Raw genomic sequence first — 72,089 nt, 5'->3', positions numbered from 1 at the left:
TTGGAAATAATAAGATTCAGCATTTTAAATTCATTATTGTCAAAAAATTAAGTATACAATTTTCTAATTAGACATGTGTTGGGCAATTGTAGCTGCGTAAGCTATTGTAATATTTTTAAAGTTAAAATCCGACATAAGAAGATGAAACAAAATGTTACACATATTCCATCATAATAGCTTTCGAATGGATAAGACTTAAAAATAACCTTATAGTGACAAGACTGAAAAAAGGTTATGTAAACTTAAAATTTTATCTTGTCTCTTCCTCTAGAAAGCCATTGTTGTGAAGATTATTGATATCGTAAATTTAGATCATGAGAATGAAGATGAGTTTCTTATGATTGTGAAAGAACAACCAATAGAAGGTGGTGTAGGACTGACTAATGAATTCTTTTGGTAAATGAATTTCTCCAGATGCAATCGTTGTGAGTGGATTTGGTATGATGAGAAAAAAGACAAAAACTATCAGATAGTAGAAAACTCTTATGTCAAAGAATGGGAAATCCATGGATAATGCAAAATTGCTTGTAACTCTAGTACTTTTTCCAAAGGCAGGCGCGCATAGCTTGATTTTCATATCCTACTACCCAATAGTACCTGAAAGATAACATACCATTAATGTTTTAATGTTGACAATTGACTGATACAAAGCTTTTCTGTTCTTAGTATGAGAATATCGTAAAGATCCTAATTGCTAAAAGAACCTTTTACTCGATATCTGAAGGCGATAAAAGTAAGTTATGGTTATAGTAAAAAAAATCTACACTTAGAAGGAGACATGATATCGTGATTGCTTTGCATGAGTCACTCTAACATCTGATTTTTGTATGTGTCAGTCCGGTACTGATTATGGTCCTTAGAAAAAGGAGGCCCACTTTGATTCTATGAATCGAGCCTGTATGTGCGCGACCATATATAGTAGATAAAACAAACTGTTTTTCTTGCTTTTTTCCATCATTTTTTTGTGCTTATTTTTCCTTTCTTATGGTTAATCTCTAATCGCTTTATGCTTCATCTTCCTCTCTATGCTTGCTCTTCATCTTCATGTTTACACACATTACTTTGTTATTAAGTTTGTTTATCTTTAGTTGTTATTTGCGAGTTCCCAAGAGTATTGCTATAGCTCTATTACGTGACCAAGACTTTTGTTACCGTACCAGATGCCGTACCGGTAAGGCACTAGAACGAAATATTTCGGTACCGGTACCATTTCAAGATAGTCGATATATGAATAAATTATATATATAAATTATATTCCAAAATAATAGTCTATATATGAATAAATTATATATAAATACATATATATAAATTGTAAATAGCATAGTCTGAATTGGGGGTCAAACAATAAGCTTGTAGTTTGAAAAAATTAAAAACAAAAATTAAAGGCCAAAATACAGGCGGTACAGGCCAAAATATAGGCTAGTACGAAATATATACAATACTTGTACCAGACCAGTGACCGATCTGGCATATACCGGTCGTACCGGCCGGTACGGTACGGTATTTAAAACAGTGATATTTACCACTATATTTGTTTATATTATGTCCTTAGGACCTTGGCATCTTTAGATGCAAGTTTTCTTCTATGGCACGTTGATCATGGGCCATCATGCACGTTGATCTGCTTCTTCTCTTCCATTTGAGTTTCATTAGCATCCATATATATAGATAACATAAACCTAGAGCACACGTAGATGACAGTTTCCTCCCGCCACCATGACCCACATCCACTTTCCTTTCAACAAACTCTTCCTTCTTATTACTTCATATCCCACTCCCTCGCGGCAGTTCTTCCCCCCATTTCACACATCACTCCACCACAACTGTAATGCCTTGGTCTCGTAGGGGTCAGAGTATTACTTCCTTTTGCTTAAAATCATATAGCATGTTACCAATATAGACTCCAAAATCTCAATGCCATATCAAAATTATTGTTTCAAACCAATTACCTCAATATTTTCAACCTCCCAAAATACCAAGTTATAAGAAAACGACAAAATTACGTAATAAAAATTTCTCAAAACTCGTATAAACCTCTATGCTTAAATCATCTCACCCATGCTCCATAATCTTGATTCTCAGCTGAAATATTCAAATCATCTAAAAAATATTGTAGAGATAAGGGGTGAGTTATCAACAACTCATTAAGCAAAGAACATATACTAGAATGTAAACATGTGCATTTTCACAGAGTTAAGAATGCAGAACGAAACATTTTAGTTTAAAAAATGAAGATCCAAAAACATGTTATCCGAGCGACAGTTCAAAATGATCAAATTCAAAAAATGTCATTTGACATAACATGACTGAACATCATCATCTTATCATATTATATCATATCATATTAGATCAGAACAGAGACCACGTTTAACCCTCGTGGAAGGGTTGTGCATTCTGCAGAAAGTCAAGCAGAACATATATCACAATGATACCAAAGTGACTGCAGTTAGAACTGAAGTCACTATTATATCCCGTAACAGGGTCAGAGGTCACTATTATCTCCCATGACAGCACCATATATTAGAGCAACATAGAATCAGAATCACCAGAACCAGAATTAGAGTTAGAACATAATCAGAAAGTCATGCCAAAGGTTTTTCAGATACCACATCATATCAAAATTGAGTATTGAAATAAATTCGAATCATTTCACATATTCAAAAATAGATTATGAACATCTTCACATCACATGCGCAAATTTTCATAAATTTTATATTCGCTCTTTTTTCATAGTTCAGAAAACAGAATGCACAAAAGAAACTCATCTCTACACCAGTCATGACAGAAAATACTTTCTCTTATACATATTTTATGCATATGTAGAACACATATTTGATGTTTTTTTAAAATTTATTTTCAACACAAACATGCATATTTTTAAAATCAACCTTATTTCATTTCTTTTATGCAAAGTTAAGCATAGGAACCCCGCTTACCTAAACTTTCTTAGTTTCTCTAGATTTTCTTACCACAGTGCTACTAGAAAATCGATCATCACCAATAAAATAGTCACACGTAACTTCTGTAAATTTTCAATTGAACACATATTTCGTAATCAACACCCGAGTTATACAAAATCTATATTTTCCTAATATATAAAAAAAAATCCTTGAAACCCTAAAATATCGTCACTCTCCAAAATACTTTAAACAAATACCTAAAATGCCTACAACTTCCAACAACTAATATCTTTTAGTTTTATTACAAAAAATCCATGTAATTAAGAAATACTAGATCAATTACTAAGAGGGGCATACATGTAATTTATTTCTAAGGGGCTTAACCTAAAGTGGAGGAGAGTGACTTACGAATGGGAGTGTATGCATGCGACGTGCGTCGTGGGTTCAGCCATGAACCTCCAGCATGGGTGAGTGACTGTGGATGTTTCGGTGGCAAAGCCTGAAAATGAGAGAGAGATCGAGAGAGAACTCAGTTAGAGAAAGAGTCGTGAGGGGGAGACAAGGAGAAGGCGACAATGGCTTACCGTGAGGGGGATGATGGACCTAGGGTGGCAACAGTCGGTGGTTTCTGTGGTTTCCAGCGCGTTTGGCTCTCAGTTGTGGTGGTTGTAGTAGCTCACAATGGAGAGGTAGAAGCTCTGTTTTGGGAAGCAAAAATAGAGTTCCCTTTTTCAGTGATGGCCAATTGTGGCTCCATGTGGTTTCACGGCTGGGCTACAACGGTGAGGTTTGGGCAGATTTTTAAGTGCGGTGGATCTACACGGGTTGTGCTTCTGTGGTGGAGAGGACACAAGAGAGTTGGTTTCTTCCTCTCAGTTTGTTCCGATACGTGGTTGGCGGCTTGTGGAGGTGCAATAGCAAGGCCTTGGGTCGATGGTTTTTGTGAGGTGGAGTGGTGGTAAATGACTAGGTGGGCTTGGGAGATGGTTGATCAGAGGGAGGAGATGAACGGTGGCTCTAGTGTAGCTGCACATGTCGTAAGGAGCCTGTTTACACGTTGGGTAGCCTACAACCCTCGTTTCTCGGCCTATCTTGGCGGGTGGTTATGCTAGACAGGCTGGCAGTGCATGTTAGTGGGTCTTTGGGCTTTGGTGATGCTAGTGCTCGATTAGCATGGGGTGGACTAGTGGTTGGCGGCAATGGTAGTGGAGGCTATAAAGGTGTTTTGTCATTAGTTGCAGTGTTTCTATGGTGGTTTCTTGGTTTCAGTGCACGAGAGAGATGGGGATGAACATTGGAGTGGTGTGTGAAAAGGGGGGAAGAACTACCGTGAGGGAGTGGGATATAGAGTGATAAGGAGGAAGAGTTTGTTGAAAGAAAAGAGGATGTGAGTCATGGTGGTGGGAGGAAAATGTCACCTACCTGTGATCTAGGTTTATGTTATCTATATCAACGTGGGGAAGCCATTAATATGACATAATTGCCTATAGATTTAGTCTCCCCAAAAGCAGTCATAGCTTGATTTTTAGAAATTGCTTTCCAATAGTACTTAAAATATAGTAAATGATTAATATGTTTATGCTGCTTTCTAAATAATTTGAATATGAGATAATGTATGTTAGAATTCCATATCATTGTTTAGTTGTTGACAACTTATGATACAAAGATTTTTCATTCGTACTGTAAGAGTATCGGAAAGATTAGAATGTCTGAAGGTGACAAAAATAAGTTCTGGTTACCAAAAACAAAATCTACTAATAGTCTTTCTGGCAATATGCCTAGGCGGGTCATCTACATTGTGAAATTTCAAATCGCACAATTTTAACTTATGCCAAGGCAGTTTGTAATAGCAAATATGTAATTGTAGAAGTAACATTAGCTCTCAATTTTTCTAATAACTAAATCAAATATGTAAATTATTACAAATTGGATCAAAGTAATAAGCATTACCCTAGAAAATAACATGACGAAAGTTTCCATAAACAAATACGGGCAAAAAAAAAAAAAACCATCTACATGAGAGAGAGAGATATATATATATAAATATATATATATAGAGAGAGAGAGAGAGAGTAGTAGTGATGAAAAGAGAGAATGGACAAATATAATGCCCAAACCTAAAAGGAAAACTCTACGCAGTCAAATTTATTCAAAACCCCTTCGAACATTTATCCTAAATCAATTTCTTCCTCTTTCCTATTGAAAATTTTTCATTTTAAACATCCATGATTTTTAATTATCCATTTCCTTATAAAAATAATTTTTTAATTTCATCTTAAAATATTTCTATGTTCCAAACTTGTAGTGCTTTAGACACTATATATGTGATGACCAAGAGGCAAAGCCGGATGACTTTGTTGAGAATGCCAATGATCAATAGATGTTCGAACATCAAAGTTGGTAATGGGTGAAGGAGACGGATGAGATGTAGTGGGAAGAGATCGTGATTACTCTTGCCACTGATGAGGGTAGTTCACGAGGATTGATCCTTCATACAAAAAAAGGATGGATGAAACTAAAAATAAACATTATCATCTTTAGTGAATTAGTAAACATATAATAAGTTATTTTATATCTTAGGCACGTGAAGTACATTATTTAAGAAAAAGGATTTCGAGGAGGAACATAAAATAGACAAGCCAATGTGATAAATATTCAAACCTTGTCCATTGCCTACAAATACTTGATCTTATCCAGTATAATCTTCATCATGGAGATTGAGGTTATGGCGATCGACAGTGAGATGATTAGTGGCACAAATATTGAGATGCCAGGTTGTGGAGTTGTGGCTGTTATATATATATATATATATATGCTTGGGAAGGTTGAGAGGGCTGAAGTTGAAAATCTTGATAAAAGTGATGCCAACATGTAGAAGCAGGGTGTCTAGGTTTGATGTAAATTTTACAACATAGCCTTTGGGATACATTGTTGTCGAAACTCGGAGAAGTAAAATTCCCTTATCCATGTCCTTTGCTGGTTGGACGTGAGTTTTGTTGGAAATATTTTCAAACTAATTAATTATATATTATACTTATTAATAATATTTTGGGTTGATTTTGGAAGCTGTGAATTATTTTGGAAAGAGATATGTTACGGAAAGTTTATGAAGGTTATCCTATTTTGTGTTTATTTGCATACCATAAGAACATTAAATGGGTGGTATTGAGGCAGGGCAAGTTTGGGGGATGGGATGAGACACAAAATTCTCATCTCATCATTACACTTTTTTCAAATCTCCATACAAAATATAATAAATAATTCAACTTTTTCAAATCTTAATTCACCTTTTTTAAATCTCAAGACAATAATAATACTAAAACACAATATTTTAAACTCTCAAACAAAACACAAAATTCTCATCTCACCCCCAAACCTGCCCTTAGACTTGCCCAAAGGGCTGAGGTTCGAGCCACACCTATGTCACTGAACAAGTTTGAGAGAGTAATGGAGCCAATATTGGATTACTAATGGCACATAGTTTGAGAGAGTTTGCTGCAGATTTTGTTAAACTCCAACGTTTTGATGGAACCAATTTTCTACGTTGGCAAAAGAAGATGCACTTTCTCCTGGCCAGTCTTAAAGTGGTGTATGTTCTAATCACTCCTTGGCCGTCTGCAAATGAGAATGAGACAATTGCTCAAAGTCGGGCAAGAATCAAATGGAAACAAGACAACTACATCTCCAAGGGTCACATCTGCAATGCAATGTTTGGCACATTATTTGACGCTTACCAGAACAAAGCAACAACCAAGGATTTGTGGGACACACGTAAGGCTAAGTATCTTTTAGAAGATGCTAAAAGTAAGAAATTTCTGACTACCAAATTTTTCAGTTATAAAATGGTAGACTCTAGGCCTATTGTTTAACAATTCAAAGAAATTATGCATATTCTTGATTAATTCACTCAACACAATATGAAGATGGATGACTCTATATGGGATCCACTACACTTTATTTTACAATATTTTGATTTTTCCATAGCACATTTCTATAGAGAAGGAAACCAAGTGGTGGATTTGTTGGCTAGACGGGATGCATTGGGCGAGACAAACATATTCTTGGATTGAGCACAACTTCCAAGGATGACTAGAGGTTTAGTGAGATTGGATAAAATGGGAACAACATACATTAGAAGCAGACAATAGTTTTTTTGATTAAATGGGTTCAGCATATGTATAGTTTTGGTTGGCAGCTGGTTTATATAGTTTTTTGGAAAGTTTTAGGTAGGTAGAGATAGTTTTTGTGTTCTGTATGAAGGTTTTCCTCCGCCTTAAGTAAGGGTTTCAATTTAGTGTTCAAAGGTTCTGTCCTTTTATTAAAAAAAAAAAAAAGTGAACAATTGATGAGCCTGCATATAATAAACAACTATAAATAAATAAAAGGTTTACAATTTGATGAGCCTGTTTTGTACATTATACATCCTAGGATTCCTCCATCATGGAAAGACTACAAAAGAAGTCTGAAGCATAGAAAAGAGGAAATGTCTCTGAAAGATCTAAGCCAACATCTTCGTATAGAAGAGGAAATAAGGCTTAGAGATGGTAAGGAAGAGTGTGACTTTTGGACCTCCAATATGCATATGGTAAAGGAGGGAAGGCCCACAAAATTGGACCACCCAATCAATTTGGATATGAAAACTGGAAGAGAAAGAATAACTTTGGAAGAAAACAAAGTCACTTAAGGCAATAATTACAAGAACCTGATGGTAAATTGCTTCCATTCTGGCAAGCCGGTCCATTACAAAAGAGATTGTCATTTTCTTAAAAAGAAACAACAAAACTCTGACTCCAAAGAGAATTTTGTGGTTATGATTTTTTAGGTCAATATTCTCAAAGGAGACAACTCTTGGTGGATTGACTTAGGAGCAACAAGATGAGTTTGCAAAAATAAGAGTTTGTTCAAAAGGTATGAGTCGGAAGAAGATAGATGTGTTATCTACGTGGAAAATTCATCCACTGCTATCGTTAAAGGCAAAGGCACAATAAATTTGGAGTTCACCTCTGGAAAAGTGCTTACTCTCAGGGATGTATATCATGTACCAAAAGTTAGGAAAAATCTTGTATCTAGTAGTCTTCTGGATAAGTATGGGTTTAAATTAGTCTTTGAGTTAGATAAATTTGTTTTGACTAGAGGGGGTAATTTAGTGGGGAAGGGATATCTAAGTAAAGGCATGTTCAAACTCAATATAAATAATAAAGTGAATGTTTCTAACTATATGATTGATTCATATTCTTTACGGCATTGCCGTTTAGGACATATTCATTCTAGAAGACTTGATGACAGGATTAATTTAAATTTAATTCCTAAATATGCCAAAGATATGATAGATAAATGTAGAATATGCATGGAAACAAAAATTACAAGAAAACCATTTTCTAGAGTAGATAGAACTTTATCTTAATTGCAATTAATATATAGTGATGTATGTGAGATGCATAGCACGCCTACTAAAGGAGGTAAAAAATATTTTGTGACTTTTATAGACAATTTCTCTAGATATTGCTATGTTTATTTGATGCATTCGAAAGACCAAGTTTTGGATAATTTTAAGGCATATAAAAATGAAGTAGAAAATTAATGTGACGTAAAAATAAAATGTCTTAGATCCGATAGAAGTGAATATCACTTTCCTGCATATTGTGAATTTGTAGGCATTATTCATGAATTTATTATGGCTTACACTCCACAACAAAATAGAGTTGTGAAATGGAAAAACGGAACTTTAGTAGAAATGGTTAATGCCATGCTTACTAATTTTGGTTTAAACAATAGTTTTTGGGGAGAAACTATGCTTACAGAATGCTATGTTTTGAATAGAATATCCCATAAGAAAACTAAAGTTTCTCCATATGAACTATGGAAGAAAAGAAAACCAAACTTAAATCATTTTAAAGCTTGGGGTTGTTGAGCCATAGTCAGATTACTTGAACCTAAGATAAAGAAGTTAGGATAAAAAGCCATTGAGTGCATTTTCTTAGGTGATGCACATCACCGTGTTGGCTATAGATGACTAGTTGTGGAACCTAATGGTTCTGTTGACGTCAATACAGTGATTGAATCTAGGGATGCTGAATTTTTTAAAAATAGATTCGAAGCAATTCCACTTTATAATGATAAGATAGTGGAATTAGATAGATCACTTGAAAATAATGGTCAATCTGGTGAACCATTTGAACCAAGGAGTAAACGAATTAGAACTGAAAAGTCATTTGGACTAGATTTTGTTGTGTACTTGGTAGAGGGTACAAGAGATTCATCTTGCAACCAAATCATGATTACACATAATGTTGAAAATGATCCTTTGACCTATGAAGAGGCTATGAAGTCTTAGGATGTAGCTTTTTGGAAAAAAGCTATTAATGTTGAAATGGATTCGAATCATGGGTAATAATACTTGGGAAGTAGTAGATTTACCCCTGGTTCGACACCTATTGGTTGCAAATGAATTTTTAAAAAGAAACTAAGAGTAGATAGAACAATTGAAAAGTGTAAGGCAAGACTAGTAGCAAAGGGCCCAGAAGGCAAGGTTAGATTATTTTGATACTTTGATTGCCTTAGCAGCCATCTACAAGTTTGAAATCCATCAAATGGATGTCAAGACAACCTTCTTGAATGGTCAATTAGAAGAAGAAATTTATATGAAACAACCCGAGGGATTTGTCATGCCTGGCCAAGAACATAAAGTTTGTAAATTGGTTAAGTCACTTTTTAAACTTAAACAAGCACCAAAACAAGGCATGAAAAGTTTGAAAAAGATGTAGTGAACAATGGTTTTAGGATACATGAATCTGATAAATGTGTCTACAGCAAGTTTAATGGAAATAAAGGTGTTATAATATATTTATACGTAGATGACATGTTAATTTTTTATACTGATAATATGAGTATTGAAAGTACTAAGAAATTTTTGTCATCTAATTTCGATATGAAAGATTTGGACATTACAAACGTGATTTTGGGTATTACAATTATAAGAAATAATAATGGTATAATTTTAACCCAATCACATTATATTGAGAAAATATTGAAAAAGTTTAATCACTTTGATTGCAAACCCATGGCTACACCTTTTGATTCAAATCTAAAATTGTATCCTAGTACTGGGAGAGCAATGAATCAACTTGAATGTGCTAAAGTTATTGGTTGTCTAATGTATGTTTTGACATGTAGTAAACCTGATATTGCATTTGCAGTGGGCAAACTTAGTAGGTACACTAGTAACCCTAGTCATGTTCATTGGATAGTTGTACAAATAATTTTAAAATATTTACAAAATACCATAAATTAGGGTACTGAGTATAGCGGGTTTCCTCAGTAGTAGAAGGATACATTGATGCCAGTTGGATAACTGAGCATGATGATCACAAATCAACCAATAGGTGGACATTCACCCTTGGTGGAAGAACAATCTCCTGTGGATCAAAGAAGTAGACATTCATAACTAACTCTACCATGACAACAAAGTTTATAGCATTGGTTCTTGTAGCAAATAGGTAGAGTGGCTAAGAAACTTATTGATAGATATTTCGATTTGGCCAAAACCAGTGCCACCAATATCTTTGCATTGTGATAGTCAGGCTACATTGTCGCTAGACTAGCCATATATATAATGACAAGTCTAGGCATATTGGATTAAGACAAAGCTATATGAGACAATTACTCACAGATGGAGTAATTACAATTGATTTTGTGAGATCTTGTCAAAATTTGGTAAAACCGTTAACTAAAGGACTTGCAAGGGATTTGTTGTGGAAGACATGAAAGGGGATGGATTTAAAGACTATACAATAAAATCACCAATAATGGAAACTCAACTCAACTCTTGAACATATGAAGACTTGAGTTCACTAAGCAAAGTACATTATATGTTAGTGATTTGTATTAAGACATCTCAGCTCACTGCACCAGCCAGTCCGTTGCACATACCCAGCTCACGTAGCTGTGCACCAACAAAATATATTAAGGCATCTCAGCTCACTGCATCGGCCTTAGAGCAGTCTGTTGCACATACCCAACTCACGTAGCTGTGCACCACCAAAGTACCATTACATGCTCTGCACAACAGAGAGCACTATCGCCATCCTGCACATATAGCCAAATGATTCTTCACAGCCACCTGTCAATATTTGAGTGGCACACTTTGTAAAGGTTGTTACAGAATATATGCTATAAATAGAGACTCTAATGTACACAGAAATATATGAAAGAACAGGAGATTTTTTTTCCTATGCATTGGTTTTCTGTAATGTGTATGAGCTTTTCTCAAACAACTCTTATGCATTCCTTTCACCTTAGTTTAAACATGGTATCTAGAGCCTGAGACTCACATCCTTTTCCTTTCCATGGCCTCCTCTGAAAATTCCTCCTCCCCTTCTAACCCTTCCTCCATTCTCAACTCTGCTACACACTGTGTTACTGTTAAACTTACCATTCAAAAATTTCAACTGTGGAAGGCACAGATTGTGCCTTTCCTCAAGGGCCATCAACTGTTTGGTTATGTTGATGGCTCTATCCCCTCTCCCACTACCTTTATTGACGGCAAAATCAATCCTGAACATACTCGATGGGTCTTACAAGATCAGCTCCTCATCTCTGCCACTAACTCTTCTCTCTCCGGGTCTATTCTTGCCCAAGTTTTGGACTACACTACATCTCATGAAGTTTGGACAACCCTTCTAAATATCTTCCAAGATCAATCCAGTGCTCATGTTTTTCACACCCATTATCAGCTTGCTACCCTTAAAAAAGGGACTGAGATAATTTCGGATTACTACAACAAAGCAAAAACTCTTGCCTCCTCCCTCAGTGCAGCCGGTCATACCCTCACTGATCACGAATTCTCTGTCTATCTCCTTGCGGGACTTGGAACTGATTATGAGTCCATGGTCACCTCTCTCACTACACGGCCTGACCCTCTCTCTCCCCATCAGATCTATAGCTATTTACTTAATCACAAATCCTACTTATCTCATCAGCATCAATCTTTACTCATGGGTGCTTATTTCTCTGCAAATAACACTGTCGCTCGGGCACCTTCCTTGCTTGGTCTTCCCACTCGAGGTGGACAAAATTGAAATGGTGGTCAGAACAATAGTCATGTTGGCTTTTCCCCCAACTATTTCTCAAATCGCAATGACACTCGCCCCATTTTGCTAGCTCTATCAAACACCAGGCCACACGGTTATCTCTTGCTATCAACGGTTCAACCATGCATTCCAAGCTCTTGCACCAGTTTCTTTGGCTGCCAACTACACTCATCTCCCCACTCCCGCATCCCTTCCATCCACCTGGTTTCCTGACACGGCTGCAACCAACCATTTCACCCCTGATCTGTCAGCTCTCAATTTAGACTTTGTGTCCTATCAAGGTTCTGACCAAGTGAACATCGGAGATGGATCTTCTCTCCCAATATAGAATGTTGGTTAGGCTCAGTGGAGTTCTTTTTCTTGCAATTTTCTCCTAACTAATCTTCTTCATGCCCCATTGATTTCTTGCAATTTACTTTATGTTAGACAGTTTTGTCTTGATAACAAAGTTTTCTTTGAGTTTCACTCTGATTTTTTTCTTGTGAAGGATTCCCATTCCCAGGCGGTGCTTCTTCGAGGACCAAGTGAGAATGGACTCTACACTTTACCTTCCGTATTTGCTGCACCTGCTTCTAGATCACTCAGCTCACTTTCTCCTCAAGTTCATCTCAGCACACGAACCTCTCCTCTGCTTTGGCACCAACGATTAGGATGCTCGTCATCGCGCATCACTCAACTGACTCTCCAACGCTTTCATCTTCCTACTACATCCCGTACAACAATTCCTCCTTGTTTAGCATGTTTTCAGGCCAAGGCTCATGCCCTTCTCCATCCCTTATCCCCCTCATGGTTCACTAGGCCTTTTAAACTTCTTCTCTTAGATGTTTCAGGCCCAGCTCCCATTGTTTCTACAAAGGGTTGTCGCTATTATCTTTCCATATTAGATGACTTCTCTAAATATCTTTGGATTTTTCCCATGAATGTTAAATCAGATGTTTCTATGATTGTCATTGCCTTTCTTCAGTTTGTTCATAATTCATTTTCATGCAATGTTATTTTTTTACAAACTGATGGAGGTGAGGAATTTCGCCCTCTTCGGTCTATTTTTCAAAAAAATGGAATCACTCACCGTCTTACTTGTCCTCATTCCCACCCTCAAAATAGAAGTATAGAGAGACGACATAGACATATTGTCGAAATCGGATTATCTCTTCTCTCTCATGCTTCCATGCCTCTTAAATATTGGGCTGAATCTTTTTTAACCACCACATATTTAATTAATCGAATGCCCACCCCTGTCCTAAATAATAAATGTCCCTTTGAAGTTCTAATGGGCCATGCTCTCGATTATCTTTTTCTTCGGGTTTTTGGGTCTTCTTGTTGGCCCAACTTAAGACCATTCAATCAACACAAATTGGACTTTTGCTCTCAAATGTGTGTTTTCATGGGTTATAGCCAAGACCACAAAGGCTATAAGTGTCTCCATCTTTCCTCGGGTCGGGTTTATATCTCAAGAGATGTCATTTTTAATGAACAATTTTTTTCCCTTCAAGCCCAATCCCACTGGCCCATCTCCCTCACCGTCCAGTTCAACACCAACCTCTACCTTCTCACTAATTTCTATACCCACGGCCCAACACCTTTGCCCATCTTCCTCAACCAATGTACCCCCACCCACTTCCCCTCATTCTCTTGTTTCAAACCCTAATTCCTCTTCTCCTACCTCTTCCAACACTAGCTCTCCTCTACCTGCCACCCCACCATCGGGTAATTCTTTGATTCCTGCATCTCCAACTTCATCTTCCCTCTCCTCTCACCCGGTTCAGCGTCACCCCATGACCACACGGTCTCGCACCAATACTCTATGTCCTCGTGTGCGAACTGATGGCACGGTTCCGTGGCCCTCCAAACGCCCCTCTATGTCACTCACCACCTCCCAAGCCTCCTCTTCCTCATCTTTCACGGCCTCTATCCCAGAAGAACCATCATCATTCTCCAAAGCCACCAAATACTCAGAATGGCGAACTGCCATGGGTGAGGAATTATGTGCTCTTCTCCTTAATCAAACTTGGGAATTGGTCCCCCCAAACCCCAAACTCAACATTCTAGGGTCAAAATGGGTTCTCAAAACCAAGAGAAAAGCTGATGGAACCCTTGAACGCCATAAAGCACAGCTCGTGGCCAAGGGATTCCTTCAGCAATCGGGCTTGGATTACACTGAAACCTATATTTCCATCATTAAGCTAGTCACCATTCGTCTTCTTCTCTCCTTTGCAGTAACCTCAAACTGGCCACTTTACCAACTCGATGTGCAGAATGCATTCTTACACAGGAACCTTGATGAAGCAGTGTTTATGCAACAATCGCCGGGTTTCGTGAATCTTGACTTTCCTTCACACATATGTAAGTTAAAAAAATCTCTTTATGGCTTGAAACAAGCCCCTAGGACTTGGTTTGCAAAATTATTAGATAAGTTAATTTCTCTAGGACTTGTTGCCTCTCGGTCTAACCCTTCCTTGTTTATGTTGAACACTGCCTCTGACTGCATTTACATTCTAATTTATGTTGATGATTTGATAGTCACTGGTTCAAGTTCGAAACTCATCTCTGATTTTATTAATTCTTTAAGGACTTGGGTATACTTCATTACTTTCTAGGCATTGAAGTCACTAGGGATTCTTCTGGGTTATATCTCTCTCAGTCTAAATACATCAATGATCTGCTGCACAGCACCAACATGCACTTGTCCAAGCCAATCACTACCCCTATGTCCTCATCAATCAAGCTTACGTCCCTTGATGGTAGTACATTCGAAGATCCACGGCTTTATCAAAGTGTTGTAGGTAGTCTACAATACCTCTCATTCACCAGACCTGATAACTCCTTCGCTGTGAACAAAGTCTGCTAGTTTATGCACTGCCCTAGGGTACCTCACTGGCAGGCTGTAAAAAGGATCCTTCGCTACCTTCGTCAAACTCCTCATCTTGGCTTACATTTTCTTCCTCCTCATCCTATAAAATTTCAGCCTTCTCCGATGCTGACTGGACATGATGCCCTGATGATCGCAAGTTTACTGATGGTTTCTGTATTTATTTTGGCAGTCATCTTGTTTCTTGGGGATCAAAAAAACAAGCCACTATTGCTCGGTCTTCTATTGAAGCCGAGTACAAATCAATAGCAAATACAGCTTGTGAAATACTGTGGTTACAGAATCTGACAAATGAACTTGGTCTATTTTTAACTCACCCCCTACATTGTGGTGTGATAACCTAGGAGCCACCTATTTCTTTGTGAATCCAATTCCTCACTCTCAAACCAAACATGTGGAACTTGACTTTCACTTTGTTCAGGAAAGAGTTGCAGCAAAAACACTTCAGGTATCCTTCATCTCCAGTAGAGATCAAATAGCAAATGTCATGACTAAGGCCCTGTCATCAGCATGGTTCCATTTATTATGATCAAGTCTCACTTTGACCTCAGTGCCAATTGACTCGCGGGAGGGTATTAAGACATCTCAGCTCACTGCACCAGCCAGTCCGTTGCACATACCCAGTCACATAGCTGTGCACCAGTAGAGTATATTAAGCCATCTCAGCTCACTACACCGGCCTTAGAGCAGTCCGTTGCACATACCCAGCTAACGTAGTGGTGCACCAGTAGAGTACCATTACATGCTCTGTACAACAGAGATCACTATCACCGTCCTGCACATATAGCCAAATGATTCTTCACAGCCACCTGTCAATATTTGAGTGGCACACTTTGTAAAGGATGTTACAGAATATACGCTATAAATAGACACTCTGATGTACACAGAAAGATATGAAAGAAATTGAGATTTTTTTCCTATGCATTGGTTGTCTGTATTGTGTATGAACTTTTCTCAAACAACTCTTATGCATTCCTTTCACCTTAGTTTAAATAATTTGTAAGCACTATGATATTAAAATTAGTTTTCAAACTAATTTATCATCCCAAGGTTTGAAGTACTTGGTACTGTAATGAAAATGAGAGGCTGAGCAATAAGCTCTTAATAGACTCATAACAGAGTTCTGTTAAAGTGTTTAGTTACAGGACAATTTCTATAAGTCTACCTATATAAGTGTCGGGGGGTGGTGCCACCTCCTATGCAAATTAAGCTTTGTCTCTAGAGCGCTCATGAAACCATGATATAGAAACAAGGCCAATCCACGTGCCGACTTTTATGAACTACCCAAAGATAATAATATTTATATGAGAGATATATCCAGCTAATTGTATAGAATTGCTAATTCAAAGCACGTCTACCATGCGATTTTGATTAGTTTTGATATATTTTCACTATGTGAAAGTTTAAGTCTAAAAGACATTTTCATTTATGTATAAAACACATTAGAACCTCAAGGAAAAAAAAAGGTAATTTTCTCATTAAACACAAACCACAAGGACAAGAAAGTAATTTTCCATCAAACTCGAACTACTACTCATACTATTAGAATACAAATTGAGAAAGAGAAAACGGAGAGAAAATGGCGGCAAACAAACTGTGCAAGACAAAAAAGCAATGCATGTCTAGCAGGGACAAACACGTAATTAACAAATCTAAAACAAATTTCACTGTTCACATGGCCAAAGACTTTTTTATAATAGTAGAAGATATGAAAATTATTACGATGGAACATTATTAGATGAAAATTTGACTTTATTTTCATGATAATGGATGCATGGATTTATAATGATAACAATTTTTTTTTTTTTTTAATCTATCTAGCACTACAAGAAAATGGCTCTATTGCGGCGATTTTTGGACTGCTGGAACTAATATCGCCGCAATAAGTCGTTATTCACGACGATTTCTTGGTCGACGCAGCTTCCAACCCAAACATTTTTTTTTCGAATTTTTGCGGCGATTTTAATACTAATTGCGACGGAAAATTTTGACGAAAATATTATTTTTACTTTTGCAGCCATTTTAATGATAACTACGGCGAATTAGACCGCCGCAAAATTTTAAAACCTTCTCCCGACGCACAATTTCGTTGCCAAATCTCGCTTTATCCATCTCGGCGCGAAAACCTCCACAGAAATCAGATTTCCCCCCCAAATCACGATTTCCCCCCAAATGCCGAAATCCTTCGTCCCCATTTTTGCCTACCAGTAAGTTCAGAAGCCCTGTTTGCACCCGGCGATTGTGGAGCTGAAAATCCCAGGCCCCTCATTCCAGAGTCCCAGACACCAACTGCTTACTATAGTCAGTACCTCCCCGCAGTCCGTTTCCGAGTGATTGTTTTGGGAAGGCCAATATCGGCGGTCGAGATCGTCCATTGACAGGTATCTGTGGTTCCCTTTAAGAAATAGCTCTCCCCCTTCATAGGCGCATGAGTTGGTTATTGCAAAAATTATGCATTTTGAAAATGGGTACTGATTAAAAGTGTCTAAATTAACTGCAGTCTGCGTATCCTCGTTTCTGAGTGAATTTTTTTTTGTTGATCTGTATCGATTTTTTCCCTTCGTTTGGTTTATTCATGGCCCCTTCCTAGTGCATTGTTTGTGTTTGTCTTCTTCGACCGTCTTTGAAGTTCCAAACTGTCACCCATTCAAAATTAGTGAAAATGATGGGTAACTTGAAGTTACAAACTGTTCGCTCCTAAGTGGTACTGGCGTTGCCATTGTGTGCTCTGCTGCTGTGTTATAAGGGTTAGGTGCTGGTGATTATTGCCGTTTTGGATGTAGGGATGCACAAATTTACTTCTGCTTGATTTGTTGCTATGCTTTGTTCCAAGTGTGGGCTTCTTCTTAGCCTCTATATATACGTCATTAATTTGGCTGTTCTGTTGGTGGGTTCCCTAGTTAGCCAGGGGCCAGGGGCTGGAGATCATGCATGATGCGTTAGCTTCCATTTGTACTATTATTTATCATTATTAATATATACTTTTGGAATTAGGGTGATTGTAAATATCATTTTCAAACCAATAATATTGCTACTCACAGTCACAGTAGGAAATGCCATTGATGAGGTTGGCAACTTGGAATTAAAGGAGGGTTGCATAGACTGAATGTGATGGGCTCCTGTCTGGACTGCAGAATTAGGTTCACTCGTCCAAACATGAAGTAGGTGAGGTCTTGTCATAAACATCTCATACATATATAGGTTTAGGCTAGTACTGATTGAGATCGAGAAAAAAAAAACATAGATATATCTATCCCCACGTGAATTCCTTGCTAATAATAATCAGCTGGGCCCTCTTTCTAATTTGGAAAATGTCAAAAGATCATGCAATTTTCCCAGGAATTGTCCAAATGGTAGGGTGCATAACTTAAATTATTTTTCCCATGAACATCAAGAGTGAGAAATAAAAATTTTTATTTACAGCAGAAGCTCTCAATAAGTCATAACAGAGCCCTGTTTGTAATACTAGAAGAAGCTCTCAATTTCCAGTTACAGAGTCTATAATTGTGTTCTTCTAATGGAAAATCTAATCCACATAGGATAGAAAAGAACACATACAGTAACATTAACTTGAGCCAACTAACAAGCTGTCGATATTATTTAAGAAACACGTACGTTACGGATTGAAATGAGTACTGCACTGCAAACTACTACTTGTGCTGTTTATTAGACCATAAATATTCAAATATCCCCATATATGTATCAGACCCAAAATCGCCTCTATTATTGCTTGAGGCCAAACTCGTCCAGCTCCTTGAAGTTCTTCTCTACAAAGTCCTTACTGACGTGTGGATCTGGAACCTCGTCACTAGTCTTTTGAAACTCGCATAGCCATATTGCCAGGCTACCATCTCCCTTTGGAGTCACAGTAATGTGGCATTTGAAATGCTTGTAGAATTTCAAATGGTCCCCATCGATCACAGTAAAAGCAACTGTCTTGTTTGCTTAATCAAAATTGTCGATCTTCTCCTTAGAAATCTTGACAATAGGAGAACCTGGAAATAAAAACAGACAAGCCAAAAATTAACAAAACAAAACAATACAGATTTGTTTAAAATGATCAAAAGAAAGCAATATGCAGCTCAGTTACTGCATTAATTAAACCTTGCAGTTTTACATGTACGTACAAGAAATGAACCAAATATAATTACCTTCGCCATATGTGATTAGACGAACAGAACCAATGGACTTTCCATCGCCTTCAAGAACTTCACACCTGGTAGTCATTAGGGCATGCTAGCTGGTTGGATGGTGACAGAATCCTTAATGATTCCCCAGACCTTATCTGCATCAGACTTCACCTCAACTTCTACATCAAGCTTGCCAACGGAAGCCATTCTTATATTGTGTATATATACATATATATATATATATATAGAACTTCGATCGTGGAGTGATACATGATGCATGTATGTATATATAGTAAATACAGAAGCACCGGTCGGAGCTTTGGGTTGCAGGCAATTATTAAGGGCCTTAATAATTCATTAGGAAGAAGTTCAACTCCCACCTTATTGGTTGACGTACAGCATGAACTGAACCTAGATCTGCTGATAAAATTCATATTATCTTAGAAGGTTAGTTCAGACTGCGTTTATTCAACAACCCATTAAAATCCTGCTAATTATTTGGAAACCCATGCATCAGCCATGGACATGTAAACAAATCTTTTCTCGGGGAGTTCTAAGTAAACTACAAGATAGCAAAGTCATTCAAAAACACGTGGTGCTAGATTTTATTATGAAAACAAATCTGAGAAAAGATAAACAAAGAACAAGGAGATAGCTAAGATTATCTTGCATGTGTACCAAATCAACAAACTAATTACAAGTATCCTTAAAGTTGGGTAGGCCGGTATTGAAAATGCTAGAGACATGAATTCCTTATTGGCTTCCACAATCTCTTTAATTAGTAATTAATTGGCAATTTGCTACCCTAGTAATAATGTACTTATTATGGATTGTGCTATTATTGTTTTCTTTTTCAGAAAGCTGGCTGCAAGAAAACTCCACTTGTGCTAGTAATTATATTTCAAAAATCCCTTTATAAACACTTATAGAGATTGTACTGGATGGCTAGTTCTAGCCTCCCCAAGTCATCAACATCTAGGGGAGAGTTAAAAATTAACAATTATTTAGCATCATGTTGCTACAAGTTTGCCAGTTTGATAATTGGACCACCATGTGTTGACTAGACTCTTTAACCAAAGGTCGACACCATCCCCATCATTATCCAGCCGTTGGATCAATCTAAAGGACACTTGTCTTACATATCCTGCTAGTTCATTGCATCCACCCATTATACCTTCCCACAACGATGCCCAACACTTCATGTGATTCTCTTTTCTCATATATATATATATATATATATATATATAGTGGAGGAGAAAATAGATAGGAAAGACCATTTGTGCCTTAAACTTAGATTAATGGTCCATTAGTGTATTGTAAAAATAAAGTCAAGATGCAACCACTAACTATAATAGAAAAGTAAAAAAACAACCACACAAATCTGAATTCTAGAGGGTAATTGATATATAAAACTCCCTTATAATGAGATAAATGTGACATAATTCTTGTCATTTGGGAGTTTTTCATTTTCATTTACATCGATCTTTAATCATATATAGTCGTTTCATTTCATGTAATATTTTGCGGATGTCCTAAATGTCTTGTATGAACTTTATGACTTTTATACGACTAAGATAAATAAATACATAAAAATATACATGGTTCATGCAACATTTATTTTGCTAGCTGTTAGTATGAATTACTGATCATACTTAATTTATTTCTTAAAAAATGAGTTAGGCATCATATAATATGTTTATATATCTCCTGCTTTAAACCTTGTTAATCACCAACATAAATACTCTTAAATATGTAGAAATATGCAAATTAAATATACGATGCATGCAAATTGATCATATTCAAAACCGGCTGCTCTAACAGAAAATCTGTACGATTACAAGATGCATGCATATAATCTAGACATCAATTTCTGATCTTTTTTGTTAAAGCTGATGTGTTTACTTGTTAGTATAAAATCGTATGGCAGCATATCACTAGATGAAAAAATATGCCTAATGCGGCGATTTTTTGGTCTACTGGAATTAATATCGCCGCAATAAGTTTAAAGTTCACGGTGATTTCTTGGTCGACTAGGCTTCCAAACGCGGCATTTTTTTTTTTAGCGAGATATCCGAGAAAAAAAACACACTTTTGGTCGAGATGCATACATCTATAGACAAGGATTACAACAAATAATAGTTCCTATAACTAAACTGAAATTTTCTATTTCAGTTTTTACTCACTTCATGAATTTTTGAATATTCTTCATAGTATGCAATAAATTTCCTCTCTATGAGGGAAAATATAAGCTGGAAGCATTTAATCTTTGTGCTGAGAATTCAGGAATGTTCATAAGTCACATCTATGTTTGTTTGTCCATGACAAGTTTATAGCTGTTTTTTCCTTTAATATATAGAGGATTATTCTTTTGAGTTTTTTCGAGTACTTCAATGACAGATTATTAGTTACTGATACTTGATGACCTTGCCTTTAAAGTACGTGAATACAACTACCTCAGCGCTTGGGTGCCTTCTTTTTGTTTTAATCAACGCTTATAACTGTCTTCCATCAAAATGACAGTTAAATTGGATGGTATAGTGGAAGGATTGGGTGGTTTGGCATGGGATCATACCTGTCATGTTTTGTGATTGGTTTAATCTCCCAATTTGATTAATTTACATCGCAACAACTTCTAACTAACAACATGGATTGAGTTTGATTGCGTTATCTTTCTAGGTCCTGCATATTAAACTTGGAGGTTATATATATGTATCTATTTCAACTTATATGTCATGCTGAGTTCTATGCATATCTTTTTTAATCATGATAATCATGTTAGGTTACAAGACTATTAAACAAATGACTGGGTTTTATATTTGTGTCATATCATAAATTAACAATTAATATGTATTGATGATGGAAGGTTGAAATCCACATGCATGATCACTTCCTCGTGCCTAATCTAGCGGTGATTTTCTCGCACCCCCCTAGTTCCCTCTTTACACTTTCTTATCCCATATGTATATAGAACATCGTAATAACCTGTCATATCATCGTTCACCGAGCCGATTAAAGAATTTGACGAGTTTTCTTTTTATTTAGATGGACAAAAGCTGGATGAATTTGGGTGATAGACTTGTATCACCTGCATATGCTGAAGGGGTTAAAAATTTCCTCACAATAGCACGAAACCATTGTGAGGGAAGTGACTGCATTCGGTGTCCCTGCCGTATATGCTGTAATAACCTCTTCTTGCCTATATTTGAGGTGGAGACTCACTTGTTCATAAAAGGGATCAATCCAAATTATACTCAGTGGATATTTCATGGTGAGGAGGAAACACTCCCCATCATTGACGACGACACCCGTCTCGGAGTTGGAGTTGAAGACAAGTACATTGATGACATGGACCGTATGTTAGATGACATTTGGGCTGGCACATTTGGAGATGCCCCTGAAGACAACACTACATCGCCAACTCAGCCATCAATACCACATCCCTCCCCAAACGCAACTTTTGACCAACTATTAGAGGATGCTCGACGTCCTCTTTTCGACGGCTGCACTAAATTCTCAAAGCTCTCATTCGATGTGAGGTTGTTACATATTAAAACGGTCGGTGGGTGGTCAATCAAGTCTTTTGATATGCTCATAAGCCTTCTGCGGTCTGCCTTTCCTGATGCTAAATTGCCTAGTTCATATGAGGAGGCAAGGTCATTGGAGCGAGGGTTGAATTTCAAGTACCACAAAATAAACGCATGCCCCAACGACTGCATTTTATTCTGGAAGGAATATGCTAATCATAATGAGTGCCCTATATGTAAGGCTTCGCGTTGGATGCCAAATACACATGGGTCACGAGTGATCCCACAAAAAGTGCTTCGGCATTTTCCTTTGAAGCCAAGATTGTAGCGTCTCTTTGTGACAGACAAGATAGCATGTGATATGAGATGGCATAAAGAGCAGCGGGTACCCGATGAGACTAGTATGAGACATCCTGCTGACTCTCAGTCCTGGAAGACATTTGATGAAGCTCATTGTTGGTTTGCTAGGGATGCTCGCAATGTTAGGCTCGGTCTGGCAAGCGACGGCTTCAATCCCTTCAACAACCTAGCAAAACCGTATAGCATTTGGCTAGTGATTCTTGTCCCGTATAATTTTCCGCCGTGGTTATGCAGGAAAGACCAGGTCTTCATGACATCGCTCATTATCCCTGGCCCAAAATCACCAGGGAATGACATTGATGTGTATTTGCAACCTTTAATTGATGAGTTGCTTGAACTCTGGGAACATGGGGTACCTACATATGATGCTTCCACAAAGGAAATGTTCATGTTGCATGCTGCCTTATTATGGACAATTAATGACTTTCCTGCTTATGGAAATCTTTCTGGGTGGTGAACAAAAGGGAAATTGGCATGTCCCTCTTGCAATTCAAGCACAGACTCCAATTGGTTGAAGTATGGTAGAAAACAGTGTTATATGGGACATCGACGTCTCTTACCGGCAGGTCACATTTGGCGGACGAGAAAATTGTTGTTTAACGGTAAAGAAGATCATCGCATGCCACCAAATTGGGTTGAAGGAGCGAGTCTCTTAACTCAACTACAAATGCTTGGAGATGTCCAATTGGGAAAATCTTGTAGGAAGAGAAAACGCACTGCAGAACAGTTGAACTGGACAAAGAAAAGCATATTCTTCAAACTACCATATTGGTCAATGTTGCGGCTTCGACATAATCTAGATGTTATGCATATTGAGAAGAACATTTCCGATAGCATATTGGGCACTTTAATGGACATTCCTGGGAAGACAAAAGATAATATAAATTCTCGGCGTGACTTGGAGAACTTGGGCTTCAAAAAAGAATTGCATCTTAAGTCTGAAGGTGGACGTGTTACAATGCCACGTGCATTGTACACATTACATGGAGATGAAAGGAATAAATTCTATGAGTGGCTCGTTGAGGTTAAATTTCCAGATGGGTTTGCCTCCAATGTCGCGCATTGTGTATCTGTATGTGATTGCAAAATCACTGGCTTCAAAAGCCATGACCATCATGTTTTCTTGCAACGACTGCTTCCTATTGCTGTTGGGGGGTTCTTAAGGAGTGATATTGCACTCGCTTTGACTGAACTTAGCAGTTTCTTCAAAGAGTTGTGCACCCGAACCTTAGATGTGAATCGCTTATCCCAGCTTCAACTTGATATCGTCACTATTCTATGCAAATTAGAGATGATATTTCCTCCTTCTTTTTTCGATATTATGGTCCACCTAGCTGTCCATTTACCGGGTGAGGTGATACTCGGAGGTCCAGTTCAATATCAGTGGATGTATCCATTCGAACGGTATCTCGGCAAATTCAAGCGATATGTTAAGAATAAAGCCCGTCCAGAAGGTTCAATAGCAGAAGCCTACATTCACATCGAGTGTTTGACATTTTGCTCCATGTATCTCCAAGATGTTGAGACGAAGTTTAATCGAGCGGACCGTAACATTGATGCTGGAGAAGAGGATACTATAGATGGTTTCAAAATATTCAACCAAAAACTTCGTCCATTGGGTATAGCCCGTAATGTGCAATTACAAGATAAACTCCGCACCTCAGCCATATGGTACGTGCTTAACAACTGTATTGAGATTGGACCTTATCTCGAGTAAGCAATCATGACTTCCTTTGTGCTTTCTCGAAACAATCTACTACTATCCATAAGACTTTACGTAACTAGCTAATATTGATTGGCCTATTGTGTTCTCCAAATGTAGGGAGCACTATGACAAATGTAGGTTGTCAAACCCAAATTCTGTCGATCACACCCATCAAACTGAGTTTCCAACGTGGTTCAAGCAATGTGTAAGTTAGCAATTGGGGTATATTCTATCTACTTATAATTAACCCGACCCTGCTTTTGAGTATGTATTTGAAAGTATAAGTTCACAATTTAGCTCGATATTTGTGTAGGTTCAAGACCAATGTACGGGAAACCCACCACAGTTGTCTGCTGATTTGTATGCGTTAGCTTGTGGTCCTGACCCTTGGGTTGCATCATACGCTGCCTGCATTATAAATGGGAAATGGTTCCATACGAAGCAGCTTGAACTTCATCGGCGATCACAAAATTCAGGGGTGTTGGTAACTGATGACGAAGATACTAATAATTTAGACTTTTATGGTGTTCTTAATGATGTTGTGGAGTTACACTACATGGGAGGTCTTTGAGTGTACTTGTTCAGTTGTGATTGTTTTGATGTTGGTGATAAGAAGCGTGGGGTACGAGTAGACGATCATATAACTAGTGTCAACATGGATAGAACTTGGTATAAGAACGAACCATTTGTATTGGCATGCCAGGCTTCCCAGTGTTTTTACATTAGAGATATAAGGTCCAAGGGGAACTGGTATGTTGTGCAGAATTATAATAATAGGAATGTGTATGACATTCCACCAATGGCAAGGGTTCTGGACGATATTGATGGCGAATCAAGTGAGGATGATGTCTATCAAGAAAATGAGCCATCATTTGATTATCCACTTTTACATTGTGATGCATATCCGGTATCAACTCCACTTAGTAGGACTGATATAGAACCTATCCACATTGATGCACAAGGCCATATGGCGGTTGGTGGTGAATGCATCAATTCAACAGACTTTATTGATGATGGAATGGTTCCATCTGGTTCTGGAGATGGTTATGGTGATTGGGAATATTCAGATGAAGATGACCTATCCACCGATGAAGAATCAGAGTCAGAATAGGTGTCTGTCAACCATTGGAAATCAGGTGAAAACCACATCAGTTGAAAGAGGAATATTCATGGATTGGATCGCATTTTGGGTTGCAAACTGGAGTTTATATTATAAATTCATCTAATTTTTTCATTGGTTTTTCTTTGGAACTTGAAATAGAAGTATTAATGAGGGTACACAAACTAATTTATATAGTTTGACAATATTTATTTTAATGCATTATCTTATTGCATGGTTGCCGTGGGTATGTTTCCTCTAATGGTAGCTTCATGTAATTAACCTTTGCTATTGTTGAATCTCAGGTGGACGGAAAAAGGAGACATTTGGTTAGAGTGTTCAAGGCAAAATCCATTGCAATCTCATCTCAACCCATGGAGTTAATGAGGAGCAGAAATGGCCCAGGTAAATTAATGCCTAGTGTACGAGGAACCCGGCCCAGGAAATTTGTGCCTTACAGATGTAGTGCACGCAGGCCATGTGAAGTCCGCATTGGAGACGCTAGTTCAGATGATGAAACGCAACCTCCAAGCCATCCATTGGAGACTCCTTCTACGAACCCATGTCTGGAGACCGAGGCAAACACAGAACCCTCCCCGAGGGAACAACTGGATCCTGTTGAAAGTAATCAGATCGGTATAGTTGACAATGATATACAAGGTGAATTTAATGGGCTATATCATTGTTGTGTAAGATTGCTTTAAACGCATGAGACCCTTAACGCAACCTTATTGTTATTATGTCATACAGGTGAGGATGTATCGTCTGTACCTGTATCCAACCAGGCACAGACGAGACGTGGTCGCGGTCCGGCGAAGTGTACTGAATTTGAGAAATTACGTAAGCATGGAAAAGTGTTGTTGAAGATAAATAGTGGAGAAACAGCACCATGTTGCGAGAATTCAAACATGTTTACAACACGATTAAGCTGGATCATTAAACATCACTGCAACATGAGCTACCCCAGATGGAGTGATGTACCTCAAGAGCACAAGGATGAATTAATCGATCGTGTTCGGGTAAGACTTTTATACTATGATGTTGATCATTAAAAATTTAGACCATATATAATTCACGAGTGATGACCCTAAATTTTAATGGGCTACGCAGGGTGATTTTGAATTGGATTGGGACTTAGAGAACCATCAATTGGCTATGACTAAATAGCTTCGTAAGCGTTTTAATGCCTTCCACCACCAACTGCATCAGATATATATGTCATATGGCAGCCATGACGAGGCATTGGCGACTGGGACTAGTTTGGTCACCCCCCTAGTATGGTTTAAGCTATGTGAACGATGGGGTAGCGAGGCCTTCCAGGTATGCATTATGCGTGTTCAATCCAAACCCAGAATGAAGTTGGGATATTTATTACTCTATGTACTTTTGCTTAAAATGACAAAATTTACTTGACAGAAAATATCAAGTAAAAATCGGGACAATAGAAGGATGCTGAAAATTAACCACACAATTGGTCGCAAATCCTTTGTGAGGATGCTAGAAGAAAAGGTATAAGGTTTGAAAGCTCATATCATGGCAACCACACACTCACATATTGTTAAATTTAGGTCGTAGCCTTTCGCGAAAGGGGTATGCTATATCCCCATGCTTTCTCCCATATATGATCAATAACTTTTGTTTAGCATTTGTTTGGTTAGTCATTTATTAGTGATTAAGCTATCCATGCCATATGTAACATATTATCTGAACTGAATATGTTACATGCACACGTTCCACACACATGTAGCGTGCTGAAAATGCAAATTTGGTGGACTTCTACAAGGAAACCCACTGGTCGAAGAAGAAAGATAAATTTGTGACACCTGCCACCGAAGACATTTATGTGAGTATATTCTAGCAGATTTTTTGGTATGTTAAATGCAATGATGGTTCAATTTATCAGATTGAATCTTTAAAATGCATTATTAGGACATAAAAGTGTGTAATCGGTTCATTATGTCCTATTGCAGAAGGATATGGTAGGGAAGCTGGATAATCTAGAACCAGATAAACGAACTGACGAAGCAGCAGCGGGTGTCTTCAGAGAGGTACTTGGGCATCGACCGGGTTATGCAAGAGGCTTGGGAGAGATGGTGATCCCCGAGTCTACAAGACAACGCTCATTGGCTAGAGAGAGAGAGTATATACCCTTGATTGAGAAACATAAGAAAGACGCTGAAGCTTCCAAGAGTGAGATGGAGTGCATGAAGGAAAACATGGAGGTTATGATGGAGAAACAACAGGAAACCGATCGTATGCTGAGGGCCATCTTCGCTGCGAACCCGTCCCTCAGTGAGTCTCTTCAAGAGACTCACTGAGGTTATTTTTATGGGAGAATATGGGTTGCTTTTTTTGGGGCATTTTTGGTGCAATTTTGGCGTAAGATGGTGGATTGACAAGATATATATATATATATATAGTATATATATCCAATGGGAGTTTATATGCAGATGTTTTGGCCCAAGATATATACTTAAATAGGTATGATAATATGTAGGCAAATTATGAGATGATGTTAGGCCTCATTGAACACGAGTCAAACATGTAAGTATCTATGCCACCACCTTCACTATACATATCGATTGGGTGTAGTGGCATGCTTAACAAGCAGTTGGTTGCTTGTTGTATAGGCTAATTCATACCATATTGTCTGTACATGGTATGAATGGGAAGGGGTCGGCTTATGCCAGAGCCTAATGCGTGTCCTGGAATTTTGTAATCTTCTTCCTCGTGCATGTTATGCTCTGCTGGTACGTGGTACAAGTATTTCTCTGACGCTTGACCTGAAGAAGTAATCTTGCCCAAATTCATGGGAGGCTGAACAAGCAGGTGATGTCTTCATGTTTCCATGTACGATTTACTTCAAAGAGTTATGCACTTCTATACAAATGATATGAATTTCGAGTAATTTTTATTTTGTATATTTTTTATACAAAATTTGTGGAGCTGCCCAAGTATAGATAGGCCTACTTTACGTACTGGATCATAAGTTATGGTATGCATACATCTATTGACTTAAGACGAGTGATTTTTTCCTTCCTATTAAGCAAGTTGTCCTTAATGATCCAGTGGTGTTAAATGGAACATTCATAATGCATGCCATCCACCTTTTTCTCAAATAAAACTGTAAGACTTAAAACACTCTTTTTTTATGCTGATCATTTATTTCAAATGACTGAAATTGAAGCCCATATTTGCCATTTTCGTATGTGAAGTTTCTTGGATAATCTGGACTGTGAAAGCATTGATTTAATGATGACCTTTGAGAAGTGGATTATGACTGGGTTACATTGGTACTAAGTGCCATAAGCTTTCATTGTTTGGTTGCTGGTCAAGCAGAATTGATGCAAGTTCATGATGTTTAATAGAAAAGTTAAACTATAATAGAAATGTTCGGGTATAATTTGCCTATGTAATATACAAAGTCAGGAATGCATATTTTTAGATGATGGAATTTGGCTGCTGAAGCTAACATATCGTCATTTGGATTGATGTGGTTATGAGATAATGCAGTGTACTAGTTTGGACAGATTATAACTAATATTGGAACATGTTTCCAAGTAATGGTTCCATGTGATGTTATATGTTACTTTTAGTTAGCCAGTTATACATGTATGTTTGTTCAATGGAAGGTCTTGAATTTGTTAAATGTAATATAGAATATGAAAGGGTTTATGGAACTTGAAATCATAATATGTATTGTATAGTATTTTTGGGCTCAGGTAGCTAACTTGAATGGTTAGAGGAAGGGCTTTTTACAATACAGATTTTGAATTAAATTGTGTAGCTTGGATTGATGTTTTAAATTATAAATTGGTACATGGATGGAATAACTAATTTCTTGGATCTTTGTAATGAACTATAAAGTGAATCCCATAAACTGGGGTAGGACTGAAACAGCAATAAATCGCTGCAATCTCTTTTTGTCCATATAGGTGAATCTCATTTACTGCACGTGGAGGGTTTTCAATGTTCATATAATGTACCTGAGGAGCGCGCAAAGCTAATGCAGCAGGCCAGGCCGGGAGTTGTCAAGGAAAGGTGGTGGGGTGATGACGAAGTTGTTAGAGAAGTTTGCAAATGCTGAAAATCATCAGTATGGCATGAGCTCTCCCGAAGTTGCCTAGATCTTACTCTTGAAGGGTAAGCCATTTCGATTGACAAATCATCAGTTTTGTTGTTTATAAGTTAGTGCATATCTAAAAATAGATTCAATATAAGTAAGATCCAATATTTTAGTTATAAAATACGCTTTGCGTATGGTCTACATTAATTGATGACCTTGTCAATGATGTGGCAGACTTTTACATCGAGTGCTGATCTTTTAAGTTGACGTAGCAGCAGGCTTCACATTCAAGAACCTCACATTCAAGAACCCCGGCCAAGGATGTTTCAACCCAATGTATATAAGCTTGTTAATTAACTGGTATGTGCAATTTTTTATGTTGCTACAAGTTTACTAGGGGCTAACTAAGTTTAAAGTAAAAAAATGAATAGCATAATATAACTAAGTAGTGCCTTAAGCAAGGGTAAGGTTGGCTGATCATGAAGATCATTCGTGATGGCATGGAGGAGATTCTTTCATTTGCCTTTTGAGTTGTTTTGGAGTACTTTAAAATATAATAAATGATGGACTATTTAGAATACCAAATAAGTCAGCAAGTTTGCTCAACATGTAGTTATAACCAACTCGTGGTTCTCATCATGATGATAGTTTTAAAATTAACACTAGCCCTGGAGATCAGAAATAGATTCAAGAATGATCATTATTAAGAAGCAATACAACGAAGTCATGCAACAGCTAATTCAGTACAATAGTGAGTTTTTTTTATTTTTTGATCTTTTTGGAGCAAGAGTTGCAGACTCTTGCTGTGTTGTGTAGAAAGGTAGATACAGGACCACCAGCTTTGTCCAAAGAAAAAAAACTCTGTGATATTGGACACCATGTATTTATTTACTAGATCAACCTGACATGACTATCATCCCACAAGATGGAACAACACAATCAATATTGATTGATGTATGCTAAAAAGTGTAAACTGGTAGTGAAAAGAAAGAAGAAAAAAAAAAAACAGAAAGAACAGGAATAAAGAATCAATGGCACACAGAATTTATCTAACTGCGATGGATCTTTATCCTAAAATAGTGTCAAAAGTTTGAACAAGAATCACATACATAACCAGAACTTAAAGTATAACATCCAGACAGTTGCCAGAATCTTGTGACCTGATAGTCTTGGGGGAGAGAGATCAATTGGACAGGGAACAGATTGGAAATTTGGCTTCTTCATTTTCCTTATCTGTTAATCATGCTTTTTGGGAGGTGAGTCAAGTGGCAACAGGGAACAGACTCTTACTTTTCCTCAGCCCTATGACAGATTATTATTTACACAGCCCTCCAAATCCCCAAAACCACCCACAAAGGCCACTAACTAGCCATATATCTATCTAGATATATAGATGGATAGATAGATAGCCATTGTGGTAAACCCTAAAAACAGTAGTATATAATATATAGAAATATATATATATATATAGTCGTCATCAGTTTGGAAAGCATGTTGGCTTTGCTGAGGTGTGTGTGTCTGCATTATGCATGGCTGGCCTAGTACTGGATTTAGCATATATTTAAGACAGAATGTTATTAACACAGGTGCTTTCCAGATGAATTTTATTTTTTATTTTTTTTTAGATTGGGCTGGCATCATGTAGGGAATGAGTTGGGATATATCATATTATCTTTATACCATTTTAATATTGATATATAGGTGTAATAGGTTACTAATTAACCATAAACCATATAATTTATTAACTTTCTTAGCTACTAAATTATTATTTCTTTAACCATAATGTAGTTTATGGTTGCAACAATAATGGCATTTATTGTGGTTTCAAAACTTTTTGTGAGATACTTAATCACTTTATACCTTAGCCACCCCCAACAACATAAACAAGAAAAAAAAAAGGTGATAATGCAACATTAAAAAGTGAGACAAATTACCACACACACACTTTTCAACTTTAAGCAACTGTCATGTGTGATGCAATGCAAGGGCATGACCATTTTAGGCCGGTTGCTTGTCATCAGTTTATAGGGCACCTCTCTCTCTCTATAGATAAAGGTATATTATATATATAGATAGAACAAGCTGCATCCTCCTCCTATTACATGATTTTGATAAAAGACACGAGTGGCCTTTTTTGTAGAGCATGCAGCCTTCGAAAGGCTTGATTGAGGAAGATGCAAAAAAATAAGAATAATAATAATAAGTTTTCATGAACAATTGTATGCACATTTGGAATCATCTTCCTTAGCATGCATGTGGGATATGCAAATATAATGGATAGCATGATCTACATCTTGAGTTTCTATATTTACTTCCATTTTAATACCTTTTTTAATTAGATTAACAATATATATTACTATTAGGTAGCCAGCTAGATAATTATATAATGTAGAAGGCAACTAGTAAAAAAAGGTTTTAAATAATTTTTGCTATTTGTTCGTGTGAGTTTTATGCCAAAAAAAATTATATAATGTAGAAGGCAGTGTATGTACTCCTATTAATTGCACCATTATTTGTTCATGTACCCCATTTGTTTTCATATTAATTGCAGATTTCCAACTTGGTGTCTTCTTTTGTGCAGCGAATGTAGAAGACAGCTGGATCGATCTTTGCCGCTCAATCACCAAGTCATCGCAAAGAAGATCAACGATCGATGTGCGAAGTTGCGGATGATTTCCGCCCACCATTTGTTTTGATCATATTTGTTTTAACTGGTACATTTGGATTGTATGTGGATGTTTTAAAGCTTGACAAAGACATTAGCTGCTCCCATTTGTACTACTTTATTGCCTTCCATTAATGCACCATATGCCAGTTTATGATGTATTGGTTGAAAACTTAAATTTATATTAATATATGCTATTATGGTTACAAGTATTGGATTAAAGTACTATTTGGTCATATTGTGAATGAATTGGAGCAGGAAATTAGGTACCCACAAAAAATTGTGCTTTTTGTACGTATACTGGAAAATTAGTTAAATACATTACTTGCGGCGATTTACAGTTCGCCGAGAAAAAGATATTAAAGAACTGATTCATTATTTGCGGCGAATATAGTTGGACGCCAAAGCAATAAACACGGTGTAAATTTTTTGCGGCGATTTACACATTGACGCAAAAAACCTTAAAACATAATCTGCGGCGAATATAATTGGACGCCGAAAAAAAAAAAGCATCATAGGTTTTATTTGCGGCGGCAACAACTCGCTGCAAATAATATTTTGCAGCCAAACTTATTCGCCGCAAATAAACAGTTAGACCAATTATGAATTGGCGACAGAGTTTAAAAACGCTGCAAATAATCTATTGCAGCGTCCTCGTGCCTATTCGCAACGATATAAAGCGCTGCAAAAAATTTTCCACAGCGATATTATATTGATAACCCAGCATTATTTGCGGCGTAATCAAGAATATTATCAGCGAAAAAATTCGCTGCAAATAAAAATTTTTCGCGGCAAATTTTGAATTTCGCTGGCGAAATTAATAAATGTCTCAACAATTGCGACTACTCGCTGGCGCAGTATATTTCGCTGCAAATACTTTTTAGCAGCGAATTTAGTGATTATTTGCGTCCATTTTAGGCGCTGGAAAAGACTATGTTTCTTGTAGTGTATATAGCTATCCATCTATCTTTGATTTCAATATGCATGCATGCGTCCATTATCCATTGCAATCACATTGCACTCATTTGACCAAAATGGCCAGGCATGATGCCCACAAAGGAACTCCCATGTCTTATTATGAAATGATAGTTGCAGTCGTGAATACGTAAGTGTTATGTAATCATTTTGTAAAAAATAAACAAATACGAGATTTACATAAAAAAATAATAATTTTTTAATAATAGATTCTACTCTTTTTTAAAACGATTATAGAGTATTTACACTTTACGACTATACGTAGCATTAATCTATTTTATTTTTGGTCAAGTAAATCCCATGATATCAAAACAAACGGGCTGACTTTTTCTTGCCATGAAACCTTACAGTATAAGTAAAGGCTAGGCGTAGGATTGTTAAAAATCCATGGAGAAATACGCAGAGGTTTCCGAGGATATTTGAAGTACTCCGAAATATTACAAAAAAATTGTTTATTTGTAGCTAGTTAATTTCAGTGAAATGTCTATTTACAGTTAAAATAAGTCTATTTTGATCACAAATAATCTTTTCGTCGCAATTAAATAGCCACAAAAGCCATTTTTCTTGTAGTGAAATAACGAAAGGCTTACACATAAAGACTTGATCAATGGAAAGACAAACACACATACTCCTACCGGCCTGATTACGAGTGCCAGCTGAAAGATCAGATAACATGTACATTATTAGTCCTTAAAACAAACAAGCGAGAAGATGTAAAAGTAAAACAAGCACATGACCACGTACAACTTGAGCATTATCTAGCTTCCCATACGGACACCTTTGTAGCTGTTCATGGAAGACATGCACTGCATGCACGTAACAGACGGATCGGGTAGGAGAAGGCCGGCCCATTATTTAGGATGATAATAAGCGTACATGGTGTAGTAGGTCTGCAAAATGGTTAACACTAACAGCACAAGGGCTGCCAATGCCGAAATGAATGACCATGGCGTATTGAAGTACCTATGCTTGAACTCCGTCCAGCGCTTTTTCCACGGGTTATTATAACGATCGTCCACTTTTCTGAAAAAGTCGTATAAATAAAATTGATCGGTTTCAACATCCATCTCCTTCCCCAACTTGTTGATGAATTGCACGACCTCGCTGTTCTTCCCAACATAACTGTCAATGATGTTGTGTTCGTAAAGGTACTCTGCGTCCTTGGCTGTGTTTACTAAGCAGTCCAAGAAATAGGCGTAAACTGTGATGTGCTTGGAGCTTTCGTTGTCCAACTGCTCGAATGCCCGACAGTTCACCACGAAAGAGTGCATGAAGTAGTCGACGGCTATTTTGGGCATCTCAATCACTCCGTTCTTGAATTTCACAGCCAAGAAGCTGTCGGCCGCCGGCTCACGAAGTTTGATCTTAATCCCTGCTTTGAGGAGCTTCGTGATGCAGTATATCACCGGTACTGGTTCTGTTTTTTTCTCCCCTGGTGGCTTATCTAGATCGTGGGTGATAAAACTTAACCGAACCAAGTTCAGCAAATGCAAGCTGTCATTGATCACGACTTTCTCGCTCATCTCTTTGACATCTTCATCGGATCTGCGCATTACATTGTTAAAGAATCTCAAAGCAAGCAAGGACAAAGGATAGTCCTCATCAGGCATTTTGGAAGTTTCAAATAACTTTTTCAGAACAACAAAGGGGATCTGATTCTCAAGCAGAAGAAGATCCCCGTAGAACTGTGGTATTGCCCATGCCACGGAGGCGAGAGGGTGATCAGACTCGATCTTTTTCGATTTTCCAAGTACTCGAAACAATTCTAATATAAAACAACCATCAAGAACCAGCATTCTGAGGAACGGATCGATCGTCGTGGAGTTGAGCTTAATCTTTTGTGAGTAATGAGCTGATCTGGCATCAGCAGCTTCAAGTACTGGCCGGCGTATGATTTCCATCAATTCTTCCATGCTTGTTTTGACGCGGGACTGTAGAATGCTACAGAACTCCTGCTTGTGCTTTTGTATCACTTGGAGGCGTTTATGTTTCGCATCGTTCTTGCAGTTGTAGTGCCCGATGGAGACGACGCGGGGCTCGAACCATTTCTTGCCGCTAATCTCGACGAGTGCCTTGGGAACACTGTAGATGCAGCAATTCTGTGTGGAAGTATCGGAGGCCCGGCCTTTTTCCAAGTCATGGAAAGACGACTCCCCATGATCCTCACTAGTCGAGGATTTTTTAGTTTTTTCCCCTTTTTTTGCCATCTTGCCATCTTGCCGTTTATTATAACGATCGTCCACATTTCTGAAAAAGTCGTATAAATAAAACTGATCGGTTTCAACATCCATCTCCTTCCCCAACTTGTTGATGAATTGCACGACCTCGCTGTTCTTCCCAACATAACTGTCAATGATGTTGTGTTCGGAAAGGTACTCTGCGTCCTTGGCTGTGTTTACTAAGCAGTCCAAGAAATAGGCGTAAACAGTAATGTGCTTGGAGCTTTTGTTGTCCAACTGCTCGAATGCCCGACAGTTCACCAAGAAAGAGTGCATGAAGTATTCGAGGGTTATTTTGGGCATCTCAATCACTCCGTTGTCCTCGTTGAATTTCACAGCCAAGAAGTTGTCGGCCTCCTCACGCAGTTTGATCTTAATGCCTGCTTTGAGGAGCTTCGTGATGCAGTATATCGCCGGTGCTGTTTCTGTTTTCTTCACAGTCGCCGGTGGCTTATCTAGATCGCGGGTGATAAAACTTAACCGAACCAAGTTCAGCAAATGCAAGCTGTCATTGATCACGACTTTCTCGCTCATCTCTTGGAGATCTTCTTCGGATCTGCGCATTACATTGTTAAAGAATCTCAAAGCAAGCAAGGACAAAGGATAGTCCTCATCAGGCATTTTGGAAGTTTCAAATAACTTTTTCAGAACAACAAAGGGGATCTGATTCTCAAGCAGAAGAAGATCCCCGTAGAACTGTGGTATTGCCCATGCCACGGAGGCGAGAGGGTGATCAGACTCGATCTTTTTCGATTTTCCAAGTACTCGAAACAATTCTAATATAAAACAACCATCAAGAACCAGCATTCTGAGGAACGGATCGATCGTCGCGGAGTTGAGCTTAATCTTTTGTGAGTAATGAGCTGATCTGGCATCAGCAGCTTCAAGTACTGGCCGGCGTATGATTTCCATCAATTCTTCCATGCTTGTTTTGACGCGGGACTGTAGAATGCTACAGAACTCCTGCTTGTGCTTTTGTTTCATTTGGAGGCGTTTATGTTTCGCGTCGTTCTTGCAGTTGTAGTGCCCGATGGAGACGACGCGGGGCTCGAACCATTTCTTGCCGCTGACCTCGACGAGTGTCTTGGGAACACTGTAGATGCAGCAATTCTGTGTGGAAGTATCGGAGGCCCCATTTTCCAAGTCATGGAAAGACGACTCCCCATGATCCTCACTAGTCGAGGTTCCATGTTTTTTTTTTGAATCAACCATCTTGCTTGGTTTTAGTTTCTGGGTGTGAAGTTGGCGATAGAAGGTGAATGAACCTATTTGATGGAAGTTTTATACAGGATCGGAGGGGAACAACATATCAAGGTCGGCTACATATACGACATAACAGTGAAAATTCTGGGTGACAATAATTTATTAAGAATTGGCAGATTATATGAGAATTTAGGGTACTGCAACTAATTTAATACGTTACAAACTGACAGTACCTATTATGGCTATGATTTTAGTGGGAGTCACTCCATAATTGTTTGAGTAGTACTGCTAGGCTACCGCCTACAATGACAGCTGGGCTGCGTGCCGCTTCCAAAATTCATCACTTTCAAAATAAGAGAACATACTATCATTATTTTAATTATTTATCATATTTTCACATGGGTTCGAGGGGAACATGAGGGGAACATGTCAAAGTAGGGGAGGATTTAGGAGCATCTAATTTTTAAATTTAGGGTCCCACAAATTTATTCGGTGATGATCAGAAATTTACTTCATTTTGAGGCGGATACCTAACAAAGACATAACAAGGACAATATCTTTTATGGCTTTGATTTCATCTCTGATCAACTGTCCATGGGATCTGGCCTGCTATTTTCACGTGGGTTTAAAGGGACGTTCTTGTATTTTTATTTTTATGAATCTATTATACATCCAACTACTCGTGCATCCAAAATTAATTATAAATTCTTTTACAGTAGTACTATTGCAAAGTATAATAAATTTACTTGAATTCTTCCATTAGTAATTTTAATAAATTTTATATTGAGAAATGAATTTCAAACTTTTAAAATTCCTAATTGTCTGTTATAATAGATCATGTTAGTTAAATTAATTTTTCTAAATGTTGCGCTCTTTGCTGTTTTTTATAATTATTTGTAAATCCGTACTGTCCTATAAGAAAAAAATCAACCCTGATGGATCTTCTCACTTATATTCTCCCGATATATGATCATTTTCTTTTGATGCTTGGAATTACTTAGCAATCATGTGCTGGTCAAATTGGTCTTGTTAGGTGATCCTGAGCAATGGTTATTTTCTTGCTATACTAAACATTTCTGACCAGTGTGTCCCTCATACTGGATTTGCTTGGTGATCCTGAGCAAGGTTTACTTTCTTGCTATGCCCGAAATTTTTTTGCAATGTGTCGGTCAGGTTGCCCTTGCTTGGTGGTCCCGAGAAGGGGGTTACTTTTTGCGCAATGTGTTGGTCAAATTATTCAAGGCACGTATGTTCAAGTGAAAGTGTTGCTGCATTTTTTGTATGGAAAAATATGATCTTCAAAATGCATGTCAATTAGAATTAATCATTAAGACTTAGAATGGAACGCATGCACTAGTGCATGAACCATGCATCGAACTCCACAGCCATGTCCACTGGACTCCACAACCATGGTCCATTCGTCGGCCACACTCCACGACCATGACCAGAACAAGCTCCATGGACAGATCTTCCTCGCCCACAACAAACTCTTCGGCTACACCCACATTAGACAAAACTCTCGACATGTGCACGGCCTAAAAGACTTAGCCGCCAACCTTCAGCACATGGCCATCCAATTCTTTTGGCTATGTGGGAAACATGCAGCACATTGCAACGTGTTCCCCGGCCGCGTTCGCTTGGCCGCCACAAGCAAAGCTCCGAACTCCTTGCATGTCACACACACGCACCACTAGTACCCTGCATGTCACGTGTACACCTTGATGGCCGGTCGCGATCCTTGAATCACCGATCGCCATGCTCGAACCATAGAAAAACAGACACCCCCAAAAAAAATGGAAAGGGGAATAAAAACAGACACCACCAAATATATGTTTTTTTTTAAAGATTAAATCAAAAAGAAAAAATCTTAAGATCAACCACTGTTTGGCTGCATCCCATCACACACCTTACGTGTCGATTAAAGATTGTGCTTCTGTCTCTCAGAACCAAAGTGTGATGGATCATATTGATCGTGTATTTATAAAAAGCACTGCAAGTTGTGCCATTTCTGTTGGAGAAATTGCCAAAATTTATTCTCGTGGTGATCTTAACCAATATAATAAGCCTTCCCCTACTGGAAAAAAACCAAGCCGACCTCCTAGCCGCCAATCTCTTTAACTCCCCCTTCAAAGGCACCATCTTCATCATTAGTAATCGGGAGAGGAAGGACAAAGAGTGCCAAGGGGAGCGGCTGGAGTGGGGATGATGACTTGAGAAGCATGCTCAGTGCCCAATCAGATCGATGTTAGTGGCATAGCATTGGAGGTTCATCAGTAAGGGATGATAAGAGCCTTGCTAGCTCACTTACAGTTCCAAGTTACATGGCACTGAAATTCCCAATGTACCCATGTTAATTCACTAAATCACCTACCAATTTACTTGAACAAATTATTCAAGGCACGTATGTTCAAGTGAAAGTGTTGCTACATTTTTTGTATGGAAAAATATGATCTTCAAAATGCAAGTCAATTAGAATTAATCATTAATACTGAGAATCATTGAGGAAAAATAATGACTCTTAATATGATAATGAACTAAATAATGTGAAAATATTTTAGAGTTTTATTAATTATAAAAAATAATTATTAAATCAGTAGTAGCAAATGTAGCAAACCTCGTATGTCAAGGTAGGCCGGCGAGGATTTGGGAGCATCTTTATTCAAATATAGGGTCCTGCAAATTTATTAGGGGGAACATTATTGGATGATCAGAAATTGACCTCATATTTAGGAATCAGGATACCTAACAAAGCGTTAACATGATGTATATATCATGACAAGGATAATATTTTTTTAGTAATGCTACATATAGTTATGAAATACGTAAACGTTATGCAGTCACGTTGAAAAAGAGTAGGGTCTATTATTAAAACATTAATTTCTTTCATGTAGGTCCCATATTTATTTACTTTTTTCAAAGTGACTATACGACGCTTGCACACTCACGACTGCAAGTATCATTTCTAATATTTCATATGGCTTTGATTTCCTCTCCAGTGTCCATGATCTCTTCTATTTTCACATGGGTTTGAAGGGACGTTCTAGTACCTATAAGGTTCATCTTATATTTTCTCGGCACATTTTTCCATGTGCTTACCCTTATGATTACTATATGAGATATTCAAGGTTTGTTACAAGAATAAATCTATTTATCATTTTCATACAGTACCACACATCACACTTCTTTTAATTTAACATTTTTCTTCTTTTTTTTTTTTATAATAAGTAAGTGGTATTATGGTATATGGATGATAAACAAAATAACTCAATTAGTTTAATAAAAATTAAATAAATAATAAATAAATAAACTTTAAAATATGTAAAATGTGTGGCGTGGGATGATGAGTAGATTATCATATTATGGAGGCAGATTATCAAATGAGAAATGGACAAGAAGTTAATGTATACAGACCATTAATAAGGGCATTTTTTTCATAAGCAAATTTTTATTGGACTAAACCAGAGATATAATACTCGCTCATACGTCAGGGCTGACTTGTTGCATCACTTGTTGTCCGGTGGTCTGACAGTGGTGGCTACATTTGTGTAGGGACGGGTTGTTTGGGTGGTTGGAGCTAGGGTTTGGTGGGGCTTCGTGGTGACAACAGGAGGTGGGTTTTGGTCTCACCGTGGTGGTTGATGGCTGGTGAGTGGTGGTTGGGTTTGGCCGTGCACGGTGGGGAGGGGGGAGTGTGCGTGTGGATCTAAGACGGGAAAGGGGATGGGTGCACGATGGTGGGTGTGGGGTGACATCACGGCGTCTCGTGGCTCACGGAGCTAGTGGCGTCGCGGCGGCCCCGGGAAGAGAAGGGTTGAACTCGATGTGAGGAAACAGAGAAGAGAGAGAGAGGAGGGCCTCGGGCTAGGCATGGAGGAGTAGGGGCTCCGACGGAGGGATGGCAACCTTGGCAAGGCACAATGGATGTCACAGCACTACAACCAGCCGCGATGGTAAGGAAACCCGAGAGAGAGAGGTGCTTGAGGTTGATTTAGGGAGGAAGTGAGAGAGGGATCGACGTGGGACTGGAGGAGGAGGAAGGAAAGGCCGTCGATGAGGTTGTGCTATCAGCTTGTGGCGGTGACAAGGGGCTAGCCGCGGTGGGGGCGTGCAAGAGAAGGGAGATCGGGGAGAGAGGAGGGGATGACACGGAGGATGGAGAGAGAGGGAAGAGGGGAAAATGGGAGAAAAACTTAGGATTTTTGGAATTTAATCCTAACCCTTCATCTAGGGGTCCCCAAATTGATCTAATGATGGAAATTAAACACAATAATAAACTAACCAAATAATAGGAAAATACAATAGAAATATAATGATACTAATTAAAACCCAACTTAATTTCTAAATATATAATCTTTCATCATAAAAGAAAATGATGAAGTTTGCTAAATAGTTTTAAGAGAAATAATATCATCTAAATAAGTAGAGTTTTTAACATAAAATGAAACAATGAATATTAAATAATATTCTTAAAGGACTAAAATCATTTAAATTAAAAAATGATTTGTTAAAACTATATTATTTTCGAGACCACACAATATAAAAAGGCTTGGATAATAAGATTGGGCTTGGTCCAATAATATTAAAAATCTCTCATTTAAAATAATTTTGGACATCAAATCAACATATATGGATAATAAGATTTTTCTCTAATTACTAGATAAATTTTAAATTTTAAATCTTAAATTTTAATTTTGCTTGAGAGCATCCATTATCCATTCTATTTTTAGATGTGTTGAGTGTCCTGCGGAGTTATTACTAGGAACGTTATTTGATGAGAAATTGAATTGAAAGACTTGGAAATTATTTAATATGTATCAACCTAATGACAATATTTTTTATGGCTCCGATTTTAGTACGAGTCAGTCCATAATTGTTTCTCATATTTTCACGTGGCTTGAGGGGAACATGTCAAGGTAGGTGATCAGCAAATTTAGGATGCCCCAAATTTATTTGATGATCAGCAATTGACTTCATTTTTAGGTGGATACCTAACAAAGACATAACAAGATGTACATATAACATGACAATATCTTTTAATTATGTACATATAAGATGATATATTTTATTAAAAATTAAATAAAATATTATTATAATATTATTTTTATTTTGAGATTTAAAAAAATTAAATTATATATTATATTTTGTGTAAAAATTTAAAAACATTATAATAATCATGTGAGATAAGATAATTTAATTTTGTATAATCAAATCAGTCCTTATAGCTTTGATTTCATCTCTGATCAACTGTCCGGCCTGCTATTTTCACATGGGTTTAAAGGGACGTTCTTGTACCTATTTTTATCCAACGTCTAGCCTTTTTTTTATTTTTATGAATCTATTATCCAACTAGTCGTGCATAAAAAATTTATAATTTTTTGAAATTCCGTTTACAATATTATTGCAAAGCTTAATAAATTTCCTTACATTCTTCAATTAGTAATTTTAATAAATTTGATACTAAGAAATGAATTTCAAACTTTTAAAATTCCTAATTGTCTGTTAATAGATATGTTAGTTAAATTAATTTTAATTTCTGTTTGTTATAATTATTTGCAAATCGGCTGTGTCCTATATATAAGACAAAAATCAACTGGATCTTCTCACTTACATTCTCTAAAAATGTTGACTGTTGTCCGACAAAGAAATAGACTAGCATAGATGATACCTCTAATTAATGAAAATGATCATTTTCTTGAGATGTTTGGAATTACCGAGCAATATATTGGTCAGACTGGTCTTACTCAATGATCCTAAGCAGTGATTATGTTCTTGCGATACTCGAAATTTTTTAGCAATTTGTCGGTCAGATTGCCCTTGCTTGGTGATCCCAGGCAAGGGCTAAATTTGTATGCAATGTGTTGGTTGGACAATGAAAGGAACGAATGTTCAGGAGAAAGTGTTGCTGCGTTTTTTGTATCGAAAAATATAATCTTCAAAATGCATATCAATTAGAACTAATCATTAAAACTAGGAATAATCGAGGAAAAATAATAATTCTTAATATGATAATGAACTAAACAATGTGAAAATATTTTAGAGTTTTATTAATTATAAAAAATAATTATTAAATCGGTAGTAGCATATGTAGCAAACCTAGTGTATATATATATGTGTGTGTGTGTGTGTGTGTGTCGGTGTCGGTGTCGGTGCGTACATCCATGGCGATGATTAGTATTTAAATGCAGAGAAAATAAGAAGATATGAACACACATATTTATGGTTCGACACTATAATAAGCTTTTTAACAGTCTCTCATAGCCTCTTATTTCTCACTATACAATGGAAGCTGTAGATTTATTTGTTGGAGAATAACTTCTCTCTGGAGCTCTCAGGTTGAAGAAGAAGTCGAAAAAAAATGCAAAAAGCCCCTGAAACCGTAGGCCCTCTACCCCTCTGACCCTCTGTTTACAAGCCCATCAATAGTGGTGAGGGATGTCTGCTTTGTGTGTTTGACCCTCTCTTCCTATCCTACTTTCTCCTGATACCCTCTCTCTCCTAACACCCTCACTCCTAACACCCTCATCCCTCAGTCCCTTCTTGTCCCCTCTCATTCTCTCATATTTGTTTTCTAGTGATGACCCTCTTTATGGGCTGAGCCTTGAAAACTATTTTGGGTATGATGTATTTTTCCCCTTTTACAGTTACCCACGATTCTTAAGAGCAATTTTTGACTTTGAGAATCCTTTAAAGGTAAAATATGTAATCAACCTAATCCACCTCCATCCAAAGAGAAATAAACTCCGGGAGCTGGTCTTTGTCATCTGTTCCTCTAGTGTTTAAGCAGTAAAGATTTCCAAGTGCGAGATTAGGCAGGAGATGGGCTCGACCACTTAAAATGTGTAAGGCGCGAGTACGTCTTGGCGAGATAAGCAGAAGGTAGACTCGACCACTTTAAGTGCGTATGAAAGTTGGTCGGCTATGGCGAGGTAAGCGGGAAGTAGGCTTGACCGCATAAGTTGCATACGAAAGGTATTTAGGAAGTCAAGCAACTTGCTCACCTATTGGTCCCTGACCTGGTGAGATAAGCGGGAGATAAGCTCGACTGCGTTAGATGTGTACAAAAGTTGGCCGGGTAGTCAAGTGACCTACCCACCTATTTAGACACTTGGGTGGTCGGGCAGTTCCTAACCTTTCCAGCTTGCTGATTTTAATAAAAATAGTAAAAGGGTGCGAACAGCTTGTAAGACTGGACTCACCTTAAGCCTTGTTGAAATGTGTACGTTCTCCCGACATTTTTGTTTTCGATTATGTTAGTGAAGTTTTCTTTTTCGATGTGAATTACGGTTAATGTTAGAGTATGTCCGTCGTAAGCTGTGCGAAGCAGTCAAGGTGCCCTTCAACCCTCTGGGACTACTTCAGGCTGTTGTGGAACTCGAAGGCATGTTAACTCTGAAGTAATGTCGGGCAGTCAAAAGACTGAACCCACACTTCGCTTTGAGACAGGTCGGGCCGCCTTAAAGTTGGACCCACCTGTTGGCCCTAATGGGAAGTAAGTAGAAGATGTCTGATTGCGCTATGTTGTCATGAAAGTAATGTCGGGCAATCGAAAGACTGAACCCACACTTTGCCTAGAGGCAGACTGGACCACCTTAAGGCTAGACCTGCCTATTGACCCTAATGAGAAGGTAAGTAGAAGATGTTGCAAACATTAAACCTGTTAGTGCAAATATTTTCCAATCACCTGTGCGAAATTCGTGAACCTGAGTTGCCTTGCTAGGGTGCGATGAAGATTTGGGGCGCTATTCGTTTGGAGTTTTGTCGTTGGAGATGATGTTCCGTTGCAGGAGATTCCATTGGTGGGGATGTCGTTGATGTAGATTTCGTTGATAGAGAGTTCTTTGGTGGAGATTCTATCTTCGAGTAGCTGAAAGCTGACCCGCACTCCTTTGCAAGAGGGATAGAGTAGCCATAGGCATTACAATCATCCATTTTGCCTCGCGAGAAGGTAAGTTGCTGATGGAGATTCCAATGATGAATATTCTGTTGGTGGAGATTTTGTCTTCTGGTAGCCGAAGGCTGACTTGCACTCCTTCACGAGAGGGATAGAGCAGCCTTAGGCATTCCACTCATCCCTTTCACCTCGCGGGGAGGTAAGTTGCTAATGGAGATTCCGTTCTTCGGGTAGCCAAAGGATAATCCGCACTCTGCCTCAAGAGGGACAAGTTATTAATTACTTGGAACCATTTTTGTCCCCTTGGGGACATCCAATAAAATTGGAATGATAATTGCAACTCAAACATCAAGTGAATGACTTTTCATCTATTGCTAATAATTTGACATTGCTGAGATGACTTCATGTATTAGATTTCCAATGGTTAACAGAGTACTTATGAATATCGTTCTTCAGATTTAAGACAATTAGTACTATAGACAGATCATGACATGGCAATGTAGTACTACAAGTCCCACGTTGTCCAACCTTCATTTTTACATTAATTGAATCATCATCTATACCCATTTAAATTAAATCTCACCCCAATTTTGTATATAATTGACTATTTGACTGCAGGTAAAGAACAAATTAGATATAGCTGCAACTAGCAATCCATGCAAAAGTAACTTGTATAGAACACACAGACAAAGAGTGGAGGTCTTGATCTACAGAAACACATGGGTAGGTCCTAGTTCTCCCGGTGAAACAAGCTCTTTTACATTTTTAAGTCCAAATCTCTCCAATGTTTTATCCAGTGAGATATGAATGAATGTATGTATGTATAGCCCTAATTTTCTCTCTTTTTTTGGGTTATATACCTTTTTTAGAAAAGAGAAATTACACATACTTTTGATATAGTATCTTCTATTGACAAAATGGTGTGAACACAAATAATGATTTTTTTTCTTTAAGAATCCCCTGTTTTGGTTCTTCTTTACTTGCTCAATGAGAGTTCCATTTTAATTTGATAACAGAAAACAAAGGAGCAACGAGTAGGGCTTAGATTTCTAAACATACTCGAATTGACAATCATCACTACAAAGAAAAAAAGGTAGGACAACATCAGGAATAGCCCGCATCAGCTGGGAAAAAATTAAGGAGACCAAAAATCCAAATCGAAAACCCAAAACCAAAAGCCAAAATCGGAAATCCATAATACCCAAAAGTTCAACAACCAAGAAAAACCCAAACTCAAGAACCCTAACGGATCAAATCATCCATACCTTCTGTCTGAGAGAGAGATTGAGACACCGAGAGTGAGAACTGAGAGGGCTGAGACTGCGTGAGGGCTGAGTGCGAGAGGCTAAGTGTGAGTCTGTGAGAGGGTTAAATAGTCTGTGAGAGGGCAGAGTGTGAGAGAGAGGGCTAGCGTTTGGAAGAAAGAGCGCGAGAGAGAGGGCTAGTGTCTGGAAGAAAACCCATTTTTTATAAAAGTAAAACGGCATCGTTCGGTTATCGGGTATTAACCGATTTAGCCGACTCAATTCGGAGTTCAAACGGAAGTCTTCCGTTCCACACCGTTTTGTTTCGGGTCGGGTCGGGTCGGGTAAGCAGCTTAAATGTACACCCATAGAAACATGTCACGTTGTCAAGATAAGAGTCTTTAGGAGCATCTTTGTTCAAACTTAGGGTCCTGCAAATTTATTAGGGGGACATCATTAGATGAGAAGTTGATGTATGAATCTATTGATTAAAACTTTGATGTCTATAATAAGCATTCCAAAGTAGTTGTTCTGTTGATGCTTCTTTTGTATTGCCTGAACCACTAGTTGTCAATCTTCTTCCATTACAACATTTGTCATGCCAAGTTCAATACTAAAAATGATTGCTTTATGAGCTGCCATTGCTTCTACTATTAGGGGTTCTAGGATGGAAGTCATCTTCTTCCTCATTGTGGCCAAAAAATTCCATTGCTCATCCCTAACAGTAGCTCCTATACCTATTTTACACGAGCTTGAGTCCACTACAACATCCCAGTTTATCTTACAATAACCATGTGGAGGACATTCCCATATAATTCTGCTAGTATTGTATGGTATGCTATGGTTGTGATCCCTAAAATTTGTAGCTTTTAAGTCAGTCGTCACTTGATTTATGCCATGGTTGTGATCTCTAAAATTTGCAACTTCTAAGTTAGTCCTCATTTGATTCACTCTGTGTGTCACTTGTTTTGGTTTAATGAAGATGTTCCTAAAAATCAGTTATTCATTCTCCACCATAAGTTTCGAAAGGTCAATAGAAATTCCATCATTTCCTCCTTGTCGAGCTTGTTCTACATATCTTGCATGATCTGATTGAAATTGGTTTGTGTTTTCTGACTCTTCTGAATCTTTTTGAATGAGGCACTCCATACATCAGAAGCTAATACACAATCCCATAAAATGTGTTCTATTGTCTCTGGTTGTTGAAGGCACATTGAACATGTTGAATCTTCCATAATTTTCTTTTTACATAAGTTAACTCTAGTTGCCAAAATATTTCTGCAAGCCCTCCACAAAAATGTTTTTGAAGCTGGTGGAATAGGAAGCCTCCACAGTTTGGACCAATCGTCACTTGGGAATAGTTTGTATGATGTTTCAGTTTGCTTTCTAGCGTGCAGCTCTACTTGAAGATGATATGCACTCCTTACTGTAAAATCACCATGTGTTGTGCCTCTCCACATTAATTGGTCTTGTTGTCTACAAAGGCTAATATAGGTGATTAGATCAGTTTCTTGAGTGTTAAAAGCAGCTGTGATTAAAGGGCATTCCATTCTCTGATATCTTCTTGTATAAGTGTTTCCAATTTTGCATCTCTTTCCAACAGATTTATGCCACTTTGAGGCTTGAACAAATTAGGTTGAAGAAGCCATGGGTCTGACCAGATTCTAACTGAGCTACCATTACCAATTCTCCAAATTAAACCCCATTGCAATAAATCTCTAGCAGATAAGATGCTCCTCCATATGAATGAAGGAGCAATGCCTAGTTTTTCCTTCAAGAATTTTGAGTTAGGAAAGTATTTTATTTGCAAAACCTTAGAAACTAGGGAATTAGGATATTGGAGAATCCTCCAACCTTGTTTTGCAAGCAATGCAAGGTTAAAGCATTCATAGTTACGGAATCCTAATCCCCTCTCCATTTTGACGTTCCCATTTGAGACCAACTTAACCAACTTATCTTTCTCTCTTGATTGATTTAACCCCACCAGTAACCTGCTAGTAGTCTGTTAAGTTGTTGCAGCAAAACCTTTAGGAAATTTAAAGACTCCCATTGCATAAGTAGGTATGGCTTGTAGCACTGATTTGATCAAAACTTCCCTTCCTGCCTGTAATAAAAATTTTAGCTACCAATTACTCAGTTTAGCTCTAACTTTGTCTAAGATTTCTCTAAAACCTTGAGTCCTTGATTTACCAAACAGATTAGGTAGACCAAGATATTTTTCACTTGAATTTGTATTCCTGACTCTTGCTACACAACTAATGTTGTCTTTGGTTGAGCTTGTTGAAAAATATGGAAGATTTTTCCTTTTCAATCTTTGGCCAGATGCTGATTCATAGAGGCTTAAGAGATGAAGTAGCCTGGTCACTAGAATAATCAAAACTTCCCTTCCTGCCTGTGATAAAAATTTTAGCTGCCAATTACTCAGTTTAGCTCTAACTTTGTCTAAGATTTCTCTAAAACCTTGATTCCTTGATTTACCTATCGGATTTGGTAGACCAAGATATTTTTCACTTAAATTTGTATTCCTGACTCCTGCTACACAACTGATGCTGTATTTGGTTGAGCATGTTGAAAAATATGGAAGATTTTTCCTTATTCAATCCCTGGCCAGATGCTGATTCATAGAGGCTTAAGAGATGAAGTAGCTTGGTCCATTCCATTGATGATGCCTTGCAAAAAAGTATACTATCATCTGCAAAAAATAGATGATTTAAGTGAAGTTGATCCCTTGCTAATGAAAGACCTATTATCTGGCCTTCACTGCTGCTTTGTTAAGCATCTGACTTAGTGCTTCTGAGCATAGAATGAATAAGCATGGTGACAAAGGGTTACCTTGTCTAATGCCTTGAGATGGAATGATGCTAGGTTGTGATATTCCATTGATAAGAATAGAATATGAAACTGAAGTTACACATTTCGTAATAAGATATGTCCATCTCCTGTGAAAACCCATTTTCTTCATCACCCTTTCAATAAAAGTTCATTCTAGCCTATCATAGGCCTTGCTCATATCAATCTTAAGGGCCATATAACCTTGTTTTCCTTTCATTTTACATTGCACAGTGTGCAAGGCTTCAAAAGCTACTATTACATTGTCTGCTATTAGCCTCCCTTGAACAAAACCACTTTGTGTTGGACAAATTATGTAAGGCAATATCTTCTTCAATCTATTGGGTAGGACTTTTGCCATGACTTTATATAAAACGTTATACAAGCTGATGGGTCGAAATTGTGTAACATTTTTGGGATTTTTTATTTTTGGAATTAAGACTATGAAAGCCTCGTTAATGACTTTATCCCATCTGTTTGTGTTTAGTGCCAGTGTGATAGTTTCACAAAGATCTTTACCTGTTGATTCTCAATTCTATTGATAAAAACTAGCTGAAAAGCCATCTGGTCCTGGTGAAGTCATGGGATTTATGTGATGCAATCCTTCCTTAACTTCTATCATCTCAAAGTCTTTAATTAAGTTGAGATTCATCTCATCTGAAATCATGAGGAATGGATGCCAAACATTGTTGTTGACCCGAGGGCTGAGAAGTTGTGTATAGAAGAGAGAAGAAATCCTGAAATGTCTTATTGATGCCTTCTGGAGAAGCATGTGAAATGCCTACCTCATAAGTGATCTTGTTTATGGCATTGTTTTTCCTCCTTTGAGTAGCACAGTTGTGACAATATCTTGTGTTTCTATCTCCTTCTGTTAGCCATTTTGTTTTGATCTTTGTTTCCATTTGACTTCATCTTGCTTCAATCTCAGATTTACTTGTTGCTGGAACTGTTTTATTTCTTCCTGGGTACCACCTGTATTCATCTCTTTCATTTGTTTAATGTGGCATATAAGGCTTTCAATGTCTTCATTTTTGTTCCTCTCTTGATTTATGTTCCAATCTATCAAACACTCTTTGTATCCTTTGAGCTTAAGGGTTAGTGATGTCATGGATCAGTCAACTGTATCATTTTCTTTCCATGCCTCTTTAATTTGATCCTTGCATGAATTGTCAAGCCCCCAATTGAGCTCATATCTAAACATTTTGTTTTCTATTAACAGATGGTGTCTGAGTGTTCAACTGTGTTAACAGAGAACTATGATCAGAGGAACATGTTGCTAATGTTGAGACTGAAATTGTTGGAACATCCTTATGTAGGTAATGTTAGCCAAAACCCTGTCAAGCCTTTCTTTTGTAAAGTCAGAACCTTCTCTATTATTTGACCACGTATATTTAGTATCAGTATAACCCATGTCATTCAAGTCAGTATCCCGCATAACTTGTCTGAAGGCTTCCATTTGAAATAAAGGTCTTATTGTTCCTCCATACTTTTCATGTTGATAGAGAAGTTCATTGAAATCCCCCATGCACAACTATGGTCCATTATGCTTGGGTTGTAACATTCTCAAAAGTTACCGACTCTCTTCTCTCTTGGCAGTAATTGGATCTCCATAAAATCCTGTGAGTGTCCAACTCTTTCCCCCACTGAGAAGGTAAAACTTCGACACAGATATGAGAGCATGTGTAATTTTTCACCTCAATGTCAAGATTAGACGTAAACATCATTGCAAATCCCCCTCTAGTACCTCTACTATCTACAACAAAACTTTTATCAAATCGTAATTTATTCCTTATGATCTCAATCCTCTCTCTTGTGCTTTTAGTTTCAATGAGAAAGAGAATTTGTGGGTACTTTTGCTTCACCATAAACTGAAACTCATTAACTGGTCGAGGGTTCCCAAGCCCTCTACATTTCCATGACATGCATTTCATTGCTATATGTGGGGTTGCACAGCATCCTCCACTTCATTTTCCTGATTTATGCTCTTTTCAAGATTGAGCCCCTCTTTAGCCTTATTTGAAATTCTTTGCTAGTCTCCATTCGTCTCTTTGTCATAATCTCTCTTCCATGTGCTGAAATCAGCTTGGTTGGATTCTCCACAATCCATCTCCTAAAATCTTGACAGTTTAATAGCTCTAGCCCTTCTTTTCCAACCTAATGTCTTGGATGGTATGACCACCTTTTCCACAAAGTTATTACTGGTTTTGTTTTCATTATCTGAAGTAAGGGTTGCCTTTTGATAATCTTCCTCGTGAGGGAGCTACCTCTGTATATCATCAGTATCTTTTTGATCTATCAACCCCATCTGTACAATTTGTTTCCCCTTGTTTGTTGGTTCAGTAAATTGGGACAGGTTCTCTGGTTGTTGTTGAGGAGAGCATTGAAAAGGAACATCCTTAGTGTGAACATGAGTCATCTGCTTAGACATAGGAGTCCTGCTACCTTGTCCCTCTATATTACCTTCTTGATCTTTTGTAATTCTGTTCCCCTTTCCCCCTTCTCTTTTGTCACCAGTAGCCATTAAATTAAAAGATGTAGCTCTCAACCACTGGCCATATTGAGATGTAACAGTTCCCTGTTTATCAATCTTTTTTTTTTCCACTAAACAACCCTTATGAACATGATGATTTGCACCACACTAAAAGCAAAATAAAGGGAGCCTCTCATATTTGAAATCAATCCAGTTTTGTTTACCATCAACTCAAATTAGTTTCCCTCTTGGAAGAGGTTGAGTTATGTCCATGTTCACCCTAATTCAAAGGAATTTTCCCCACCCTACCTCTTCCTCATCCACATCCACAGCTAAATTCTCACCTATTGAAGATCCAATTATTTCCCCCCTTTTGTTGTCATAGCTGCAAGAGGCAAACCATATAATTGAATTCAAAATGGTTCATGCATAAATGGAGCTTCACTGGGAGAGTTGATGCTTTCGAATGGTTGTATGCAGATTAAGTGCTTATCAAAGGACCAATGCCTGCCCTTTAATACCCGTTCTATGTCCACAAATTTCAGAAATTCCACTAGGTATCTATGGTGTTCCACTTCATGAAAAACTATACTCCCTTCAAGATTCCAAATCTTAGTCATAGTTGTTTTAAAAGTTTCTTTGTTGAGGTTCTTTTCCATTAAGATGAATAACAGAAGGCATCTGTGTGCTTTCATGTCTGCATGTTTGGTCTCTTCTTCAGTAAAGGATACCTCTTCTCTCTCAGTCTTTGTTAGGTTAAAGTTTGCCCACAAGCTTGACAATTCTTCTGCCATGTTTACTAAACAATTACCTGATCTTCTCTATCAATCTCTTTTCAAGGACATTGTTTTTAGGATACTTAACAAAGAGATAGCATTTTTATGGCTTTGATTTCCTCTCTACTACTATCCATGATCCCGCTATTTTCACATGGGTTTGAAGGGATGTGTTCTTGTACCTATTATCCAACTAGTTTTTTTTTTTTTTTTCTTTTTTCTAAATCTATTATCCAACTAGTCATGCATAAAAAAATTGATAATCTTTTTATTCTGTTTACAATATTATTGCAAAGCTTAATAAATTTACTTGCATTCTTCGATTAATAATTTTAATAAATTTGATATTGAAAATGAAGGCTACATAATAAAAATAGGAAGTATTTCAAACATTTAATATTCCTAATTGTCTATATAATAGGTGTTAATTAAATTAATCTTTCTAATGTTTGCGCTCGATCGTAGCTGTTTCTTATAATTATTTGCACATCCGTGTCCTATAAGACAACCTTATTAATGGATCTTCTCATAATCTCACTTATATTCTCCATTGCTTTAGGATGGGGAGGGACCAGGAATTTTTGTCAAGGGGCCAATCGATATAAATATAAAAGCATATAAGTTTGTGTAGTCTCCCTTTAAATTAGTACACATGCATTATTAAAAATCTATTTAAAGATTTGAAGTAAAAAATCAATATTCTAATCGCTCAAAATCGATTAAATAATAAAAAAGCCAACACTGTTCTACAAATCCATCATAAAAGCATAAATAAATGATAAAAGCTAAGAAAACAAAGAATAAACTTTATTGTTGAATTTAAGACTGAATGTTGTCAGGCCTCCACGATATAGATAGGAATAGCCATGGGATATATGGTGTCTTCACTCCTAATTGTTAACTCAATGGCAGCATAGATGTAAACAAAATCCAATTAACATAAACTAGCTGCTAGTAGAAGACTTGAATGGAAAAGTGTCAACAAATAGGAAAAATTAGGTTTTAAATATACCGAATAGCTTATTAAAAAAGACCAAGAATTTTCTTGCGTATTATGATATGTGAAAAAATAAATAAATCAATATATGAGAGAATGTGAGATTTTACTAATGATCAAAAAATAGTTACAAGTATCAAAAAATTATTGAAAAATCAAAAGAAACTTGGAGAACTAAGTGCTAAGTTGGATTTTTTAAAATTCTTGAGGACATCTAAACAAAAAGTATGTATTAAAGAAGGGTTTTAAAAAATTTTGGTGTGTCACACCCAAAACGTATATGTTCTGCCCGACTTGCTTTAGGGTTTTGAATGATGCGCGATAAAGAAATACTCCTATAGGGTTTGAATTTGAAAAAATAAAGAATTGATTTTTTATGAAAAATGATATTTGGAAACTTAGGATGCGCAACTGTCGTTTGAAAAAAATGAAAAAATTTGAGACCCAAGAAAAAATAATTTTTTAATAATAGACCCTAATTTTTTCAAATAGTGTGCATGAGCTCACTGACCCTAAGATTGTATCTAGCATTACCCTTTTATATATATATATATATATATATATATCTACTTATATATAAAGCGCGAATAGGTTAGGAACAGTGTTTTCGTCTAACATTTTTTTTTCCAATTTTACCCCTAATTTTATTTTAAAATTTCGATTTTGCCACTGAAATTCTTCCCATTTTGCCCTTGGTTCTCCTGCGCGTGAGCCCCTCCTCCCCACTCCCTCGTCCGTTTCTTCATCTGCTACGGTGCCCCGCCGCATGCCGTCGTGCTCGACACCGCCGCTCTCATTCTCTTCCCCTCTGACCGACGTCCATTCCCTTCCAATCTCAGCCCCTCTCGTGCGGCCGTTGACAGCCACGAGCGAATCCAATCCGCGACCTGTCCGATTCTTCGTCGCCTCCAGTGCGCCGCCGCACGCCGGCGTGGCTAACACCGCCCCACCCATTCTCTTCCCCTCCGTCCGGCGTTCCTCCCCTTCCAATATCAGCTTCTATCGTGCCGCCGTTAACCACCACGATGAATCCAAGCCGCGGCTCTTTCTTTTTTTTTTAATTTTTTTTATTTAATTTTTTTGATAGGAGCGGCTGTGTCTTTATTGTGTTTTATTATGTTTTATTTCCTTTAATTTTGACTTATGTAAATATTGAATTCAATTGTTACATTTCAGTATAAATCTAATTTTTTTCCTTTTATTAATGATTTTTGTTTAATGATTTATTAAGAAATAAACTTAAATATTTTTTTTATTTCTGGATAAATTGAATAGTTTATTAATTAACCTGAAATTAATTACACTATTTGATGTAGATCTATAGTTTCTAATGCACTATAGTTTATTTAATTTTTTTTAAAGGAAAATGATAAGGTTACTACTCTCCTACTACTCATTTACTACTCTTTTTATATTTGAATTTTTTTTTAAATTTTTTATTTTACTTTATGGTTAAGGAAGTAATTATTAATAAAATTAGATATTTTTTTAATTTTTTCGATTAAGGATGTTAAAAAAATACTTCAAAGAAAATGATAAAAAAATAAAAAACTTGAAATTAACTATAAGTAGTAATTGGGTAGTAATAGGGTAGTAACTCTATCATTACATTTTTTTAAATGTAAAGGATGAGACTTTATAAAATATATGATTAAATTATTTAATACTTACCACTGTAGTTTTGAATTTTAAAACTGACACATTATATATTTATTTTGGAAATAACAAATATACAACATGTGCATCCAACTATAATTATTAAGAGTAATAATAGTAGGTTGGTTAGTATAATTACAAATTTTCATAAGGAAATAAATTATAACTTCTTAATAATTTAAAAATATAATATGTCATTATTACTATTTTATTTAGCCAAGTGTGAAAATGTTAAATAAATTAATGTTTTTCATTGTTATTATTTCTTATAGTGTTTCTGTTTTAATAATATTAAAAAGAGTTATGAAAACTTTTGAAGTAAATTAAGATGATCTGGTTTGCATTCTTAAATTAAGAGCTAAACTACCTTTAAACTAATGCAATAATTTAACATTATTTTTAGTGTTAAATAATATGGTCTAGAATATATTAATATATATTAGAACATTTTTAATTTTTTCCTTCTCTGAAAATTTATATAATGTTGGAGAGAGTTAGATGAGATGAAATTTTATAAAAAATAATTGAAAGAGAGAAAGAGTTAAATAAAAAATATTATAAAATTAAAATATTATCAGACACTTAGATTATAATTTTATAATAGTATTTTTGTTTTGAAATTTACAAAGATAAATTATATTTTATATGAAACTTGAAATTTTGAGAAAGTTGTAATGATTATTTTAAAAGTTTTGTATTTCAGTTATGTTTAAAAAGGAGATGAGATAAATTATTTTATAATAGTATTTTGTAATGATTATTTTATAATAGTATTTTTGTCTTGAAATTTACAAAGATAAATTATATTTTATATGAAACTTGAAATTTTGATAAAGTTGTAATGATTATTTTAAAAGTTTTGTATTTCAGTTATGTTTAAAAAGGAGATGAGATATGATATGAAAATTTTGGAATAAAATATATTTTCAAATAGACTTTTATTTGAAAATAAGTAAGGGATGAACAGTATTCTTATCAATTTCTCTCTCTCTTTTTTTCCTGTTTTTCTCATCAAATCCAATTCTCTTATGTTTTTGCTCTTTTGCCGATTAGGTGAGTTTGGATATTGAGGTTGTTTTTTTTTATAGGTTAGATCCTAATTGAGATGAGATTAGTTGAAATGAAAATTAAAAATTAAATAAAATATTATTAGAATATTATTTTTTAATATTATAGAAACATTAACCTTTTAAACAAGAGATTTTGGTAAGCTTAACCAAACAATATTTTATTTTTAGTAAAAGAAATAATCTTAATTTGCTTATGGATGTTACATTTCATTTAAGTGCATTTAATTCTTGAGTTTGCTACCTAATAAGATTCAAGATTCTCATTATATGTTATTTTATCTGGAACTCGTAAAAATACTACTGGATATAATCATTGATATTAGGGTTTATAATATGAGATAAAAAGGGAAATGATTTAATCCAAAATCCTTACTCATATGCTGCTTGTGATAATATGATGATTTGCTTTACATGATGATTCTATCTGAAGTTGGTCATATTTTGATGTCTATTATACATCTCGCAGCATTTAATGGTAGACAATTGGGCACACGTGTAGCGCACGTTGCCCTAACTAGTATATATATATATATATATATATATATATATATATATAATTGTTTTTCATGTTTTGTTTATTAAAATATATTACTATACTATTTTAAAAAATAGCTTATCCTATCAAAACAAGGTTTGCTACTAAAAATAAACCGCAATTATTTTCTTCACCTAATAACGGGCCATTGCACATTTAAATAGCACAAAGATGCAGCACGTAAGATGGAGATTATATTGAGAGTTCGCTGATAGTGAGATGAAATAAGATGAGATGGTTTTAGATGAGTTTAATAAAATATTATTAGAATATTATTTTTAATATTATTATTTAGGATTTGAAAGTTGAATTATTTATTATATTTTGTAAGAATTTTGAAAATTTGTAATGATGAGATCGTGAGAAATGAGATGGTTGAGAGTTCTTTCTGCATCCGAGGCCTAATTATTATTGCTTGGGTGTATTAGAATTTTTACTTTTCTTTCTCATTTAGGGTTTTTTTTTTTTTTGTAGGAAATACTTATATATTATATTTATTATTATTAATATTTTAGGATTTATTTTGAAATTTATAAATTAGTTTGAAAAAGAGAAATTAGGAAGAGTTTATAAGTTATGACTCATGGTTAGGGTTGTAAAAAAAATCGAAAAATCGGTTGAACCGAATCGAACTGGTTTGTAAGCGGTCCAATGCGGTACTGGTTCTTAAGAACCGAAACCGATCCTAAATTGGTTTGGTACCGGTTTTCATATTTTTAAAACCGGTTTAAACCGAACCAGATCAATATATATTTATAATTATTTATATTATACATAATCTTTTATAATATATTATATATATTATATGCTAAATTACTAGTTAATATGATATGAAATTGTAAACTTATTCTTCAAGTCTATTAATCTTATAACATAAAATTAAAATTAATCTTATAATTTTTAGTATTACATTTTATATAACATATAAATTTTAATCCTATAATATAAAATTAATATAACATAAAATTCTAATCTTAAACATAAATATTAATATAAACTTACTTTTGATATATATATATAAAGGATAAATACATTTTTAGCATAATAAATTATAACATATTTTCTTTTTATAAATACATTTTTACACATTTGATCATATATAATTATATAAAAAGTCTAGAACTTATATAGACTATAGTTAAACTCAATACTATATTTGTATGTGTTAATTATTAAAAAATAATGTATTTATACTATAATATAAATAGACTAATAATTTAGTATATGTAACCATCATATTATTACTAACATAGATAATCCATAAAACCAGAAAAACTAGTCCGGACATAAATCAGAAAAACCAGAAGTTCAAGTTTCAGTAGTAAATCAATTTGGTATCGGTTCTTAAATTTTCAAAATCTATGTATACCGATTCACTTCTTAAAAATGTACAAAATTGGACTGAACCTTACTTGTTACACTCCTACACTCGAGGGAGGAGATTTGCACTAGGAAGAGCAACAGTGAGAGGGAGGGAGAGAATTGCACGGGGCAACCAGATCAAGGTGGGAAGCATTTCTCGACCCAGCCATCTTAGCCCTAGTTCTGGGGAGGGACCAGGGGGAATTCACACCTTTCAAAGCTCAGGAAGAATGTCACTCTCAATTAAGAAATCTAAAATTAGTTGATGAACTGGGACACGGTTTCAGACTAGGTTTGCCATGTGACCGGGGAGGTTAGGAATAGTGTTTTCCTTTTAGTAAAGAGGTGCCCATAGTGGGTACCCCTTCCCCCTTCCCTTGGCTAGGGTTATGAAGTGGCTTAATAACCACTTCATGAGCCTTGATGGCTAGCATGAGGGTTACACTTAGAGATATTATTTATATAGCTCCTCCCCCTTTGGATGAGGTACGTACTTATAGCATAAAAGTGAAAATCTCTCTCAAGTGTGGTTCTCTCTACTTTTGGCACTTAAACTGTAGAATATGTGAGTGTTGCTCTAGTCTTATCATATAGCACATTCCACTATCGAAATGATGATTTCGAATGAACACTTGTGGAGAAGTCTGTTAAACAACCACATCCTTTTTATGATTTTTCGCTCATGGTAAACACTTTCGCTGTACTCTAATCTCTAACATTGACTTGACGCATGCATGCACAAAGCCTGGATATAAGTTTAGAGGGGCCAAATATTTTTAGGATAGAATAAATAGTTGAATTGAAGCTTTTTAGGAACACCATCAACAAGTGAAATTTTTTCTTCAAGCCTTGGGGGCCAGGCCACCCCTCCCCTCTTCGGTTGTGTGTGTATAACACAACTAACAACTATCCATTAAACATGTGCCAAATATAGATTAAATTAAAAAGTGAACATTTTTTTATTCATTTAAAAAAATATGTATTTGTCACGTGCTCAAGTGTACGTGTCAATTTTTAAATGGATTAAGAAAAATTCGTCCTATAAAACATGTCAGCACAAAGCGTGCCTAACCGTCCAATAAAATAAAGTTGTGGCTTCATTTGTTTCCGAGTCGAGCACCCTATCACATTTAAATAATGTATGCAGCATTGGGCTTCTTGGAAAGACCGAAAGTATTAATATCACTTATCTAGGGTCCAAGGTTTAAGTCCACCCCCAATGCCCAAAATAATAAAATAATAATAATATTAAAAAAATAATATTTTATTCAACTTTCAACTTTTATTTTAACTCACTATACCTTATCTATATATGGACGCAAATGAAACAAAGAGCATCACTCTTTTTCAAATAATTAATCTACAAATATTTGTTCGTTTTGAGGGAATTCCATAAGATGGTTTTATTAGTTGTAATTGACGTTTTAATAGAGAAAAGGAATGAAAGCTTCCACGTTTGTTTTCTTAACTCTCAACTTATCTCATCTTATTATTACAATTTTTTTAAATTTTCACAAAAAATAAAATAAATAACTCAATATTTACAAATTTCAAAATAAAAATAATATTAAAAAAATATATTCTAATAATATTTTATTCAATTTTTAATTTTAATCTCAACTCATTTCATCTCATCTTTGAAAACATACTAGACTTTTTGAATGGATTTTGTAATGAATTTATTTTTTAAATAAAAATTTCATTTGAGACCACATGGGTAGCTTAATTTTCCCCTACTAGAAATATCAAATTCTCGGTTAATGATTACTCTTTCTACTCACAAACTGTAAATGATGGAACTCATTTAAAAGAAGAAATATTTAGTTATTGCAAACATGTTCTCTTTACTTGCATTTCTTCATGTGATTCCTAAGCCCTTAAAAGACCTTGCACATGCTAAGTTTCACAATTATTCTTTAGCAGCAATAGAGTCTACTCGATCTGATCTTGCCCGCCAACTCTAAAGTATATCGCAGTTAGTTCACATTCCCATTGACAATAGCGCTTGATACGGTGATTAGGGATTATTTTTAACAGTAGACTCAAATGTAGCAAATGTAGCAAATTATATTCCGGTTCAAAAGAATTTTCTAGCCCTTCCGTTGAATCATCGATCCTCCATTTCAACATGTGAAAGCATATTTCAAGTTTCAACACCTTTTTCCTCCCATTTTAACCTCTCATTCTCATTGGCCTTCTCCATTTTTGTCACCGTGGTCGGGTTTCACCGGTCTCTCTTGGCTGTACCACCATCGGGTTTGCAAGTCTCTTTCTCTCCTCAATTATATTCTCAATCCGCCAGGACAATCGTCATCCTCGAGTTTCTTCCTGACCACAAAGTCGAGCTTCAGGTGGTGTGGTATTTTGTCTTCATTTTTCTACAATATTTACTATTTTGTTGACTTTTGTCTGAGGTTTTGTTTTGATACAGAAACGATTTCATCTCATCTCATCTCATCTCATCTCATTATTACAATTTTTACAAATTTTTATATAAAATATAATAAACAATTCAACTTTTTCAAATCTCCCTAGTTAGGCTACTATCATTACACAATTGTATACAGCAAGCAGTCAAGGCCAACAAGCAATGGGTAGTATACCAGCCTCACCTCTCATCCTTCCTATTTATTTCATGTTTCGTGCAGATTTTTTAATGCTAAGAAGTTTGCGTTGGATGAAACAGGTACCTCCCCAAGGGAAAGGTTCACTCTATGTCAAGCCATTGCACCTTGCACATTGGAAGTGGACCTGTTCTGGGCTTGGGTCCGGCATCGGAATACACATTCCTCATATATGCTTCTCCCGGTTCAGCTCCAATTTTGTATCCAACCCTCCCATTACAGCAAAACGTACCTTGTTTTTGCCTATTTAGTTTAGACTTTGTTTTCTAGAATATGCCTTTTTTAAAGATGTTTTGTCTACTTCATGCAAAATAAAAGCAATCCATTGCAAGTTTCTGAATTTTTTGGCGATTTGTGAAAAGATTGTTGTAATGTGCCTGCTAACAAGAATACTACAACAATCACAACCTTGAAATCCACTGAATCTACGCAAGAGAAAGTCACTTCCGTAAATAGAATTATTCTCAAATGCAAGATTCCATTCGTGAATCTTGACAGGGAATTTTCGAGGAATTCCCAACCTCCAAATCGTATTAAAGTCCAATGATCAATTCATAGCTTTTACACATGAGCTGCACTGGTTTTATACACGCAGAGCATGAAGATGGCCTTAAAACGACCATGACTGAAACGTAAAACGCATACTACAACCTTTAAAGCAAAACTCACCATTTCACTTAAGGCTCAAAACACACAACTATGTAAACAAAACGACACTATACCAATCAATACAAAGTGCACCGTTTTACTTAAGCAACAAACTTCCCTCTTTTATTCTAAAAGTCGTTACAGCTACAACCATTGTTCCAAAGTACAACCATTGTTACAGAGTAGTTTGATCAAATCCAAAAATCCTTACAAATCCCACTATCCATATACAATCAGATCAAAACCCAACATCTGCCAATACAAACAAAGCCCATTTTCTCGAGAATTCATGGCCTACCTCGGTTCAAAATTAATATCAATACACAGAACCAATCGATTCCACTTCTAGACCTGACCCAAACATCCATGAAAACACAAGGCAAAGAGAAGCATCGAGCTTTAGAATCTTTTGAGAAAAGAACAAATAGCACCAAAGAGAAAACCCCAATGGTAAAAACCAGGAAAGCAGGAAAATAAAAAACACTAAACAAATCCAAAGAGAAAAACACAAAGCACACATCTTTTTCATTGTACATTGGTAAAAAACATAGGAACCCCCCCCTAAAATGTTTCCGACAACATAACTTTCTGCGAAATCTCAGCCATCTCTCACTATCTCGTTTTCGACCACAAACCCATCAAAAGAAGAAGAAGAAGAATCTTTAGGGGGAGCGTGATCCTTGGTGGAGCCAACACCACCCATGTGCAATTTCTCGAGCAGGGACTCGACGTCGACATTGTTCTTGATGGTGACATAGAGTCCGGTGATGGAAGCTGCAGAGACCGCAAATGGCGACGTTCTTCTTGATAGAGGCTAGGGTTTTTGAGCTCCTGGCTTCAATTCCTTGTATTGAACTTTTTCTTATACGACTTATAAGAATATCGGTTTCAACGGGTTCAACCCACAAGTTACTTTAACCTTTTTTCTTTCTTTCTTTTTTTTTTCTTTTTTTGGTCAGGTCGGGTTGCATGGACAGGCCGGGTTCTAACGTTTTCAGCACAGGCCTAGCAACAAACACATCCAATCCAAGGAATTATTGTTGTAAAAAAAAGATGACAAACAAAGCAAAACAAATGCAAGCAAATCGATCACACAACACAAAATTAATGTGGTTCAGCACGTGCCTATGTCCACAGAGTTGCAATGGATTTGATTGTACTGAGGAATCACAAAATACACTTTCAAGTGAAATCTCATTGTTCAGAACACTCAAAACCTATTAAATTGTTCATTAAGTACATATTTATAATGCCACAAGACAAAAATCCAAATTTTTACTTTTATGTGTTATTTGCTTGAGCAGAGTGTCGAGCGCGCCTCGAGCTAACTCTCTATCCAAGCTTCGCTCGAGCAAGTGTCGAGCAAACTTTCTTCCTGACACTTTTTCTCTTCGCAAGTAGTGCCAAAAATATTAGCTCAAGCATCATTGAAAATCCGCCAAAAAATACATAACACATTATTGTCGGGTCGGGTCGTCAAATCGGGCTGCCACACCAACAAAATCAAGCTCCACCAACCCAACAATTATATATTTGTACAAGAATAGTGCAAAACCAAGAGAGAATGCAAACTCAAAATGAAAAAATTAACATATCAATCTCTAAACTTAATATTTTTTAGATGCTCCATGAACAAGTCATTCCAAGTATCAGTAATTCCTGGTAAGCACCAGTGCATACAATCATGATGTTTTTTCCCACCAGATGTGGATGGATGGGCATCTGCTCTAAACTCACTCATGTGTGTTATGTCCAAAATATGGAAACCAGACCTTTTAAGGGCTTTCTTTAGGTGGCAATTCACTAGGCGTGCCTCCACATTTGTTCCATTATTCTTGAGAGAGAAGAGTCCTTCAACCTGAAATGTAAACCAAGATTTCAAAACTTATTTAACTAGGTGTGCCTCCATATTATAAAGTTTAAATATTGTTAGATTAATGTTGTCTTGCAAAAGAGAAATACAGGAGTGCATGTAGAATAAACTTAATAGACTAGATAAACACAATAGAATGCAAGTTCCATGTAATCCACCTGCTCTGGCGATAAAGGCTGTAGCCGTTGACAAGTACCACCTTGGTTCCAGTCACCTCCCTCAAAATGTCTAGGTGATTGTGTACGAAAGAACTTGATAGCACCTGGTCGCAAATTTTTCTTTATGAACAAGACCTATCATGAAAGCACATGCACTGTTTGAGCATCTAATTACAGAATTACACAAGATGTGCAGAGTAATATAGCATCTGATTGCAGAATGGAGTCAGGACTATCTCTGTCTTGCCTACACATAAAAGTTTAGGTCCAAAATTTGTCCCCTGTAGTGTTACCAATGGGTGGGACTTTCACACCACTAGTCGCTACAAAAACTACTCATTGCAAGCATGCAATAGTTATATATGTGCAAGCCTGCAGAAATTATAAAGTTGAAGCATGGTTGGACCAACCATTTTGTGTAAGCCTATATCTTCTTCGCAATTACTTAAAATTAAATAAAAAAAATATATTCAATCCTGTACCATGTGCTTTAAAACCATATCCAGGCCAACATCAGGTGGTATTGGAGGTATGACAGGGTGATCCTTCTTGAAGAAAAGCATGGGTGACTTCACAGGGTCAAATTTTGAAGGAGCCCACCACCTATTAACAAGAACCAAAAAAGGCCAAATAAGGGATCAGTGATATCTTCTTGCACTTAAAACTGTTCCCATAGTCAAAAATAACAAATATCAGGACAGAATAAATCATAAGCAGAAGAGTAAACAGCACCACTGACTGGCTCTGTTATACATGCAATGTTAAATTTCAATGGTCATATGGCCAGCAGTTATCAATTCCCTAGGATATTTGGAGGACATAAATTTACCAGTGTCCTGTGTTAAAAATTAGAATATCATGGAAGGCTGGTGCACCCGCCCACGTGCCTTCTGGAACATCAACATCAAGTCTAAAACCCTCTTTAAATCCAAGAGATTCCAACACACCACCATTAGCATTAGCTGACCACCTGCACGAAACAGGACCAGAGCAAGCCTAAATTACCCAAAACTGTAGAATATAATGTGCACAAAATCAACTAAACGACTAAGAAAAAGAACAAAGTATTATGTTCAACACCTTATAATTCATGAATACCGAGGCAATCTCATGCATGTGAGACCCCCAAACGAAAAAGAAATTGAAACACTGCACGGTCTATAGCTTCAACTTAGACACGAGAAGAAGTTAATCGAACATCCAAATTGCAACCAACCTAAGCATCACTTTCATCACCCTTCTTCACCACCAATGATAAAGTCTAAGCTAACCTACTCATTGTTGCCAACCACATTCCTGAATAACTATTTTTTAATTAGCATCGGATGTCCATGAATAAAATTTTGAATAATCCTGGGGTGCAGAGGCCTTTGTCAAGGAGTTTCCCGCGAATGGACTCGAGTAATTTAAGGGAAAATTTCCCAAAATTCCTTTCTCAGACTACTCAATAACATGCCTTTTTTCTATAAGTTGTTTATACCTCCCTATATGGGTCTGGTAATCAGCGAGCCGAAATAAAACAATCATTTGTGCCCTCACATTAATATTTATTCATGTCATTGTGAAGTACTTCACGCAATTAGAGACCTTACCTACCATAGCGAGCCAAAAGATTTGTGCGGTGATATGCGATGGTAAGATTATAGTTCAGAAAAGTAAATCCACGATCAGCACCAGCTGGCCGCCACTTCTTCACTTCACTGGAAACACGTTTCAGAGTGCAGAACAGAGAAATGAACATGTTCCTATTCAAGGAATCCCCAACAAACCCTGCACTGTTAAACTTTCTTAGGTTATACAAGTAACATGATGACTCAGATCTTCTGGGCAACACTACAGAAGTTACAGCTTAAATAAAGAGAGGGAGAGAGTACCGATGTTGGTGTTCCTGTACTTCTCAAGAAAGTAAACGGGATCGAACAGCGGGAGATCACAGCGCCGGGGCTTCCACCGCCACTTGGTGAGTTCCCAACCGTTGGATTTGTTGTTGGAGATGCAATTCCAGCCCTTGAATATCTCCTTGCACGAGCCATCATACCTTGCCGATCTCGGCTGGTGGTCGTAGATCCATGCCCCATCCGAGTAGTCGCAGGATCCACCTAGGGCTACATTCGGGTCAGGCACTGGGCTTTGTCCAAATTGGAAGCTTTGGTGGGAGAGCAAAGGATTGGAGGAGGTTTTCCTGGAGAGAGAGAGGACGAGGAAGATGGAAGCAAAGCAGAGAAGAGAGAGGAGAGGAAAGAGAGGGATTTTCTTTACATGGTTATGGTGGTGACCGTCTCTTGCGGCCATGGCGAACAGAAGTGATGAAACTCGGCGCACGTTAGCGCGCAAAAGACGTATATCTGAGTATGTAATAACAGGCAAAACAAAACAAAACAAAATAAAAAAAACAAAACAAAATAAAACAAAAACAAACATATACATTACGCCATATTAATGTTAGATTTTATTAAAATCATAAAATTATTTTGGGTATTTTAAGTAATAATGTAATGTATCATTTTCCTTATATGTTTAAATAAAATTTTGTACATTGATAGAAAATATCAACTCATTAAAATAATAAAAAATGAAATGTTAAATAGCATTTGTTACACAAAATTAGTCATTTTCTAGCTGTTAAGCAGCATTTGTGTCGTAACAAGAAACTAGCCATTTTCTAGCTGTTAGAGTGCATCATAAGTGGATTATAAGATAATTGATCTATTCAAATTTTAGAATAGATAAGAACAGACGAGAGTATCCTCCTAAAATATATATCTCCATCTTATAATTCTCAAAAAATTGTGTTTTTGAGTTGAAAACAAAAGTTAACGTCATTGATGTTAACAAAACCAAGCAGAAGAATAAGTTTCAGGCCAAGAACGAGAAAAAAGTTCAAGAAAAATCCGAACCCCAAAGATCAAAACAATAAGAAAGATCATTGTTTTGTTTGTGGCAAGCAATGGCACGCTCTTATCAATGTCGGTATAAGAGAGAAGAAGCGAATGGTGTGACTAAAGACCTCGTTGTGACAGCTTGTGAAGCTAACCATGTGACATCCGAGAATGAAAGGTGGCTTGATAGTGGAGCTACACTTCATATCTCGAATGATAGAAATCTTTTTAAGACTTATGAAGTGGTTGATGATGGAACTGAGATGAAAATGGATAAAAACATTCAAACCAAACTTGTTGGAAAGGGAGCCGTTGCTCTAAAGTTCACCTCTAGAAAAATATTGATTGTTTATTGATGATTTTACTGGATATTCACATGTTTATTTGTTCACGAGTAAAGATGAAGTTTTTTCTAAGTTTTTTTAATCATATAGCTGAAGTACTAGAAAACCAATTCGGCAAAAAGATTAAGGCCTTACGGTCTAATCTAGGTGGTGAATATTTATCAATTGAGTTTACTAAATTCTATGAAATTCATGGGATAAATCACCAAGTCAATGCACCTTACACACCTCAACAAAACGGTATAATCAAAAGAAAAAATAGAACTCTTGTTGAGATGGTGAATTCTATGCTTTTAAGTTTCGGTTGTCCTCTTAACTTATGGGGTGACGCAATTTTATCCGCTTGTTATATTTTGAATTGAGTGCCCCATAAGAAAGTTTTAAAAACTCCTTTTGAATTATGGCATAAACATCCTCCATCTCTGAAGAGATTAAAAGTGTGTGAGTGTTAGCCTATGTTAAAAAACTAGATCTTAAAAGACCAAAATTGGGTTCTAAAACCTATAGGTGTGTTTTTATTGGATATTCTCAAAATAAAATGACTTACAGATTTTTGGACCTATATTCAAATGTGATATATAAATCTAGAGATGTTGAATTTTTTGAAAATTTGATTAAGCCTGATTCTCAAAATAATACTACTCATGTCTATGTCCCTAGCACTTCTGAAAATGAAATTGAGCATCCTAGTGAATTTAAACTAAGGAAGAGCTACCAAAAGGTCTCGATTTTCTTATCTATCTTATATAAGGAGATAGAAATTATATGAAGAATGAAGTTAAATTTATTTTTAACGTTGAAAGTGATCCTTCATCTTACCAAGAAGTTATGTCATCACAAGATATAGATATATGGGAAGATGTATAAATGATGAAATAGAATCACTAGCTTCAAATCAAACTTGGAAACTAGTTAATTTACCTCCTGGTTCAAAAGCAATAGGATGTAAGTAGATTTTTAGAAAGCTTAATGCCAATGGCTCTAGTAATAAATTTAAAGCTCGTTTAGTGGCTAAGGAATATAACAACGAGAATGTATAGATTATTTTGATACATATGCTCCTATTGCTAGAATATCAACTGTTAGAATTTAATTTCTCTTGCATCTCTCAATCATCTAGTAGTTCACTAAATGTTTTCTAAATGGTGACCTAGATGATGAGATTTATATAGAGAAACCCGAGTGTTTTATTATGGCTGGTCATGAAAAGAAAGTTTATAAATTGATTAAATCCCATTACGGTTTGAAACAAACTCCTAAACAATGACAATTTGATAAACTAGTTTTATCTTATGTTTTTATAGTAAACGATGTTGATACGTATGTATATTATAAAGTAGATAATAATACTTGTGTGATTATCTGTTTTTATGTTAATGGTATGTTAATATTTGGAAGAAAGTTTCAATATATTGAAGAAACTAAAAAGTTTCTTTCCTCAATATTTGACATGAAATATATGAGAGAGGTCGTTGTGATCCTTGGGATTAAAATTATGAAAACAATCAATAGTTTATCCTTGACACAATCTCATTATATTGAGAAAGTGATCAAGAAGTATGGACTTGAAGACCTAAAGCCAATCTCGACTCCATATGATCATAGTCTTAAATTGAGAGAAAATACATGAAGATGTAGATCCAAACTGCAATATGCTAGTGTAATAGGGAGTCTAATGTATGATATGCATTGCACTAGACCTGATATTGCATTTGCTATTGGGATGTTAAGCAGATTTACTAGCAATCTAGGTAAAGAGAATTGGGATGTGATTTCTAGGGTTTTAGAATATCTAAAGGGGATTATGAATTATGGTCTACACTATCAAAAGGATCTCGCTGTATTAGAAGGATACAGTGATACAAGTTGGAATAGTGTAGAATCAAACTCAAAGTCTACAAGTGGGAGGATTTTTCTGTTAGGAGGAGCTGTGATTTCATAGGGATCAAAGAATCAAACTTGTATAATTTATTCTACAATGGAATATGAGTTTATTGCTCTAGAAGCCGCATGGAAAGAAGGGGAATGATTTTGGAATTTGTTGGTAACGTACGAACATGGACTAAACCATTTCCAGCAGTAACGCTCTATTATGTCAATAAGGCAACCTTGAAAGTACTACAAGATTGCCTTTTAACGTGCTATAGAGTATTGATAAAATTGTTCATAGGATACACTGAAGCCCTCTTTTTCTCATTGTTCTACAATAGCACTTTTATAGAATAACTAAAAAACACATTGTTTTGAGAATTACAAGATGAAGAGATATATTTTAGGAGGAAAACTCCCGTTCATTCTTATCTATTATGAAATTTGAACAGATCAATTATCTTATAATCCACTTATGATACATTTCAATAGTTAGAAATGGCTAGTTTTCTTGTTACATAACAAATGCTACGTAACCGCTAGAAATCGGCTAGTTTTCAATAACAAATGATGTTTAACATTTTCTTCTTCATATATTTCAATGAGTTGAGATTTTCTATCAATGCACAATATTTTATTTAACTGACATAATTATTACATATCAAATAGCTTGGCCGTCAATCCTCAGACAATATTTTATTTAAATGCAACCACGTTACTCAGCAAGAAGCCAAGTGGTGGCATTTAAAACCTCACACATGAAGCATATATGTAGGAGGATGTCTTGATTAATGAATCTCATTTATGTCATATTGAAAATCAAGAGGGTTTAAGCCCCGTTTGGATAAACAATTGGTTTCATCCAATCTTATCTTATCTCATTTCATCTCAACATCCAAACATTATTTGAACAAAAATACTTTTCAATTTCTCTTTTATACTTTTTTATCTAATCATTATTAATCATTACAACTTTCCCAAACATCCATATAAAAGAAATCAATTTTTTCAAATTTTAAAATAAAACTAATATTAAAAAAATTATATTCTAACAATATTTTAATTTTATAGTTTTTTTATTTAATTTTTTCTCTCCTTTTCGAAAACCTAATAAAACTTTTAACTAAAACTATTTTACTACTATTTACAAACTATTACATTATTATTCATAAATTTTTTATATAATCTTATCTTATCTTACTATCCAGATGTAAAATAAAAAACAAAACCATCACAAAAGGTTTAGTTGAAAATCAACATGAAACGACAGAAAGGAGGTAACACACGACACATATTTCAAACGAGTAAAACACTGGAGCAGAGTTGTCATATAAGCTGCCCAAGCTTGGAAGATGTAGGGAGGTGAGTTGGGTCATTTTACTTTCCAGCTAAATTATTCTTGGGTCCCATTTGTCTCGTCCCAACAACATCACTCAAATATAAATAATTTTAAATTTTAAATTTTAACTTTTTCATCTAATAAATATCTAATTATTATAAATTTTTTAAAATTTTAAATAAAATATAAAAAATAATTTAATTTTTTCAAATTTTAAAATAAAAATAATATTAAAAAACTATATTCTAAAAATATTTTTATTTTATAATATTTTTATTTAATTTTTTTATTCTTCTTAAAATTTCATAAATTATTTTAATTCAAATTATTTTACTACTATTTACAAACTATTTAACTACTATTAACAAATTTCTCATCTATCGAAAATTATTGTTAATATTGTTGTTTTCCGTTATTGCATTGGTTTACCCATTTTTCCCTTTCCCCTTTTATTTTCTGTGTCATCAAACTTGCCGCCCACATCTCCTCTTCGTCCGTTGCTACCGTCTCTGCCACCATAATCCTTTCGCCGCTGAAAAGCTCCTCTGCCCCCATCTCTCTCTCCATCTTTGTTTCTCTTTTCTCTCCCTTACATCCTCGTCGTACCGCAGCCTCACCGTGTGCTGTCGACGGCCAAGCCCTACACCGCGAGCATGCCGATGCTGGAAAGTTTTCCTCCTGTTCTCTCTTATGTTTCTCTTTGTTTAGCATACTCTCTCTCTCTCTCTCTCTCTCTCTCTATGAGCCATCATTACAACCCAAGCCTTGCCCCACCGCCGTCGTCGTCGTCATCATCTGTCAACATATTCGTTGTAGGAAGCATCTTTCGATCCTCTATCTCTGTCATCCTCTCTCCCAACCTTGATACCCTATCTTTCCCTTTGATTTCATTAGCCTCTTTTCGTCGTTGCAGCACTGCCTCACGCCGTTGATTTGTCTCTGTTCTTCCTCCTTCTCTCGGTTCTGAAGCCTAAAGCTATTGGGTTCGAAAACCCTAGCCTCAGTCGCCACCCCCTCCATGCCCCTCCCCTTCCGACGCTGCTACAGTGAGCTCCTGCCACTCTTGATCTCTCTGTCTCCATCACTCTTTGTACCTATCATCCTCTCTCTCTCTCTCTTTCTGTCGTACCCTCCTTCTCTGTCCCCACTCTAGGTCGCTAGCCACCCCAATGACCTCTCGCCAGTCACCCTCACACAGAAAATCCCCCCCAGTAGCAAGCATACACAACTCTCTCTCTCTCTCTCTCTCTCTCTCTACCACGTTCACACTATTTCTCTCTCTACTTTAAACACCACCTCTACCCAAGAAACCACTGCACCTCCAGCCGATGGGAAGCACAGCATGGAGCTCGGGTCGCAGGCGTGTTAGATAACAGAGAGTAAAGAAAATAGAGAGAAAGCATTTCACAGAATGTAATTCTAATTGTATTGATGTGTTCTGTTGTGTGTATATTTCTACATTGTGAAAAAGGAAATAAAGGAATATAATCTATTACATGTAACTGTAGACAGTAACAACCTATAGTCTCTACGGTATTTACAGTGAAAAACAGAAAATGAATACCAACTATTTGAGGTATTGCTCAGCTCACATGTAACTAAGGTACTTCAATGAGATTTATTCTAATACGCCCCTTCGAGTTCAAGGGTGTGTCTACAACATTGAGACTTGTCTTGAAACGAAGAAACCTGTCAGCTACAAGAGGCTTTGTAAGCACCTCAGCAATTTGATCTTGGGAACTGATGAATGAGACTTTTAAGGTATTGGCAGCCACTCTATCTCTTACAAAATGATAGTCAATATCCATATGTTTTGTTCTTGAATGATACACTGGATTTGCTGAGAGGTAAGTGGCACCAAGGTTATCACACCATAGAATTGGAGCTTGAGATAAATGGATGCCAAGTTCACACATAATAATTTGTAGCCAAATAAGTTCAGCAGCAGATGAGGCAACTGATTTATACTCTGCCTCAGTGGAAGATCTGGCCACAGTAGATTGTTTCTTAGAGCTCCATGATATCAAGTGTTTTCCTAAGAATATGCAATAACCCCCAGTTGATCTACGATCATCGGGACATCCACCCCAATCGGCATCAGAATAAGCTTGTAGTGTGAGGCTGGATTTTGATGCAAAGAGTAAGCCATGATTGATTGTGGATTTTAAGTATCTTAAAATCCGTTTGACTGCACTCCAGTAGGAAAGTTTGGGTGTATGCAAGAATTGACAGACTTTGTTTACTGCAAAAAAGATGTCGAGTATTGTGATGGATAAATATTGTAAACCACCCACAATACTTCTATATAATGTGGCATCCTCAAAATCAGGTGTATCATGTCTAGACAATTTAAGAGATGAGGCCATGGGTGAAGACACAGGTTTTGCTTACATCATTTTACTTCGGGTAAGCAACTGTTTGAGGTATTTGCGCTGAGATAGCATAATCCCTTCATGAGTATAATCAACCTCTATGCCTAGGAAGAAGGCAAGTCTGCCAAGGTCTTTTACAGGAAATGCACAACCCAAATCATGAATCAATGATGTAATAATAGATTGTTTTGAGGATGTGATGACTATGTCATCCACATACACTAGCAAATAAATCTGAGTATCATGATGCGTAAAAATAAAGAGGGATGGATCAGCTCTAGAGGCAACAAAACCATAATCCAGTAACCAAGTACTTATGTAACGCCCCGTTCTCAGAGGTCTGGAGAAT

The 72,089-nt window shown here is 36.5% G+C and overlaps 3 protein-coding genes and 1 pseudogene across 5 annotated transcripts; 1 reads left to right on the top strand and 3 right to left on the bottom strand.

Annotated features, from left to right (window-relative positions):
• Nucleotides 1–18,581: 18,581 nt before the first annotated feature.
• LOC109001562 lies at nt 18,582–19,195 on the bottom strand (annotated as a pseudogene).
• Nucleotides 19,196–22,030: 2,835 nt separating this feature from the next.
• On the top strand, nt 22,031–23,329 carry LOC109001555. The gene is made up of 2 exons (XM_018978904.1): nt 22,031–22,748; nt 22,857–23,329. Exons 1-2 carry the CDS (start codon nt 22,031–22,033, stop codon nt 23,327–23,329), a joined length of 1,191 nt encoding a protein of 396 aa, XP_018834449.1.
• Nucleotides 23,330–33,908: 10,579 nt separating this feature from the next.
• LOC109019298 lies at nt 33,909–36,925 on the bottom strand. Its single transcript, XM_019001570.2, has 2 exons — nt 34,127–36,925; nt 33,909–34,038 (listed from the first exon to the last, which is right to left on the bottom strand). Exon 1 carries the CDS (start codon nt 36,811–36,813, stop codon nt 34,234–34,236), a length of 2,580 nt encoding a protein of 859 aa, XP_018857115.1. The 5' UTR covers nt 36,814–36,925; the 3' UTR covers nt 33,909–34,038; nt 34,127–34,233.
• Nucleotides 36,926–61,030: 24,105 nt separating this feature from the next.
• On the bottom strand, nt 61,031–65,268 carry LOC109019601 (protein trichome birefringence-like 13). 3 transcript variants are annotated; one of them, XM_035687146.1, is made up of 7 exons: nt 64,812–65,268; nt 64,530–64,707; nt 63,767–63,907; nt 63,420–63,540; nt 62,938–63,072; nt 62,679–62,764; nt 61,031–61,911 (listed from the first exon to the last, which is right to left on the bottom strand). In XM_035687146.1, the coding sequence occupies exons 1-7, from the start codon at nt 65,227–65,229 to the stop codon at nt 61,821–61,823; spliced, it is 1,170 nt and encodes a 389-aa protein (XP_035543039.1). In that variant the 5' UTR covers nt 65,230–65,268; the 3' UTR covers nt 61,031–61,820. The 3 variants fall into 3 exon arrangements, with proteins under 3 accessions (XP_035543039.1, XP_035543040.1, XP_035543038.1); XM_035687147.1 differs by lacking the exon at nt 61,031–61,911 and adding an exon at nt 62,011–62,392; XM_035687145.1 differs by lacking the exon at nt 61,031–61,911 and having other exon boundaries at nt 62,011–62,764.
• Nucleotides 65,269–72,089: the final 6,821 nt, after the last annotated feature.

This window comes from Juglans regia, unplaced genomic scaffold (genome assembly GCF_001411555.2).
Source record: "Juglans regia cultivar Chandler unplaced genomic scaffold, Walnut 2.0 Scaffold_696, whole genome shotgun sequence".
Classification (NCBI taxonomy): domain Eukaryota; kingdom Viridiplantae; phylum Streptophyta; class Magnoliopsida; order Fagales; family Juglandaceae; genus Juglans; species Juglans regia.
Note: the sequence above shows the minus strand (reverse complement) of the source record. Positions and strands in the feature narration are given on the sequence as shown.

Bases quoted from the DNA above. Each gene is read 5' to 3' on its own strand.
- LOC109001555 (XM_018978904.1), top strand. From the start codon at position 22,031: ATGGACAAAAGCTGGATGAATTTGGGTGATAGACTTGTATCACCTGCA. The intron at 22,749-22,856 runs GTAAGGCTTCGC...TCTTTGTGACAG, and splicing joins TCATAATGAGTGCCCTATAT to ACAAGATAGCATGTGATATG.
- LOC109019298 (XM_019001570.2), bottom strand. From the start codon at position 36,813: ATGGTTGATTCAAAAAAAAAACATGGAACCTCGACTAGTGAGGATCAT.
- LOC109019601 (XM_035687145.1), bottom strand. From the start codon at position 65,229: ATGGCCGCAAGAGACGGTCACCACCATAACCATGTAAAGAAAATCCCT. The intron at 63,541-63,766 runs GTAAATTTATGT...TCTTGTTAATAG, and splicing joins ATTTTTAACACAGGACACTG to GTGGTGGGCTCCTTCAAAAT. The intron at 63,073-63,419 runs GTACAGGATTGA...CTTTCATGATAG, and splicing joins ATATGGTTTTAAAGCACATG to GTCTTGTTCATAAAGAAAAA.